The 54286-nt window shown below is 45.3% G+C and overlaps 1 protein-coding gene across 1 annotated transcript; it reads right to left on the bottom strand.

Annotated features, from left to right (window-relative positions):
• Window positions 1–31405: 31405 nt before the first annotated feature.
• Window positions 31406–53728, bottom strand: MELK (maternal embryonic leucine zipper kinase). The gene is made up of 17 exons (XM_009877883.1): window positions 53674–53728; window positions 53310–53395; window positions 53056–53172; window positions 52778–52921; window positions 51734–51802; window positions 50559–50651; window positions 48984–49082; window positions 45968–46036; window positions 45362–45460; window positions 44301–44387; window positions 41689–41817; window positions 39091–39237; window positions 38191–38416; window positions 35533–35626; window positions 34949–35102; window positions 33248–33351; window positions 31406–31583 (listed from the first exon to the last, which is right to left on the bottom strand). The coding sequence occupies exons 2-17, from the start codon at window positions 53328–53330 to the stop codon at window positions 31406–31408; spliced, it is 1830 nt and encodes a 609-aa protein (XP_009876185.1). The 5' UTR covers window positions 53331–53395; window positions 53674–53728.
• Between the last annotated feature and the right edge of the window lie 558 nt (window positions 53729–54286).

The following is a 54286-nucleotide window of genomic DNA, read 5'->3' as shown; positions in this document are numbered from 1 at the left end:
AAGAGAAGAGAAGAGAAGAGAAGAAGAGGAGTTCAGCTGGAAAAGACTTACAATGACCGTCTAGTCCAGCTGCCCGACCACTTCAGGGCAGAAGCTTCTCCCCACCATTTCCACTCTCCACTCCATGTGAACCCAGAAACCTGGATGGAAATCCAGAGTGAAACCTTTTTTTTTTAGCAGCCTTTTGTGTAAGTGTTGAAATGAAAACACAAGTTGTTGGCACCTTCCTAAACATCAACATACTTCGGTGAGGTTATTTTATATCTATCTTAATCATATAGACCAGCACCTCAGCACTGCAGCCTCAGATCATTCAGATGACGACACTGCAAGGGTTTGGAAGTCTTCCTGTGTTAAGAAACGTGAGTCAAAAAGCTTTTTGCGTTGTAGTTTCCTTTGCTTAAAGAAAAGTCTCTGGGAAATCGTGTTTTGAGACTTGCAGATGTGATACTCAGGAAGGTCCCCAGGGGGGTAGGTCATGAGGTCACCAGGACCAAGGGCAGGAGGGCAAGAGCTGTCTGATTTGGGAGTTATTACTCGAAACGTGGTTTGCCACAGCAGTGCCTGGCATTGAGTATCAGCCTCCTCACGACCCAGAATGAGTCTGGGACTACCTGCAGATCTTCTCGCAGATCTTCTCTCATTACAAAATTTGCAGCAAAATTCGCAGCAAAATTCAAATTGATTTTAAAATATGGCCATCGGTCCTCTTGTCCTCCCTCTAGCAGTGCAATCATCCTGGTAGTCATTGAACAGAATCCAGAAAAAGTTAGAGAACCACAGAATATTTGGCACAGCCTCAGTTTAGTTTGTTTGTTTGTTTGTTTTTTATTTCAATAAAATATTATTAAGTTTTGGTAAGTAATGAGTGAAAAATTGGCTTTATCTTTTCCTGGAAAATAGTTTAATGAAGTGCAGTGAAGTACAGTTAGATTCAGGGTAGTGAAGATGGAGACTAGTTTTCCAGGTCTCTGCAGATTGGATCTGTTGAAATTAGATTTTAAATCTACCTGAACTGCCATGACTTAGGGCTATGTGCTCCTCCACACGATGCCCATGTGGCACAACTCAGGACCCAAGACCATCTGGAGCAAAGACAAGGGAAGGGATGCAAAATACTCCAAGCCTGGTCTTTTCCTATATTTGCCTTTTCCTGCAAAAAGTCAGCTGACTTGCAGCCTTGAATCACGTCAATGACTTCATTGAAGAGAAGGGGTCCATGCAAGAGCTGAAGGAGACAGGAAGTAAAAAGTTAGACTTTTCTTGCTTAGTTTTCTGATGTATCAAAGCCCCGTGCGGTTCCAAGTTCCTTTCCAAGCTGTGAAGGGAACTAAGGTTTATCACAAAGACTGTATTTGCTTAAGTGCCACAAAATCACCAAGACATTCAGGCACCCGGGCGGATCCAGTGATGAAAAGTTGGAAGGATGTTGGTTTTGTGATGGGCCCCAGTCATGCGTTCCTGCTTTTTCTTTCCAAGAACAATAGTTGCAAGAGACTGTCTGCAACTTAAGACTGAGAAATTATTGTCATTCTTAGTTTCCTGTGGTCTTCCATGCCCCGGGGTAATCTCAACCTCCAGATTCCCTCTGTGTGAGGTTTCCTGAAGGGCTCTGAGATGAAGCTGAATGGCTGAACTACACTTACTTTCCACCTCTGCACCAGGCTGCAGCAGCTATTGCAGTCCCAGAGTTTTACAAAGAAAGGGCAGTGTCATAGGTCCTCATTAGTTATTTTATTGATATGTGTGAAAAATTAGCTGCTGTCTGCTGCTGGGCAACCTGAAGCAATTCAAGTCTTTCCCTTCTTACAGGGACACATCAATCAACAAATCAGAACGAAACTGAGGTTTTATAGACCTACACGCCTCACCTCACACACAGAGATGAAGGTAATCAAAAGCCCAGAGAACTATGGACTTTGTGGACACTTTGTGTACGAGGGTGGCAAGACTGTGGAACAGATTGCCCAGAGAGGCTGTGGCTGCCCCCTCCCTGGAGATGTCCAAGGCCAGGTTGGATGAGGCCCTGAGCAACCTGGGCTGGTTAAGGGTGTCCCTGCCCATGGCAGGGGGTGGGATTAGGTGCTCTCTGAGGTCCCTTCAAGCCTAAGACATTCTAGGATTCTGTGAGGATTCTATGACACATCAAGTGCTCAACTCTTGTCCTGTCTTTCCCAGGGAAGTCACCTCTTGTGACACAACTGCAACTCCCATGAGCCCCCTGAAGGCTGTCACTGCTCCCACCAGAGAGGTCTACCTCCGTCAGTGTGGCTGTCCCAGAGGTACTGGTGGCTGAGGTGCAGTAGACACATGTTGTCACCACCTTGTCTGCTTTTATTTTGGGATGCTGTGAGGGTCCGGGTGAGTGACATTTACTCCTGACGATTCTGTGTCCCAGACTCTGTGTCCCAATGCCTGTCCTGGGGTGATGGCACTTACTGCAGTGGAGGTTTTCAGGCACTGTGGCCCTGGTCTAATTTGTCTTTCCTTCCTCTTCTTGTCCTTAGAGCTGTCTTTTCTTGCAGGGCAAAACCCTGGCCGAACGCCTGTCACTTCCCTAGGGGAAACGACAATATTTCCTCTTTGCATTTGGACACATAAGGTGAAGATTTGCTACATAGTAAGTGCCCACATTTAGTCTCTGATGCCCCTGTCTGAGACAACTGAGTTAGCAATTTGATTTATCACTGACTTTAGAAACCTGGAAAGCAAATAAAGCCAATTGGTTTCTTCCTATAAAATGTCATGTTTTCAAGCCAGTCTCCGCACTCCAGGGATCTGTCTTGTTTTGGCGTGTCAGAACTACTTTGTTCTGCCTCCTGTAAAGAAATAACATCTCGGAAGACCAGATTTACACAAATCAGCTTTGCAAATTGGACCTTGCTGTCCTATCCCTCCCTGGGCTTTCACCAAAATTTACTTTTCCATTCATATCTTTACACAGTGTGGAAGCCACATCCTTATGAGGTTCCCACCTCACTTTTCCAGAACGTCTCATAGGATGATATTTTAAAGTATCTCAGGGTATAATTTCAGCAGCTGAGCAGTTTGGATTAGATTTGCAAAGATGCTCAAATGCCGACATGTATGAAGAGACCTGCCAGGGCACTTCTGGAAAGCCCCTTCCTTGCAGGTTTTTTTTTCCCATTCCAGATGTTCAAAAGCTCATATTTTGGTCAAAATTGGTGGCCTAGACGTGGGTGCTCCTGGTGCTTACCCTGTGGAAAATAAACCATGTCCTGCTTTGACACTTGGAATCAAAGAATAGTTTAGGTAGGAAACGACTTTTAAGATCATCAAGTCCAACCATTAACCCATTTTCCTTTTCTCTATGCCTGGTCTTCTTAGCAGCTTTTACCTTGTGAATGTTACATGAAAAAAGCTACGACTTATCTGAAAAGCCTGCAAGTTTAGCGTTGTATAACACCCGAAAAGTGACAGCACCCTGCTCTATAGCAACATCACACTGTGGCTAAGTGACATTTTTTTAATTACCTTTTTTTCCCACCAAGGTAGCTGAATCACTTCAGGACATCATGAAGTTAAACATATCTGGATCTCTTACTTCTTGTCTTCACAATTAATGGGAAAATGCATAGCCTTTTTATTTCTCCTTTTTTTCCCCCCTCGAACACCACTTAAACAAAACTCAAGGTCTGTAATACAACCCTCAGACCCAGGCAGATTGTAAGAAACAGGTGGTGGTTTATAGGTACTACATGACATAACCAATGAAGAACTAATTACTGGAGTAATGCTAATGAGTGTTCTTCCACACCTAACACAAGCCTGAGGCTGTGCACAGGTAGGTGCTGCTAATTAAGGTCCACCCGGGTGCTCCGAGGCAGCACGGGGTCTTCACGGGTGGGGAGGGATGGGTTCCTCCCAAAGTGGGGTGGATTCCTCCACGAGGAGGGAGAGGGTGCTTCCACCAGCTCCTGAAACACCACCACTTCATCCCCAAAGACAGGGCAAGGGGAGTAAACATAAGGCGAGGAGTAAGGAAGAGGAGGGGAAGGAGAAGAAACATTCCCAGAACTGGGGCAGGCTGCTGGGAAAGCTGCCCTACATTTTGTGATAAGCCTGGAAGTCCCCTCTGGCAAGAATCTGGCAGGAAAATCAGGAAAGAGAGCCAGTCAGCAGGTGCTCTGAAGACCCTATCTATGTGTTTCGGCCATTTCCACCTCATACGTGTTTCTTCCATTATAATTAATTCATGGGGGTGTCAAACTCGGCATCAAATGCAACAGGAGTTGTTCTGAAAACATTGGTTGTGAACTAAGGCACTCCCTGGGTCCAGCCAGAGGACAGGAACAAAGCTCGTCTATGTTTTGATGAGCTTTACATGTTTTGCTGCACCACTCGCAAAGTTTGAGAGCTACATTTTATTTCTTGGAGATTTTTCTCTCTTGAAAGCATATCATTTTCATCTGCTTCCTATATGCTTAAAATGAATAAATGACCCCCCCCCAAAAGCAGAAGGTAAAAATATGTTATTTTCTGTTTGTCTCGGGGCAGTGGGGAGCATTAGGAGCATATTTCTGATCAACCAGGCAGCTGGTGCTCTTAATTTGCACAGTGACACAAACCCTCAGAAAACCAAATGGAGAATTCTCAACTTAAAGCACTCTATGATTCTGTGCTTGGTGAAGTGATAAGGATTGTTCTTGGGCTGCTGTTCCTAGTCTTCTCCCCACCCTCTCTCCATTTGGGAAGGATTTTGAAAATGCAAAAATAAAAATGAGGAAACTGGTAGGGTGCAATCTGACGAGCAATTAATGCAAAAGACACATCCACGTCGTTGAAAGTGTCCGTGAGTCTACCGACATGCTCATCTCCTGAAGCCTCTGTTTTCCCTTAATTGTCTCCATACATGGGCTCCTTAATTAGAGGAGAGGAACAATGTGGGCAAGAGAAAAGTATTAACTATGACTCTGGGGTGTTTAGGCTTTAAATATAAATGGCCAAAACAGTTGAAAATGCTTCTTCCAGCACCTGCTTCAAGTTTTGCATCTTCATCCTCCCAGGGAATCCCGCTGCAGAGGGACGAGGTTCCACGGCTTTGCTGAGGGCAGGTGCCGTGGACGGGGCAGCCTCTGCCAACAACATTGTCAGAGAAGAGGAGTGGGGCTGCTCGGCCAAAGCCCCCGTGGGAGGCCAGCAACAGCTGCGGCAGGGGTATGGCGGGATGGAGATAGTGAGAGACTCCAACCCTGGTGCTGCTGCAGCACCATCACTGCATCACCGGCACCCAGCTAGGCACACCATCAACAACACCAGCACCACCACCACCATCATCATCACCACCAGCGCCAGCACCACGATCATCATCACCACCAGTGCCAACACCACCAGGGCCAGCAACACCAGCACCATCACCACCATGATCACCACCATCAGCACCATCAGCACCACCATCACCATCAGCACCACCATCACCATCACCACCAGCACCATCAGCACCAGCATCACCATCACCATCACCACCACTGCAACACTGACCACCATCGCCACTAGCACCAGCACCATCACCACCACCCCAGGGTACAGCGGCATCTTCTTGGGAGGCAAGGGCCAGGCGTGCCCAATCTTCACCTCCTATACCACCCCCTCCACACACCCTGCACGCTTCTGAGGTCTCAACAAAATGCATGAAATGGTGATGTACACAAACATGAGAGGAGTGAAGGCTTTCTAAGCTTTTTCAGATGTTTCAGGGTTGCTTACCTGACCTGTCTCTCAAGGAATAGGCATGAACAGAGAGAAAATGAGATATCTGTAGGAGAAGAGGCAGAAACATCACCAGCTGACTTACACTTTGTTGGTCCATGCTCTCTAAAGCTTGGAATTACAAGAAGATTATCTGTGGTACAGTGGAAACTGTAAATTATGGAGCTTCTAGATATCTCCAGCATCCTTCAGAATTAAATTTTCACTTGACTTCAGCTGATTTTCTCACGAGGTCAGCCTCCCTGCACGTTGGATTTTGCCGCTTGTAGTACCGGGATGCTTGTTGTTGTCACTTACTAGGAAGTACTGTTAATCTGATGGATTTTACGGTTTTTCCAGATATATATTGTTACGTTGGTCAGATGCGTTACTTGAATGTGTGCCAGCACGAGTGGCAACCTGGGATGAGAATGCAGGGGATCAGAACTGGAGCACACCTCAGGAAGTTGCTTCTTATTCTTGGAGAGACCATTACAAGGTTCTTTACAGTCATCAGATGTAAATTGCTGGCAAATTCTTGTAGCCAGTGTGCAGCATCTCATCACAGCTCTATGAAGAAGCCCAGTGATGTCGCTTTCAAGAATAGTTCAAACAAAAAGATTTTTTTTGGTGCGAGTAGAAATATTAGTCCAGTCATGTTAAAAATTGTCCCCTTGATCAGAAGTCATCACTGGCCAGTAGAAGGGAAAAGAGCAATACTACTGGGTGCTCCTGGCAGGTTCTCTAGTGGGCAAAGAGAGGCATTAATCTTGTTTAAATTTGCAGGAGTCATGTACACACACACAGAGAAAATGTAGCTGCTCGTGTTTTTCTTTAAAGGAGGCAGGAGGCAGAACACTGGAAACAATCATTCACAAATAACAGAGCAACTGCTGTTGGCACACGCTGTGCTTATGATCCTTCCAGAGAAATGACAAGTTCACACATTTGGTTTGTGATTATTGAACAGGAATTGTGCAAACTGATACAGGTTTTGGATTTATTTTCAGGACGATTATGTCTTCATTCTAAGGGAAGAAATTTCATATTTTCTAAGCTTTGTTAAATTCTTCTTGGCAGGTGTTTATATTCTACATAATCTGTACCTCAGATTCAGCTATGGGACCCAGTAAAACCATACACCTGACGTCCTGTCTACCCCACCACAGCTAATAAAAGACCCTATTTAAATTTTCTATAGTCACAAAGGGCGAGTGAGCAAAACTGTTCCCAGTTTTCAGGGTGTAACAGCAAAATTGCTTTGCCCACGGCCATCTGAGCTTGCAGTGGGGCAATAAACCGTGATTTCTGCACCCCCAGGTCACAGACAACATCTAGCCCTTCCTGTAGCGACGGGGCCTCTGGTCGTGGGTGGACGTCGTCAGGACATAAAAACATAGCACGGCGTTTGCGGCAGAGACATCTGGCAAGTAAGAGGGAAAAGTAGGAAATCAGGCCAGTTTAATTCTGTTTGTTTCAGCCATCCCAGCTCTCAGATGCCGAAGCATCTTGCCAACGACTGCAAAACCAGCTGAGCAGTGAGGACCCTTCAGACCCTCCACCCGGTCCTTTGGTTGTTCAGGCTTGATCTCTCGGGTTTGCGGTGCTCCTCGCACGCTCGGTGAGTGCTTCGAGAGTGCCAGACCTCTTGTCAGACCACATCTGACATCATGCCTGTGCGGTGCAGAGAGTCTGGGCAGCACGGAGCGACGGCCCGGCAGACATCGGTGCTCTGGGAGCTTGTTGGAGTTGAGGACAACCCTCCTGGGCTGATGGGAAGAGACCGTGGAGAGATCATTGTAAAAGCCGGGGGCTGGAGATGCAGCTGGAGCACACAGCAATGGGAGACATCCCCAGAGCTCAAAATGATGCTCCATGCTGGTGCGGACCCCTTCAGGATGAAGTATTAGGAAGGAGAGGAGAAAGGTGAGCAGATGTGCAGTTAATACTGCCTCATACTTTTCTGCTGGCCAAAGAGCCACCGTGGGACAGAGCACGTGCGTGCCCGAGCAGTGGTCGCAGAGGGGCAGAATCCTGTCACTGGCCTGCTCCTTGACCAAGGCTGGCCCCACAAGCAGTTGAAGGTTGTGTTTTTTTCACCAGGATGAGGTGGATTCAGCCACCGCAGCTGGTAGAATCCTGAAATTCACAAACCGAGCTTGGGCACAAACCACCGCACCGGGGCTGCCGTGAGAGGTCTCTGGCGAGGCCACGGTGGAGCCCAGTTCGGCAGTGTCTCACGCCCCACATCACCCCACCACCGTCCCTGTATCATCCCACTGTGGTCCCACCTCCAGCCCACCAACTCTCCCAGCTCTGACGAAGTGCAGGTGTCCACCCTTGTGTGGCTGGACGCATGTCTCTGTGAAGATTTGCAGCCGCTTTGTTTCTGTGCAAAACATTTCCATGGGTGTGCGCAACAAACCCAGCGCTCCCTGTCCCAAGCCGTTACTGTGGCTGGTTCTTGGGGTTGTTATTGCTTGTTCTACGACATGGGCATCTCTAGGTCTTGTGTCTTTCAACTTTTCAGTGCTCAAATCTGCAAATTAAGTATCTTAATATATTTTTCTTTTGTTTGATGTCACTATCATTGCATCTGGGAGAATATAAACAAGAAACTTTCACTCCATTTGGGGGGACAGAAGAATCTCAGATTCCTTCACCTTTTCCAGCCAGAGAGCAAGGCTGACAGGGCTGTCAGGCAGCGCTGGTTTTGTGAGAACGCTCTTTGTCCTCCTCAAGCAAACCTTGTAAAACCCTAGCCTTTTCTGCAAAGCAAAGCTATCACTTTCTGGTCGTAAGAGCCTGAAGTAGTCATCACTGAAATCAAAACAACCATCTACTAAGTTTAAGGAATTCTGGATAACTGAGAAGCTCTTCTTTGATGTGCAAAAACATTGGCAAAGCAAAACTTGCTTATAGGATTCATTTCTTTGCAAAAAATGGTTCAACATACCCCAACGCAAAGCAATGCAGCTCACCAGCTCTGAATACACTAATGTCATCATGGACATGTTCATGAGACCCGCTGGGTCATCACCTGGTTGAAACGGCCCAAGAAAAAATGAAAAAAAAATCCTCAAATCCGTTGGAGAGGTTTAATTTTGCCTGTAGGCAGATCTAGCCCACACACGGAAGCAATATCTGTCAGGGGAGGATGGCTCCAAGCATGGCTTTTGCCGTGTCCCTCCTCCTCAGGACGGGGACCCCAGACCCCTCAGTGCTGCCCGAGGGGGCTGCAGCCCCATCCCCTCGGCAGGTAACTGACTGGATTGAGAGCCCCGTCTGACAGCACGTCTGCTCGGCCTCGACTGCTCATCGACCTCCCCATCCTGCCTGCTAATAAACCCGGCGCCGGGGACCATTCCGTTTGATGATCTCTCCTTGGGGAGTTTTTTAAGGCTTAGCTCTGAGAAAACTACTCAGGAGTCTATTAAAATCACAGCTCTGCCATTGTTATGTTGTCCCGGAGAGTCACGGGATGTGCCTGTCACCCAGGTGGAGGCAGCTATTGCATATTCAACTGAAAAAAACAGCCCCTGCCTTGAGAAAACATGCGTCCCCACCAGCAAAAGGGGTGGAAAGGTCTGTGCTCATCTCCTGGCTTGTCACGTTAAGGAACGAAGACAAGGAGAGGACACAGGATGCTGTGTCGCAGGCCGATGCTCAGAACACATGTGGTGCCTTTGCTGGAACGATTAACCAGAAGGTTAATTATTGTCCCCGGGGTCTCGGTAGTCAGGATTTGCTCCTCAGGTCCCCGGGCTGTGGGACCCCACAGTGGGCAGCACCACCACCACACCTGAGTTCCACCACGCTAGAACCTGTGCCACTCCGCTGGTGCGATGGATGTCTACTCGCAACGAGCTCGTCAGGGATGCAACCAGAATAAATTGTAAGACAGGAGTTGTGGGATCTACAGTATCCGTACAGAAGACGTACAAATAAATTACAGTTTCAATTGTTTTGTTGGGTCATCTTGGAAGAGCCCTGAGAAGGTCTAGGTGCAGCAAGGCAATGAGAAGTCTCCCAGGTTGGGAAGCAGCTGTGTCTTTTGTCTTGACCATGATAAAAACCAATACCTTTTGTAGCTTGAGATAAAAAGATAACGAATGCAGAATCACAGGCTGTGTTGCTGCAAAATATTGTCTTGAGATTTTAGATCTTGTTTTCACTGGGCAACATCTGAATCTGTATCAAGCTTGGGAGACCCTTTGACAACACACCAGAAACATCCAGGCTCTTCAGATGTCTGTTCCACTCACAACACACTTGCAAATGACTCTGAAGAAATGAAACGTGTGTCTGATTAACCACATTAGTTTACATAAATGCCAAATAATTCAAAATGATGGACAAGCAGCCTCAGTGGCAAGAGGCATCTGCTCTTCCGTGAGTGGATACCTCTCTATTTCTTCTCCACCCTGAGAGAAGTTGACCCAGGTGCATGATGCACCCATGAAGGAAGGGGAGGTTGGCTTTCGGCACACCTTGACACGCATGAGGTGAGCATACAGCTAAGAGAGAGAGAGAAAAGGGAAGCAGTAGGGGCCTTTTTCTGTATCTCCCGTGCTTCTCTCCATGCTGAAGGCTTGGGACAAGCAGATTCTTCCACCAGTAGACCTGCTGCAGCTCTACTGCAGGTCTTTTCCTACCTGTTTCCTTTCTGTTAGGTAGAAAGTTCAAGACCTTTTATTTAGCAAGATGCCAACAACAGCACTGCCCGCTGCAATTTAAAGTCCTGTGAATGCCCTGACATCTGTTTGCTTCCCGGGGGGAGTGCAGACTCCAGAGGGCTTGGTGTGCGAACTGCAGTCCCGCTCTCTCTTTGGAGAGATAAGACCCAGAAAGTCTTGATGCTGTTGGATTTTAGCAGCTCCAGAACAGCAACAGAATATTGTAAGTTTTCTGCTTACAGCTTTGTAACGTTCCTCTTCAAATGCCTGAGACATTTAGAGCAGAAACCCAAAAGTCAGGGACTGTCTGTCGTTGTGATATTTCAAGTTTTCACCAGTCTGGCCAAGCTCAGCCCCTGCACTGTGCAGGGCAAGGCACAGCTCAGCCTGGATTTAAAATACAGGTCCCTTTGCATGCCAGACCTTGTAGTTGCCTTGTTATCGTGACAACTGTGATGACCAAGAGAAGTACTTATCACTAATATTATTTCAACCTTAAAATTAACACCTCTTCATAACCATCATATAATTTCGTAACCAAGGTAAAGGTCAATGGAGGGAAAAAAAGCAAATTCTTTCATTACTTCCCACGTGTCATTTTTTTCATTGATTGGCAGAAGAAGAAAACATGATCATGAAAGATATCACACTTCGATTCAAAACCTTAACTGAGACATGTCTGAGCTGCTCACAACTCGGTTGTCACTCTGTTCCCCATTTAATTTATGTTCAATGTAAAATACGTTAAAAGACAAGCATGGATTTCTCTATCCAGGGGTATGGAGAAACGGTGGGATCCCAGAAGCTCAAAGTACCTTGACAGCGGTGGGGGCTGCAAGGGTGCAGAGGTTTTGGGATGGAGGTGAGTGAGCCCCTCGCATAAATCCTGACTTGACCGTGGTGGCAAGTGGAAAGCACGACAGCTTCAGTGAGTGAGCAACGGCAGCCGTTAAAAATGGGGGAATGTGCAAATTAGTCACAATATTTAGGAGGCAGCATTCAGCTAATCAGTCACAGCCTTTTGACTTTGCATACTGTAATTGTCTTTCCGAGAAGAGTTACAGCAGCTACAAAATCAAATCTCTGCACAACTGCAGAGAGGGCAGTGGCTGCGCTGTGTGGTGTTTCCATAACTCTTCTGAGGGAATTCTCTCTCTAAGAAATTTTTAATCATAGAATCACAGGATGGCTTGGGTTGGAAGGGACCAGGGATGTTTATCTAGATCAGGTTGTTGTGTTCTTTGGTGACACGGTAATGTACACCACCCCTGTTTCTTCGTAGAAGATCAGCGCAGTTAATATTCCACACCCAGACCAACCATGAGTTTTTTGTAAAAAAAAACAAAGCAAATTCCCAACGTCTTTTGTTACCTCCTAGTAAGAGCCTGCATTTCCCAGAATCATAGGATCATTAAGGCTGGAAAAGACCTCTAAGATCATCAAGACTCATCACCAGCCCAACACCATCATGACAGTTAAATGATGTGCCCAAGTGCCAAGTCTACACGTTTGTTGAGCACCTCCAGGAATGGTGACTCCATCACTGCCCTTGGGAGCCTGTGCCAATGCCTCACCACTCTTCTGGTGAAGAAATTTTCCTAATATCCAACCTAAACTTCCCTTGGTGCAACTTGAGGCCGTTTCCTCTTGTCCTAGCATTAGCAACTTGTGAGAAGAGACCAACACCCACCTTGCCACAACCTCCTGTCATGGATTTGCAGAGAGTGATGAGGTCTCCCTTCAGCCTCCTCTTGTCCAGAGGGGAGCAAAACATGGCAACAGCTGAACCCGCAACAAAGGTCAATGTTCAGTCACATCCCACAGTCTGTTTGGGGACCAAAACATGCATTGGCATTACCAGTGTCCTGGCACTGGCAACGTAGACTTGCATGGTGTCTAGAAGTCCACTACACAGAGCTGTCTGCTAGCAACCACCTGCAAGGACACTGATTAAAAAATTAGAGTGGAGAAATATTTTTAAGGGACTCATGCCCTGGGCTGGACTCAAGCAAGTGACTCAAGGGTTAGAAGACTTGTTTCTTATTAGTGCTCCCTGGAGTTTTCAGCTTCATGTTTTCAGAATAATTAAACATAGAGTCAACATCAAGCGTGCCCCATGAAGAGCAACTCCCAGTGCATGTCTTCCCTCATGCCACACTTGTGTGTGAGCTGCCAAGCTGTGAGGGCTTCACCAATATCCTTCTCCTCCCACCACAGCAGAAGGTATCTTGGCGTGGCAACCAGAGATGGCCCATTAAATACCCAACATTACAAGGAGGCCACGGGGGGCTTTGCAAGACGATTTCCATGGTATTGTGGTGCCTTCTGACTAAAACAGCTTTTCTGTCACATCACCTTGCACTTGCCAGGATGCTGCTTCTTACAGGAGGATGGCAGCAGATACCCAGCAAACTGTGTGGGCTGGAGAGGAGGAAGGGCAATAAGATGGACCACTTCTAGTCCGATCCCTGCAGCACAGTCCTACCAGATCAGCTCTGGATGCTGGTAGAGCCCACCTCCAAATTCACGGGACTGTGAACTCAATCTCAACCCTACCTGATCATTAGTTAAGAACTTGTCCTTGATGTTGTGGTCACCTGTATGATCAAATGGGTGTCGTCAAGCTCTCTGAATATTTTTGTGTGCCAGTGGGTAGTGAAGGCAGAAGCTTGTGCAGAGTGTCTGGGCTCTGCCCTGGCTGCTCCTGGACCTTCTAAGGATAAGGTCTGTGACCTCTGGAGAAGGCCTGGGAATGACCTGAGAAACTCAGGGTTTTCCTTGCTGTCAGCAAGGACAAAGCAAGGGGAGGCACAGGGCTGTGGGCCTGAGGAAGCTCTAGCAGCTTCTAACAAGCTGCTCTTATCCCAGAGTGCCTGGAGCCTCTGTTGCAGCTGACACTGCTCAGGGAGGGTCCATAACCCTCCAGCTGGCACCCAGGAGAGCCGAGACCCAGGACTCAGCCCTGAGAAGCAGTGGTTTGTGTTGAGGAGTGTGAAGAAGGAGTCCTCAACTGAATTCATGCCAGCATGGACATTTTTGAGTGTGGCAATGATGCATCACAGGCTAGTCTCCCCAGCTGAAGTTGGCCTAGTTGCCCAGAGGCTTTGATGCAGGTGGAGCTTTGGATGGAGTGCCTGGAGCTCTCTCTGGGACCAGGAGCAATGTCCCTCTGTCCTGCAGGAATTACGGCATCTTGACAGTGCTCTGCTGCCAGGTAATGGAGCGACAGAAGGTACAAGCCAGCTGCACTGCATCGGAGAGAGATAAACAGCATCTGCTCTAAGACACAATGGCCTGAAGATCCTTGGTCCTCATGCGCAATAGAGAAGCAGGCACTGTCTACCCTATCGAGGTAAGTGAAACCACTGGACAAGGGGAAGGACAGAAGCTGGTGACCCCTGGCACCAAGAGGAAGACTTGTGCCCCAGCTAACAGTGCACAACTGCACAATAGGCTCAATGTCCAGTAAAAGAGGGGCCAGATGCAGTTTCAAGCAAAGGATCTGGCCCACCTAACCCTTAACCCTGCAAAGCCACCGGGAGAACACAATGAGGGACAGTAGTGGGTGAGTCTCTGCTGTGAGGGGCAGAAGCTGATCTCATCTGTCATTTAGAGAGTTTTGCAGCCTGGCTCTAAGAGCTTGTGAAGGGATTACCAAAACTTTTCTGAGCCTCAGGCTGTTACCCTATGATGTTCAATGTGGCCACAGCTGACAGAGTGCCAGACAGAGCAACCTAGACAGTATCAAAAATTACTACACAGCTCTGCAGAAGGTGGTCAAGGGCATGGGGGACCAGGTGACGATCTTCTCAATCCTACCAGTGAGGGGAAAAGGTGTGAGAAGGGCAGTAATAAGTCAATAACTGGTTGTGGGACTAGTGTTGGTGACAGGGTTTTGGGTTCTGTCACCAGGGACGTTTTTTGCAGGTCAAATCTGCTGGGGAGAAGTGGGATCCACCTCATCAAGGGAGCAAAAGTACCTTTTCTGTCAAGATGGATGACTGGGTAAGGAGCTTGAAACTTAAAGTGGTAGGGGAGGGAGAGAGTAACTAGCAGCCCTAGGAGAGGTTGATGGATGGGGTTGATGAGCAAAGGGCATGGGGCAATGTGACAGGAATAGAACACAGGTGGAGGTGAAGCAAGGCCACCTCCAGCACTTCCATATAAGCAGTGGAGAGCCAACAAGGCACCATTATGGGGAAAGAACTCGAATCCCCATCTGGTAAATCAGGATATTGGGGTGTCTCATTAAAGCGTTTGTACAACAACATGATCTGAGTGCAGTTGCAGGGTTATGATCTTGTTGGGACCATGGGGACATGGTGCCATGGCTCCCCCGAGATGAGCATTGCAGTGGAGGAACGCCAGCTCTTGGGGAGGGACGGGCTGGGAAGACGGGGAGGAGAAGTTGCCATTTCTGTGAGAGAGCAGCTGGAGCTCTGCCTGGGGATGGGTGATCTGCATACTCAAAGTCTGTAGGTGAGGACTAAAGAGAGGACAGGTACAGGGGGTGTCACAGTGGGTTTCAGCTACAGGTCACTTGATTGGGAAGAACAAGCTGGTGAGTCCCTTTACAGATAGGTGGGAGGAACTGTGCATTTGCAGGCACTGGTCCTCATGGGGTCTCAGATGACTCCAGTATCTGTTGGAGGGGCCACACAGAAAAGCATAAGCTCTCCAGGAGTTTCCTGGAGTGCACTGACAATAACTTTCTCCTCCAGGTGACAGAGAAGCCAACAAGGAACTCTGCAGGACCTCATGCCGGCCAACAATCAGGGGTTTGTTGGGAATATGAAGGTCAAAGTCAGCCTTGATTGCAGTTACTGTGAGATGGTGGACTTCAGGATCCTGAAAGCAAGGAAGAGGTAGAAAGGCAAGCTCACAGCCCTGGGCTTCAGGAGAAGAGACTTTGACATTTTCAAAGATCTGCCTGGAAGGATCCTGTGGGATAAGGCCTCAGAGGGAAGAAGGGCCCAAGAAAACTGCTCAAGAGTGGTCTGCCCCAACAAGTAGGAAAATGGGCAAAAGTTCCAGGAGTATGTGGATGAACAAGGTTCTCCTAGTCAAACTCAGATACGAAAAGGAAGCATACAAAGGGTGAAAACAAGGACAGGTAACCTGGGAGGTGTATAGAAACCTTGCCTGAGCATCTAGGGACTCAGTTAGGAAAGCTAAAGTCCAAATGGAACTGAATCTGGCCAGGGATGTCCAAGACAACAAGAAATCTTCTTTAAGTACATAGGAGACCAAAAGCAGATTAGGGAAAACCTGGACCCATTGCTCAGGGAGATGGAGGACCTGGTTACAGAGGACAAGGAAAACACTGAGGTGCTGAATTCTTCTTTGATTCAGCTTTTGCCAGCAAGACTGGCCGTCATGAACCTCAGGTCCCAGAGACCAGGGGAAAGGCTGAAGCAAGGAAGATGTACCTTTGGAGGAAGAGGATTGGGTCAAGGAATACTTCAGCAAAGTGGACATACATAAGTCTGTTGCTGATTGGAGCTGGTGCTGTTTCCTGAAAGATCCTCTTAGACAAGACATTAGAACATGAGCTGGATGAGTAGACAGTGATTTGGGTTGAAAATTGGCTGAATGGCCAGGTTCAGAGGATGGTAATCCATGGTACAAAGTCTAGCTGGAGGCTATTAAGTAGCAGTCTATGGCAGGGATCAGCACTAGGTCCACTCCTGTTTAACGTCTTCAGTAGTAGCCTGAACAAGGGGGCAGAGCGTGCCCTCAGCAAGTTTGCAGGCAGTGCTAAACTGGGAGGAGTGGCTGGTCCAGAGGGACCTCAACATGCTGCAGAAATGGCCACATAAAACCCTCATGAAGTTCAACAAGAGGATGTGTAAAACTTTACACCTGAGGAAGAATGACCTGAGGCAACAAAATATGCTAGAAGTCACACAGATGAAAATCATTGCAGAAATATCCCTGATGGACACCAGGTTAAATGTGAGCCCGCAGCGTGCCCTTGTTGCAAAGAAAATAAACGGTGTCTAGGGCTGATTCTGGCAAAGCATTGCCAGCAGGTCAAAGGAGGTGATCTCCTCTGGAGTGCTGGGTCCAGTGCTGGGCTACTCAGCCATAATGGAGAGAGTTTAACAAAAGGCTGCAGGGATGATCAAGGGACTGGAGCATCTCACATATGAGGAAAAGCTGAGAGAGCTGTTCAGCCAGGAGAAGACCCTGGAGGGATTGGAACTAGATGATCTTTGAGGATCCTTCCAACCTCCAGATCAGTGTATCACCTCCTCATCAGTGTATCATCACCATTCCTCACGGGAGGAATGAAGGTGAAGGAGCCAAGCTCTTTCTAGTGGTGCCCAGCAACAGGCACACAGTGGAGCACAGGAGATTCTCTGAACATTCCCACGAGCCCTCGTGTCATCAACATCGGTCCTTTCGAATGGGTATGAGGTATAAGCCTGGTTATTGGTTTTAACTGTCAAACACATATAAGCTTCAGGCGGAAATAGCCATTCTTGAAAGGCTGAAAATGAGCTGTTTCACACCTGAGCATGCAGGTGTGAAACAGCACTCAGAACAGATGATGTAAGTAAAACTTCTGGCTTTTTTTTCTCTTTGAAGACGTCTGTGGCAGCACGTGGTGGCTTATTATAGCACCTTCTGAAAATCTGGGGCAGGATGGTCGCAATGATATCAGTGACCTGCTCTTCCCGTGTCAGACCTGAGCACACAGGTGGCTGGTGGCACTGTGGCCTTCGCTGAGCACTGTCACAGTGGGCTGCCCAGCCCTCATGTCCTGAGGTGCTGGGGGGAGAGCCGTGAGGGATGACTCTTGCGAAACTTCTAGAGCTTCCCCCAGCCCCAGGTAAAAGTCAGATCCACCTCTGGCCAAGGCCAGGCCAGTCAGCATCCCTGCGACTGATGTGTTTAAGAGGGGAAACAGGTTGGGCCAACCTCTTTCTTTGTCTCCTTGTTCTGTTTTTTGTGTTGGGGAGGTTTTGTTTCAGAGATGAGGAGAAGGTAAGGAGAGCAACTGTGTGGTCAGCCGGAGTGGTGAGGAAGAAGTGAGGGGAGATCACCCTGAGGACTGTGGTGAGAGGGCAGCATGAAAGCTTGCAGACTGAGATCAATAGTGGTGAAATGTCCAGGATGTGGCTAGTGGAGAACCCCATGGCAGAGCAGAGGATGGTGCTGGAGCAGAGGATGATGATGGAGCAGAGGATGATGCTGAAGAGGAGGATGATGGGCTCTGACAGGCTGAGGAAGCTGGGGTTATTCATCCTGAAGAAGAGAAGGCTCTGGGGTGACTTAATAGTGGCCTTCCAGTGCATGAAAGGGGCTACAGAAAAGCTGGAGGAAGGCTTTTTACAAGGATAGGACAAGGGGCAGTGGCCTGAAACTGCAGGAGGGTAGATTTGGATTAGATATAAGGAAAAAATTCTTCCCTATGAGAGTGGTGAGGCACTGGCATAGGCTGCCCAAGGATGTTGAGGCAGCCCCATCCCTGGAGGTGTTCAAGGCCAGCTTGGACAGGGCTTTGAGCAACCTGATCTAGTGGGAGTTGTCCCTGCCATGGCAGGGGGTGGAAACTAGATGATCTTCAAGGTCCCTTCCAACCCAAACCATGCTGTAATTCTGTGATCGATTTTATGATTCTATGATGACGGACCAGAGGGTGGTGCCTGAGAAGAGGACACACCTTATGAAAGTCATGATTGAGAGGGACTCATGTTGTGGGAAGGACTCATGTCAGAGAAGTTGGAGAGGACTATCTCCTGTGAGATGGACACCACATGACATCAATGGGAGAATGCAAGGAGCCCTCAGCCCAAGGAGGAAGGTGCATGGACAATGAGTAATGGGTGGACAGATGGACTTCACCCCCACTCCCTGCCCCTCTGTGCCACTGGGAGGGAGGAGGTAACAGAGCAGTGAGGATGGAAAGTGTATTTAAGGTCTGTTTGTGTTTCTTTTCTCCCACTATCCTACTCTGTTCCAGTTGATTTCCTTAAAGTGGTGGTAAATTAAGTTTATGTTTTGTCCCCAAGCCTGCTCTGGTCCTTGCCCGTGACTGCACACGGTGAGTGAACCCCCTCTGTCCTGGTCTCAGTCCTGGAGCCTTTCTGTGGAATTTCGTCCCTCCTCATCCCTAAACAGACAGATGTGGGGATGAGTGAGAGGCTGTGTAGTTCTTGTTCCCAAAGGGGTGGGTTCAAACTATGACGGAAAGTTATACCCTGTATTCAGCCAGTAGGACCTTGCATAGCCCAGAGCTGGAAATAAACAGGCTTTCATGGTAAGTTTGCAGAATTTATTTCCAAAGCCACTATTTTTGGGGAAAGGGGAGAAGAGTTTTCTTCCTTCAGTGCTGCTGTGTGCAGGTCCCAGGGAAGGAGCTCATCGTTGTATCAAGTTGCTAGTTTTGCTCCAAACCAACGTTCATTTTCACAAAATTTTCATCTCCCCCAGCCCTGTGCCCTGCCCTTCACCATGCTCGTCCCTGGGCTGGGGGCAGTGGCAGCATCCCCCCTCCTGCCACCCCCAGCTGGCTCCAGGAGGGATTCCCATGGCTGGGGCAGATGCTGATGGGACAGCAGAGACCCCCTGTGCTGGGGAGTTGTGGGTCCCCAGGGGTACCCACCGCCCACAGGCCGGGCGCTTTTTGTCACACGCACTAAGAGAGGACATAATAAATTCCCCAGTTGGCACTTTGCACTGAATATCCACTTTTTCAGTCTGATAGCAGGACTAAATTAGTTATTTAGCAATGAGACCCTAATTTAAAGTGAGCAACTGCCCTGACAAGGATCATTGTTCAAGGCCGTCCCCTCTCTGCTTTCAGATGAGAGGCCCACCAATCCCTGGAAGGTGATAAATAGACAATTAGAAAATAGATATATTTTGTTAGTTCTACAAAGCTCCCTGGTGCTGTCAGGCTCACAATAAAGGGGGCTCCAGTAAATTGGTGGGCAATGAAAGCCAGCTGTACGGTCATCACTCCTGCAGACACAAAGCCATATGTGGCCATTTACAGGACATCCCTGAGAATAGATGGAGCCAATAAGACCAGAGGGAACTAAAAATACTTGACAAAGTTGGCTGCTCTTCATTTAACAAGAATAAAATATCTAATGGAGTGTAATGGAAGCCATCAATCACCCCCACGTAGAGCACAGCTTTAATATTCTACTTTTAACTATTAATGCAAGTTTTTATTCGTCTGTAATAAGTCAGAAATGAGTATCTCCTCCGTTCAGCACGGTGATGTTGCACGAGGGCTAACGAGCAGCGCAGGCCCAGCAAACCCAGACCTAAAATCTGGGGGAGGGAAAGGCAAACAAAGAGGACCTAAGGAGAGAAAAACCACCTCATCAAAGATAATGAGAGATCTGTGGGCTCTGCCTTGGAAAAAATCCCATTTCGGCTTGCGAGCGAGCTGCCGCTTCTTCTTATTACTTATCAGGCACTTTCTAGGCAAGAAGATAGAAGGTGTCAGGGGAAGTCCTTCAATTATCTGCTCATTAGGGAACAATGTCTGAAGCACTTCTGGCGGAGGAGAGAATCAGGAATTCAGACGCTCCCAGCTCTTCTTGGTTCGACGAAGTTTGGAGCCAGGCATCAGAGCTGCCGCGGGGACAGGACGGCGATCGCCCCTGGGGCGCTCACATGCCAACATTTAGAAGACACGGGCATTCGAAGGAGGTACTCCTGAACGTACGACACTGGCCAAATGAAACAAAACATTGGAGTAACACCAAAATGTTTTTGCCCGGTGCTGCCACTGCTGGAAAACGGGGCTGATTGATCCGTAGAGCTGCTGCCACGTGCGGGAAGCGGGATTTATGGGCCACAGAGTGCCGCCCCCGCAGAAAAAAACCCACACACCAGCATGTTGGGAAGCTCACAGGAGCGCCCTGACTCCCATCCTCATAACACCGGGGTCCTTAAAGGTGGCATATGCTGCGAGGTAACTGTCTGCTCCCTCTTGACTATTTTTAGCTGCTTTCACAGGACGAGAATTGTAATTTATTTTGCAGAACACTGAGTGTCACATCGTATGAGTGCTTTGTGGTACAAAATGCGATAGTAGCTAGAGAAAAGTGACCTTCCATAATGGAAGTGTCCTGTAGAAGTAATAGAAAATGATAACCAATAGGTTTTACCAGATAATTATATCCCTCTTCTAGAACAGTTTTAAAAGCCAAGGACATCTCTCTCCGTAACATGGTGCAGTTCAGGATTCTTTGGTGTGGCGGGTTTTTTGTTTGTTTTTCACACTTTCAATTCCATTAGAACGAAATTCATTTAATCTCTGGCCACATCTAAGAAATTCAGGTTGGTGTTGTCAGGGATGCGGACACAAGGCTTAACCCTTTGACTCTGATCGACCAGCCCATCCTTCCTGCTCATTTCACAAGCCTGTAAGATCTACATACTCTTCCAAATTCAGTTTAACTGATCTTAAATCTATTATGTTTTATTTTCATGGGAAATGCTGACCAGGTAACAAGTATAGACGTCTTTATATACAGCTACAGCGGCACAGGAATGCAGACTTTACACCTCCTCTGCTGCTGCAGAGTGCTGCAGGTGCCATCCTGAACAAAAGTGTCTTTAGTGACATCTTTTTGGCCATCTTTTGGAAGATTTTAGCAGCTGCATGTGGCAATGGTATTGACTGAAGTGTGCTTCTCCCGACGCATGATTATCTGTCTCAGAGTAGATTAATAATTTATTCTCTGGGAGTGTACAAAGCACTTCTAGGGAAAAAAAAAACCACAACAAATTCACACTGTTTAATACGCATCGGCTGTTCAGTGCCACCACATCTCACTGAAGCAGCAAACGCATCTTCATGTTGCAGCAGAACAAGGACAGAAGAGCAAACGCACTCAATGACATCGTAACAGAAACAGGCACTCTTGTCTCGACAAACTGAGCCAGGGGATGGAAACAAAATCCCACCCAGAACTCAGTGAAAACGTTTGAACCACTCCCAAATAAAGGTCAGAGTGGCAAAAGACAACATCAACAGTGTCATTGTTTCCACCACAAAGGTGTGTCTGTGTGGGGACAAAAGACATGGAGCTGCTCCTGGTTTCTGCCCTGGATTTTCAGGTTTGCCATTATGCTTGGTAATATTTCATTTTTGCGGAAAGAAAAGCTCATAGTTTTCACAGAGCTACCAAGTGTCACTCACATATGCTTTCTGCCAGCGGTCTCAGTTGCCCACAAGCTGCCACGTTCCCGCCTGAATCAAGACTTTCCCATGGCCTTGGAATTCCAAGTCATGTTATTGCCTCTCTTGCAGAAAAAGGTAAACTGCCACACTGCTCTTCCCGTGCAGAGTCCAGGGTGGGATCTCAGAAGGCTGGAGGTTGGAAGTGACCCCTGGAGATTGCCCAACCCAACACCCTGCTCAGGAAGGAACACCCAGAGCTGGTGACCAGGACCATGGCTGCTTGGATTTTGGACATCTCCAAGGATGGAGACTCCACAACCTTCCTGTGCTACTGCTCAGTCACAAGTGTTCAGGAGGAACCTCCTGTGTTCCCATGTGTACCCACGACCTCTAGTCCTGTCACCGGGCACCACTGAGGAGAACCTGGTTTCCTCATCTTCATTTCTCCCATCACACGTTTACACACAGCTAAGATGCCCCGGAGACATCTCTTCTCCAGGATGAACAATCCCTAATCTCTCAGCCTGTCCTTGCAGGAGAGATGCTCCAATCCCTTCAGAACCTCTGTGGTTCCGGGAGGCCCAGTGCTGGACACAACACTCCAGATGTGTCCCTCCAGTGCTGGTAGAGAAGGGCTCACCTTGCTCGACCTTCTTGAGACACTTTGCCCAGGATGCTGTTGGTCTTCTCCGCTGCCTCATCGTCAACTTGGTGTCCATGAGGACCTTCACATTTTCCCCAGAACATGCTGCTGCCTAGGGTTGTTCCTCCCCAGGGGCAGCATTTGGCATTCCTTTACTGAACTTCATGGGGTTCCTCTCCATCCATTTGTTGACACCTAGACAGAGTAAAAAAAACCCATAAAATTTAAAGGCTCTAGAGAAAGATTTCATAACTGGATCTTGTCTCATAACTTGGTCTTATCTCAGGTGCAGCACTGTAAGAGTGAGACGAGCAATATTAATTTGTACCCTCAGGAGAACACGCACTGAGCACATATCCATGCGAGCTGTGGGGAAAGGACACAGCCAGTGCCCACTCATGGCCCCTCGTGGGGTCCTGGTGACACATGCTCTACATCCATGGGCTCTGTCCTCATTGGTGCTGAGTGGAGCTGGGCAGGGACGTGCAGGATATGATGGTGCCCATTGCAGAAGCATTTCTCTGACCACTTGGGAAGCAGAGCAGGAGCCAGATCTCTTCTGGCACTTGTGTTCTCCCGTCAGGGGTTGAAAACAGCAGCTTCAGCATTTCTCTATCCTTCACACCCAGAGGACACCCAGACCAACAACCAGCTCCTCCAGAGAAGAGGCCTCTCCCAAACGGACTTTGGCTGTCGTCTGCATCCAGAAGACTTCAGCTCAAACCTTCTCTGCTTTGGTGCCTCGGCAATGAAACCTGGGGTAGTTCCTGGTGCCAGGAAATGCTAACAAGGGTGGTCTTTCAGGAGTGGTCCAACGGAAGCCAATACCAGCCCCTGGTGAACATCAAAAAAAATGTTAAATGTTAAAAATAAATAAAAAATGCAGTCCAGGAGGAGAGTTTGTGAAGGTTGTTGGCGTCCATTGGGGAAAACATTCAGCCCATGGCTGTTTAAACAGAGTTCTACTAATTATTTACAAGGCATACCATTAAAGATCCATCCTAGGATTGATTTAACATGAAATGTAATAATACGTAAAAAGCACCAAACAGGATGTATCTGCAAGGGATTTTTTCTTTTTTTATTTTGTTTACATTTGATGGGACATAATGAGGCCATCTTGGTGCTAATTTTGTCTCTGCTACAGACATGATTCAAGAGCACAGCCTACCATTGTTGAATGAAATTGCCCAGAAAAGTAATTGCTTTTCAGGATGAGCTTGTGCTCATTTATATGATTATGATTTGTTGATTAACCTTTTTTTTTCCCCCTTTCTTTCTGTTCTGTGCATAGTAAGCAGGATCTTCTCCTTTTGTAACTTTATCATTTTAATAAACCTTGGCATGCCAGCAGCAACCCAGAGATCACCGTGACCTGCCCATGACCACCTGAGCCCTACTTAATCAATTTAATTAATTTACCTTACACAATTCTTGATATCAAGTTTAATCAATTCCATTTGATACACCAAAAACTCACTGGCCATTCTTGTTACTTTTGATGGGAGGGGGGTTGGTAAAAACTCTCGAGTTTGTCTTTTTAAGAAGAAATGAGCTTTTTCTCCAAAGTGAAACTACAGACATAAAAAGAAGTCAGAATAACTCTCAGGAAAGAAGAGAAATACAAGCAGTCGTATGTGTCCACTCAGCCCGCCTGGCTGTGACCAGTATGGAATATCCAAAGAAGAGTACGGCAAGATGACAATCATTTTATTAAGACTTTATCTGAATATTCTCCCATTAAGTAATGACTTACACCCCAGGAGCCTCAGCCACCTTGCTTTTAGTGAGATGTCCAACTCAAGAACACAAGGAAGGGACAGGGTCACCCCCTCAATCTGTGACTTTATAAACAGGTTGAAGAAAAAACATAACAAAAAAAAGGAAAAAAAAAAAGGACAAAAAGTTGACCACACAACCTAAAAATATTCCTTATGCGAATAAAAATTCTTGCTCACAGGGAATGCAGACCTGGCGCTCAGATTTGCTCCTTGTTTCTATCCCGCAAGTTAAACAAAATTGAAAATCTATTACTGCACAATTAATTAAAAATGGATGAGTTTCCAACTGCTGATCTTTTAATTAAAAGAAAACCTGCATTACCCTGAACGTTTGCATTAGGAGGCTGCAAAGCATCACTGTGTGGTGATGGCAAGAGCGTTTGGAAGATCTGAGAGTAGATCTCCACGTTCCAAAATTACGATGATGCTGCCGGCAGCAGGAAGCCACTTTGCTGTTCCTTGTTTGGGAGCTTTGCTTTCTCTTAGCTAAATTCCCCCTTGCTCACCGTCGAGGCCAACACATCCAGCAATACCTATTCCCAGCTGGCCCATGAAGCCAAACCCCTGAAAATGGCCACTGGAGCCAGGGTGAGTATTTTCCACTCCTCCCTCCTTTCCCAGAGAGCTACAGGTTTTCTGGAAAAGCAGATCTGAACGAGGAATTTCAAACGAAAATTTAGTTTTCCCAGTAGCTGGCAGCATTTGGTTACACAAATCTTGATCACGTCTCACCCTGAGAAAAAGTGTATCTCTCTTCATCCCGCTACAGGGGCATCGTTACGTCATTATGTCCGGTTCCATGCTCACTCCTCACTCCTCTTCAAGCTGATGAGACCATGCAGAGCTTCCCTGGTGCTTCTGGAGCCCTGTGAGCTTCTTGTCCTGTTCTGATGGCACCTTCTCCAAGCATGAACGTCCAGCATCATCCCGTTGGCCAGATCTTTGCCAGGAGACCCAGCTCTTGCACCCCAGGGAATGGCCTGGTATAGGTCAAGAGAGGTCCCAGTGCTGGAGGTCCCAAACCCTCTGCCATTCCTCAGCTTACCATCCTTCTCCCATGTGACCCACCCTGGGATGGACAGTGCTCTTCACACGTGGTTTTATAAGCACACGCCACAAAATAAAAACAGCAGCAGCATGAGATGGGAATTTTCTCCTGTAGGGAGTCACGGTCTACTTGTTTTTCTTTGTACAGCTTCTTATGACCCAGAGTTCTTCCTTGGGAATGTGGTGTCTTCTGCTGATCTGGAGGTTCAATCTTCTTGCTGTTGAAGCTCATCTCAGGAAAAAATTTTTCTTCCTACCAGCAGATAAAACTGAGATTTTCACCTAGAAATGGTGGTCATTTTCTCACTTTGTTTGTATTGTCTTCAGTAATTGTGGCCATTACTTCAAGACTTAAGCCTAGGCCAAGGCAAGGTAGAAAGGGAGCCAGGGAGACTGAAATCTGTGAGAAGGAGCAAAAGACCTGGAGGGGATGTCGAGAGCACCAGGGGAAGGGAGGACAAGAGCCAAGGGAGGCCTAGTGTGGGAGGGGAGGAGCGCAGAGCTGCCATGGACTGAGAAGGTCAAAGACCTCTGGAAGAAGTGGCAGGGAGGAGGAGAAGGAAGGTCACATGGGTGAGGAGGTGTCAAGGCTTGGGACAGGATGCGTTTGGAAGGGTTTTGTTGGGTAAACGTTTGTTTTACGTCACAGTGACTAGCGGTAGTAGGAAAGGCTAAAGAAGAGCCGCTTGTTAAAGCGTGATTATTGCTCCTCTGCCGGGAGAACACGATGGCAACTGCCCATTACTCTCAGTAAGATGCTTCTGGTTTTTTTTTTCCTTTCCACAAAAAGGAGTTCCTTGAATTAATGTCATCTCAAAATACAAATACACTTTATTTTCCCAACACTTGAATGGGCTTATTGTTTCCACCATTTGTATTTAACATTAGAGTTTAATCATGAAGTTGTTAACCAGGAAAAACTATTAAATGTGTACAGAACATTAAAAAAATTAGTAAGTATTTCAGAACAAGCACTTGAAAAGAAAATTTATGCATAGAAACAACGGAGAATTACAATTAAGAGCTCTAGGGATCTGAGAATGATTTGTCCAGCCATTACACAGTCATTTCAATTTAAATTAAAATCGTAACTATTTTCTAGTCTACTAAAAATATGTGGTGTCACATTAAGAGTTTTAATGGAGCTTTCTCTGGGGAACTCACAAAAGCTAGTTACTAGCACATAAATAACTATATACTGGAAACTGAATAAATTCTCTGCCAGAAAACCTAATATGATAAAAACAAAAATGACACTGGATTATTCTATTTTCTCTAACGAAGCGCAGCCCTTATATTGAACTGAAGAAGCAGTTCACAGGATGTCTGAGTCTGCATGGTTCTGCCAGAGCTAGCTGACAGAAATAAATAAATGTCTGCTTCATCTATTTTTATTTTTTTTTAAAGACGAAATCCTGCGTGAGTTACACCACATGCGTTGCTCACCAGCTCTGGCAGTGCTACCCAACAACTATGATCTTGCCTCCTTCTTCTCCCAGGACACGTGGAATAAGTTGCTGTGGTCTATTCAGTATCCCCGACATCCAGAAAATAGGTGTGTCGAGGCGGTGGGGAACACGTTCCACACATTGGGCAGGGACAGGACAGTGTAATGGGAAGGTTTTCTGAAGTCAGTTTCCTATCACAGCTCTCAAGCACCCAGAACCTAAAGCTTTAGGGACTAGCAGCTACTGCCAAATACATTATAATGAAGAGACTAAAATTTTGTTATCTGCCTCTCCCAGGAAAGGTTGGTGGCATTTAGACTTCTGATAAGCTTTCCATGCAGCATTCCTGCTTGTTTTTTCAACTCTTCGCTATTTTCAGAAATTACAGATGTCAGAACAGTAATTCCCTTAGTTAGTATATTAACTTTAATTAAGTAAAACAAAGGGTGAGCAATTAAACTAATAGCCTCAACCCTGACCAAGTCTGGAAAACAAGCCTGTGCATTTTTAATTTGTGTTACATCTATACCAAATCTCACTCTATGGACCCAGTAAGGAGCTCAGATTCTGTAAGTAAACATAGCTTGGTTTTCCCCTCTCCTCAAAATTTAATTCCAGATTACATGGATCTGTTTCAATCTCAGCACAGGGCAGTAGCAATTTCTCTGTGTGTTTCCCATCATCCTTGCATCCAATCCATCTTCCTCCCGGCTCCTCTGCGAGACCATCCAGCATGGCAAGGCCTGGAGAAAAGAGGCAGAGAGAAGAAAAGCAACAGAAAGGTTGTATTCCCTATGAAAAATATCTTCCGTGATATAGTTTTATAGCAGAGGTTTTAGAAAAACATCTTTACATGAAGCTTTGAATGGAAAAAAAACAATTTAAACATGTGAACAGACGGGCTGCAGGGGTAAAGCAGGAAGGGTTCTCTGCTGTCTGCTCCCCAAAATCATATCAACACACAGCATAGTTCTGTTAAAATGCCAGAATCAGCCCAATTCTTCTCTAGGAACTGCACAGCAAAAGTGTTCTGCATTTCTGGAGGGCAACAGGTAGGACACACGACCACAGTGGGAAGGGTTGGGATTACTCCTCGAATTGCAAGGTGGGGAGTCGGAGATGAAAGGTGATCTGCCAGAGAGAGCTTCTGGAAGGTTTTTCAAATATTAGTCTGGGACTACTCTAGTTAAATATCCATCTGTGTGGCCTGGGCACAAACTGTAGAAGGTGACAGAGATTTGCTGGTAGCACTAAGTTAGAGATGGACGAAGAGGAACAGAAGGGAGGAGCTGAGAACATGTGCAGTGGGAAGAACACAAGTATCCCTTGCACAAAGGACGTGGAAGAGCAGGTAGAGAGAGGACAAAGAGTGTTGCTGCTATTGCATGAAGTCCATACAGGGACTTAGACAAATAAGGATTTAGAAAAATTGGGATCACCTGCTTTAGAAGGAAGATGAAGGAGGATCAGCCGCAGCGTATCCAACATTGGGGTGAGAGAACAGAGCACAAGGAAGCCCCAAGATCTTGCCTACATCCAGTCTCACCAAATACACGTGGGTGAGTGGTGGTTGCTCACGCCCTTGCACCAGCAGTGCATCACGAAGAGACAAGCTCAGTGGCAACACCAAGAACAGATTCATGTGCAATGAACCTAAGTTTAGCCAACAACAGGGATTCTAGTGAAAGAATGACGTTAGGAGAGTCTCCTTGGTGCATAGCACACCAGACAATTTCGGGACTGACTGATAGGCGTGACATTATACAGTTCGGATCCTGCAGGAGGAGCAGCCCGGATGCAGGAAAGACAAACCTCCTGGCCATGAGTTCCTCTGTGGAGAGGCTTCCCCAAGCTCGGTGCACAATCTAGGCTCCTCACTATCCACACAGCTCCTTTACTTGTTAGCCCTTGGTTTTGCCAGCCTCTGAGCTACATCTGAGATCAGCTTCCAGCAATCTCTGCTAAAAAACATACTGATAGCATACCAGCAGTTTGGTTTCAAAAAAAAGACACAGATGAATCTTGCTTCTCACCCATTCTCTGATTCCTATCCCCAGATGTCATTCATTCACAGCAAGGAAGGTTAGCAAAGAAAGTCAGGACAGTAGCATATGAAGAGGAACCTTATTTCACACATCAGAGCTTGTAAGACAGTTTGAATCAATTATCTCCCAGTTGTTTTTAGCTTAAAAAGAAGGAAAGAACAAGACATCTTAATTACTGTTTGTCCTTTCATAAGATCAGTCTTGTCACCATAGGGAGGAGATAGTTACTCACGCAGAATGTGCTTCTAGAAGGGGCAGTTCAGGCATTTGAGGATACTTCTCTAGTCATTCCCAAATCTAAAACTCAAGGAATAAAAAAGCAAGTGAATGTTTCAATTCTTTCAGTACCCTGCTATTCAGTACCCTGTTATCAACATGCCCCATTCAAACAGTCCCCCCCATCTTCCGCCCTTATTTCAGTTCAGATCCAGTTCCAGGCAGAAGACGAATTATTGGGGAAAAGTTTCTGTTCAAACAAGAAGTAAGCAGAAAGCAGAGGTTGTACAGCACCGCAGGGCCCCAGATACGCACCAGCTACAGCCCTCGGCTGCCAGCAGATTTCCAACCAGTATTTTGCAGGTTCTAATTTCAACATCCAAAAACCAAGCAGGAGTATAACTCTGTAGCAAGCGGCGTCAGCCAGAGAAAATATTTAAGTGCTGATATAGAGATTTAAGCAGTAATTCGTTAGAGCAATAGGTTAAGTACACTTCTATTAACAAAATCCCTTAATTCACGCCCTGGTCACGTACCATGTGTAACATCTCCTGCACTGCATGGCCATCCCTGTTCATATTTCTCATCAGCAGTTAAGTGATGTCAAAAGCGTGGCTGCTTCCTGGCAGCAGGTACAATCCTGAACCCCTGCCTGTGTTCCCGTCACCATCACCGGCACTGCAAACCCCAGAGCCCCGGACCTGCTGGCTGCCAGTCCTGGCTCACTGCAGCATCCCCAGCTTTCTGTCAGTGTCTATTTTTTTTGTCCCTCTATTCTTTACTATTGCCGACTTCCTCTTTGTCCTCAGTATCCTGTCTGGTAAGGTTCCGATGGACTAACCTTTCTAAAACAAACATGACCACAATCCACACACCGTTTTCAATTAACGTGACCAGGCTCATCTCTCGTTGCCACCTCTCTTACCGCCTGTCAGCCAGGCATGTGTCATCACACGTTTTTGTTCACGTTGTTCCTCTTTTCTTGTTACCCCTCTCTGCATCTAAGAGGTTCCTGACCAGGAGTGCTTCAAGGAGCAGCAGCTCTCTCCTTCCACGTACCCTGGTTTCTACCTTTACTTCAAATCCACTAAAAATCCTGGTCCCTCTATCTGTCTGAAGAGCAGCAGAGAGAAAATTTGGCATTAGGGAAAAAAAAAAAAAAGGATACTTCTACCTCCATCAGGACTACGACAAACAAACCTATCCAGTTACTGCACTAGTGGTCATAGATAGTAGGCAGACACTTTGAATTAGCAGCCACACTGTTGGTTTCTAAGGACATTCAACTACCCACTGCTCAGTCACAGGAGCTTCAGGGGCAGTTAGCAAGGTTTACACACAGGATACACCACTGCTGCCTTCCCCAGTGTTAGGAAAAACCTGCAGCGTGTTGGCAGTTTGCCCAGATACCACCAGACACCCTCACCCAGAGGAAGGCTCAGCAGAGCTGCCATCCCACTGCTGGGATTTATCCTGTTGCACAGCAGCGACAGAAGCCAGAGATGCAAACACTGCCAGGTGAGAGGCAGCGCAAGGGATTCCTAGAATCATGGAATCGTTAAGGTGGGAAAAGACCTCTAAGATCATCAAGTCCAACCATCAAACCCAACACCACAACCACTAAAATACGTCCTAAAGTGCCACATCTGCACGTTTTTTTGAACACCTTCAGGGATGGTGACTCCACAACTGCCCTGGGCAGCCTGTGCCAGTGCCTCACCACTCCTTCAGTGAAGAAATTCTTTATAATATCCAAAAAAAACCTCCTTGGGTGCAACTTGAGGCCATTTTACCTCATCCCATCACTTCTCACTTAGGAGAAGAGTCCAACCCCCCTGGTTGCCCCCTCCTGCCAGGGAGCTGCAGAAAGCAAGAACATCTCCCCTCAGCCTCTTCTCCAGCTGAACAGCCCCAGTGCTCAGTACACACACACTTTCCTCTGGGGCAGTAACCTCACATCTGAACCAGCTCCTCTGCGCACCAGTTTTCCAATCTTATTTCTAGTGCCCAAGTTCTGTGACTGATGCTGTTCAAGGTGTGGCCTAATTCCTTGTGGACAGCTTCCCCGGCCGCCGCAGCTCAGAGGCACTGCGGTTCTTGACACAAGGGCCTGATGTTCACTTAACACGAGCACCAGAAAACACACACACACTTGTTAAGCATCACCGAGGCCTTCGTAATGAGATGCAGTAACATTTTAAGTGGCATCATAGTTTAAATCTTAGCACTCTTGACTTCACCTTTATTGAAGCCAGTCCTATTTTGTACAACATCAAGCATATAGTGTGACTCTGGGAACCACAGCTGTGACTTAGTTAACGATCTCAATAAATCCTATTTAAGCAGAGACAAGAAGAGAATTATGCAAATGACTATTTCTGTACCACATGTACTCGGGTAACTGAAGATACACCAAAATAACGCTCCGGCAAACAAACACCCATGCTTTTTTCAAGCTACGTATGCCAGAGGATTTTACTTCATAAGAGTTAAAGAAGTTTTATTAAAAAACTCGTACACAAAAGGAAACATAGGAAGGGCATATGTACAAGAAGGGATAGTTAAAAACCCAAGAAAGATGGCAGGCTCTTCAAACACAGAATTACTTTTCCAAACAGGCCTCTGCAAAACATTATGATTAAGGCCTTGGTACGAAACTGCTGCTTTCTCAGCACGTGCCCTGGCTGGTCACAGGTGGCAGCTTGATAGGATGTCTTCCACCAGCCTCTTGTAGACCCAGGCATCACCTTTGAGTCGTTGTCGACGGATACCCACCAACTCAGGTTTACAGAGCCGACACACTTCCAACTCAAACTCCATAGTCACTTTGCCAAAATCTGACCGTGTTTGACACTTCAGGGTATAACTGTGCAAAGCAAAGGAAAAATGGAATAATTGTTGAACTGCTTAATGCTTGTTTTGTGAATAATAAATTAATAAAAGTGCTTCACAATTACCCCTGCTGCTCAGAATATTGGGAAATGACCCAGAATTTTGCAAACTCAGAGCTTTAACTACTCCAGTCCCAGGACTTTATCATTATGTCCAAGCACTGACAGGCAGCTCTAATGTCCTGCCCAGCCAGAGAGCTGGAGGCATGGAGATACTCCCACTCTCCTCCCCACAGAGACACCACTGCCAGGAGGTTGGTTACCAGTGTGAAAAGTGAAAAAACTGAATGTGAAGTTTAAATCATCACAATGGGAGATGGTGCTTCTGAGTGGTGCAGTATCCTTTCAGATTCTGATCTTCAAATGCCTCAAGGGATGAAACACACTCTGATGTTCTACAATGCCTGTCGTTTAAATATCCAGGAACTTTAGAAAATGCATAGGCATGAGTGAGTACAACACCTCTTTCATGTAGTGGGAAATGAAAAAACAGGCATTAAGCTCTGGTCAGAACTAGGAACCAACCCTACTCTCAGTGCCTTGGTCTGGTGTTGAGGGCTCCAGTTGGGTAGGCCATGGAGCACTGACACAGGCTCTCCTATAGCCCCTCTCCTGGGAAAATGGGCCGGGAAAGGGAATAAGGCAGAGAGACTTACGGATTGGAAAAGAAAACTAACACAGGTTTAATAAAACAATAATAATACTAATAAGGGAATAATAATGAACTATATACAAGTAAATACAGAACTGATATCAAACCTGACTGCCTCCCAACACCAATCCCCAGGGGTGCTGCAGAGGTGGCGGCACCGGGGCAGCCCCCTGCTCAGCGTTGGAGGGGAACTGGGCACAGGGGCTGGATCCGGGAACTCGGGGTCGGGACCAAAGGCAGGAGATCAGACCGAGTCCTCCTGGGACGCCGGCCCTTGAAGAAGAGGCCTCAACCCCCGTGACCCCTCAGCTTTATGCCGAGTGTGACATGTGTGGGCCGGAATACTCCGTTGGTCGGTTGGGTTTGGGTCACCTGCCCTGTCCGCTCCTCCCCGCAGGTGCCACCTTTCACTTCCTCGTGACCCTTTCCCTTCCCGGCACCCCAAGATGTTACATGAGACCCAGCCGTGGCCTCAGTCACCCCAGGAGCAGGCACCAGCCGGAGCCTTTGGGCACCCCAGCCCTGGCAGTGACTGTCACCACCAGCGTCACCCCTGCCAGCAGGAGCACTGCCTGCACACACACGCTGTCACCTGCAGAGAGGAGAGACTGAGCTGGAAAGTAAAATCCACAGGTATCCACATCATCTCCCACAACTGTCCGGTTTGGTGATGTGACTGTAGTTTAACAAACCTTTCGTATTTATGATTTCAGAAGAGACGGACAAAATTCACATCAGCCTCAAAGAGCCACCTCACTATTACTGGTTTATATTTGTCAACGAGCTCTGTTAGAATTCAACGTTTTGCATTGTGTGCACAAGTTTTATTGTACTCATTCATTTAGTGCTCTGTGAACTTCCTAAAAAATTACTGTATTTTACAATGTAGGGCTGAGAAAATAAGTTTAATTACTTTGCTTTATACCATGACTGGAGTACTGACTGTTTAGACAAATACAAGTTGAAGCCATTGTATTTTACACTTACCCCTTCTGAATATAATCCACATGCTTCTTCGAAAGAACAGCGATTATTTCATTCAACAGCTGGTCTGGATTCAGTAGCTGAGCGGTGGTAACATTATAGTGTGCCTAAAAGCAGTCAGCTCGTTAAAAGAAAAGTCAAGGGATTAAAAAAAAACAAAAAAGCTTCTCTAAAACTGAAGACATTACAAAAATATTTAAAAAGTACATTTTGCAACATATAGTGACAAATGCCTTAACTTTCCAATGTTATCATACTTAAGACATTGTAGTAGCAACAGAAACACCAAACAACTGCTGGAAAATTCAGATCAAAGCACATCCAAACTACAATCCATCATAAAATCAAAAGTAGCAGTAATGGGCTGGGGCAGGACGGACTATCAGAAGTCTTGCACGTAGCCAGCGGTGATTCCCAGCCAGGAGCAGAAGAGCCTCAGGGCTGTGCACAGAGCACCCTGCTGCACACCCAGCCTGTCCGTCTGACATCAGAGAACATAAATTATGTGCATCACGTTTAATACTTCGTGTAACGGACTTGTCTGGTAAGTGACTTCTTGAATAATTTTCAGACACCCATATGCAATGAGAGAAATCCTGTGACAACTGTAATATGCCACAAACGCTCTACCTGTCTTCCCAAGTCACAGAAGCAGATGAGAAGATCAAAACAGTTTGAAAAAAACCCCATAGGTTGAGGATGCAAAGTCAGCCAAAAGACTGGTTCTTACAGTTCTTATTCAGCCTAAAACACAGGGAGCTCCCTGCCACAACTGCTCTAACACTGTGAAATAAATTTCTGACTTTCCTTGTTGTGCTCCAGCGTCCCTAGACACAAATCAGTAATTTTCCATATACTGTGAACAAGTGAGGATAAAAGCTTTCAGAGACAGAAGAATTAACTTTTGTTTCCAATTGCTCAGGCTCCTGATACACTTGCACAGTCTGGACTCCTGTCCGATGAACTTGTAAGCTCGCCACCAAGCCTCTGACAAGTGCCTCTTGGAAAAGCTTCCAACTGGAATACAGTAGCTGAATTCCATTTACAAAGGCTGCAAAACAGAAAGTCCTTTTACTTTCAGACAGGTCTTTTTTTTGCTGACAGACACCTCTTACTGTACAGGAGGTGTTGCAGCAGCTGCAGCTCCAGCAGCCCCCGCTGACTGAAGGCGTACAACACTTATTCCTATTTTTAAATCGCACTTCATCATAAAACACGGGCCAGCCAGGTCACAGAAGTTTCCACAAGACTATTTCTAAAGGCATTGGATGTTTTTGATAATTATACTTCTTTTTTTTTTTTAATAAAGGCTAATTAAGCAATTAATGCTCTAATACAAGCACTTAGGAATTGATTTCTAAATATTTTTTTTTTCCTACAGAATTCAGTTTCTTATCCTCCACAGCTATTATTTCATGACTTTCTGGGGAAAATTGTGCCAGTCCAGTCTAAACCAGCCACCTCAGTAAAGGAATGCAAAGATATTTCAAAAATCTTTTACAGTCGCAGGTTGGTTTGTTTTTTTTAATCAAAGTGTATAAAATTTTAGTCTAGAAAAATAAGTATGGATTGTATAGTTACTGTGCTTGGAGACTGAAGAGGACAGTGTATCGCTCAAATGGCACAGGCATACTGAAAAATGCAGATGAGAGCATTCCTTAAAACTGTTGGTGTAGGTGTGTCGGACTTTTCCAGCACGCATACCTTAACTTTCCTCGGGCGATCTCTGATGGGTCGTTTCTTTTTGCTTGGCGTAAGCATCGTGATCACTTTATCTAAGCCTCTTTCAATATTTCCGAATATTTTGGCTTTTCTCTTCCTTGGGTTGCTATTCAGGTTGTGATCCTCTGAATGACTCCTGTTACATGAACAAATTTATCAGTCGTTTTTTCTTAGTGTTTAGAAATTAGTAATTTTCGGACACATCACTAAAACGTTATCAGACTCGACAAAGTGAAGAAAACCAAAGCAAGTGCACTGTATTATGACATTTTCTGTTTGAAAGTCAGTTCAGATTTAAACCCAGAGATGCAGCCCTCTAGGGAACTGGAATAAGAAGCAACTTACAGAAAATAGGAATATATTCTAAACATAATTGAGTTACAGAGTTTTAAAACTTTTCTCTATCTTCACTGTTTTCTAGTGAACGCAGGGAGAGGTTTTATGAAGGTTTTTACCAAGAGAATGGAAATAACAGCTTGCTGTTGTAACAAAGCTTCCTAGGCAGCACATGGATTAAGGTAGTCCTGCTCTAAATCAGAAGTGTACACAAATAACTGGACACTTACCTTATTTCGGGAAGAACCTCAGCTGCTGTCAATTCATCTGTGTTTGTTGGGTTTGCATGTCTCTTAATTGGGGTGACTGCTGTGAACTGGCTCTCTGAAAGAAAGCACCCAAACCATATCAGGTATGCTTTTGCATAAAAGATTTTCTTTTCTTCGGTAAGGATTTCTCATGATTACTATTTTATTTCTAAAACCAGTCCCCTTTTCTATCTCAGGTCTGTATCTTCTGAATAATAAAATATGTTTTTAATGTAACAACAGTAATATCCCTACTCTACAAAGAAAAACTGTGACTAATTTCCCCAGGGCTCTACATGCCAAGACTTAGAGCAACCAATGCAGTTCAGTATTAGAAACTGGGAAAGGAAGAGGATTAGAACTGTTTTCTGGCACTGCCATGGGTCCCAAGGTAAAAGCTGAGCAATTCACTGTGTCCAACAGTTGCATTCATCACCAAGACACTTCTCTCATACAAGCTGTCTGAGTTTACCCAGCCTTGTTTGGTAACACACATGATGTAATGGCCTAAAAATTTCTACGACCCACACTTTGAGAGAGTTCTGCAGAGCATGGTTCTGAACATGCAGGAGGAGACACCAAGTGAAACACACAGCAAATGAGTTGTTAAAATTAAACCCAACTTCAATATTCAAAGTTTTAGCTCTCCACAGAATACCAACTGGTGTCAAACAATGATGACTTAAAATTTTCATTGGATGCTTCCACTTTTCTATTTCTAAGAAAGTGTTAACACTACCTTTTCTGAATCAAAGACCTTTCAATGAAACAAAGAATAAGTGCTCAGTTCTTTAATCCTCAAAAATATCTCACTCAAATGAGCTGGAAAAGTGTTTCTGCATTTCGCATTTCAGAAAGAGTACCTACATTTCCTTTTTTAAACTTGCCATGAAGTCAAACTTCAAAGTTACCACATTTTATTGGGTTGGCCTGGCTGGATTTCAGAGACTTGGGGGGCTCTAGGAGTGGATTCTGCAAGAAGCTGCTAGAAGCTTCCCCTGAGTTTGACAGAGCCAATGCCAGCCGGCTCCAAAGAAGGACCCGCCACTGGCCAAGGCTGAGCCTCTCAGTAAAGTGATAGGAGAGGAATGCCTCTGGGAAAACGTATTTAAGAAATGGGGAAAAAGAACTGCGCCACAACAGCTGGCACAGAGATGGAGGAGTGAGAACATGTGAAGACGCCAAGGCCAGTGAACAAAGAGGGGGGGGAGCACATGCTCCAGGTGCTGGAGCAGAGACTCCCCGGGGTCGTGGTGAAGCGGGTTGTCCCCCTGCAGCCCATGGGCAGGGTATAGATGTCCGCTCTGGGGCAGAGGACCCCATGCTGTGTGGGTGGATGCCTGAGGGCCTGTAGCCCGTGGGAAGCCCACACTGGAGCAGGTCGCTGCTGGAACCTGTAGCCCGCGGGAGAGAGGAATGCCCATGCTGGAGCAGGTTGGCTGGTGGGACTTGTGTAACGCTGCGGGGCACTCACGCCGGAGCAGTTTCCCTGAAGGACTGCACCTCAGACTCACGAGGGGTGGGCTGCCCCTCGTGAGGTGTCTCACGTTGGGCGGTTTGTGATGAAACGACTCACACTGTAAAAGAGCGTGAACCTTGTCTCCCATGACAGGGACCCCACAATGGCCCTGGGGAAGTGTGAAGAGTCCTCCTCCAGAGTGACGAAGCGGTGGAGCCAATGTTGGATGAACTGACCATAACCCCCATTCTCTGTCCCCCTGCGCCACTCGGGGGTAGAAGGTGGAGAAACCGGGACTGATGTTGATCCCAGGAAGAAGGGAGGACAGTGTTTTGCTTTTAACATCTGTTTGTTTTTCTTATTTCTCACTACTGTTCTCTGATTTGTTCTTTTAATAAAATTAACTAATTTCCCCAAAATCGAGACTGTTTTGCCCGGGATGGTAAATGCAGGTGATCTCCCTGTCCTTATCTCAGACCTTGAGCCCTTTGAAATATTTTCTCCCCCTGTCTAGCACAGAAGGGGGAGTGAGAGAGTGGCTGAGTGGGCACCTGGCTGCTGGCCAGGGTTGAACTATGACACACATACAATCTTAAGAGAAAAATCAAACTCATACAAATAACTAGTATTTGTGGTATGCTTCCTTAAACCCTTCAGAAAGGGTGGCACTGGACAGGAGCATGTTGACATTATGTTAACTTCAATTATCCTGCAAGGACTGACTGTTTCTGAACAATATTCCTCAGCACCTGGAATAGAAGAGTCTCTCACTGCAAGACTTGACTAAAAGCACATCTTTACTTTCAATCAAGGTAATAACAAAATAAAAACAGAGTGTTGAGGAACCTGCATTCTGAACCTGAATGGAAAAGGGAACCAGATTCAAGCTTTAAGAACAGGGCACTTGGCCCCATGTCAGTGTGCCAAAGGCATGTGCTATGGTCAGCAGCGATGACTTCTGTCACTATCATAGAAGTATCACACCTTGATGTATGGAGAAACCTCTTGCAGCACCTCACCAGACAGGCCAGAGGAACCAGAGTAGTGAATATGAGGGGCAAAAAAAGAGTCTTCCAGAAACAGATGTGTTGGATACACAAGTATGGTATTCATATTTGAATTTACAGTGATTCCTAAGCAATATAGACATTCTCAGTTACCGTTAGTTACATCCACCATACCTTTGAAGGCAGGCTCCTGAAAGGGTACAGTTTGTGCTTGGATCTCAGCCTGACTCTCCACAACAAGACTCTTTGGAGCAGGAAGCACAGAGGGCATTTCATTTCTTAAAGCTGACTCTGTATCAACATTCTCTTTGTTTTCACGCTTCTTTGATGCCACTTTCCTTGTCACTGGAGTTGACAGTGTGAATTCCATATCATCCAGTTGAGCAGCATGGCTTGAATGCTGCAAGAGATGTAATAAAAAAAACCCACAAACAAAAAAGACATCCCTTGCTGTATTCCAATCACAGGAAATTCTGAAATTGAAGCAGGTTGAAAATACCATACAACGCTTGCCGATTGAGCAAAATAGTTAAAAACTCTTCAGTACTTCTCAATCTCTCTACAACTTGCTAGTAAACAACTCAAGTCATTTGCCAGTTCTTTATCCACTCTTCCAAACTCTTCAGTTTGCACACTTAAGGACTATTCCTCACCAGCTTATCTAAACACAGCTAAGAACTTTCACTTGGTTTAACTGTACCATTTTAATGGCTTAATTGGATTTTCTTGGCCAACACAGACAGGCTGAACTTCTGCAAAGTCCTGTCCAGCTCTAGCCCAGTGCTGAGATCCTGTTTGAGGTACCTTAATGTCTTCCTTTCAGTTTTAAAATCCTCATTGCCTCACTTAGTCATTCCCTAGATGCCGTTTTAATCATATGCCAAAGCTCAAGTTCTCATCAAATGAATCATGATTTACAGACAGAGCAAGGCACAATTCTTTACTTGTTTTTTACCTCCCCTTGGCCAGGGTTCAAACATTTAAATATGTAATAAGTTTTATGTACAATAAGGTTTTTTTAAAATTAAGAACAGCATATCCCTTCCATTTTTAAATGATAAATTCTTTAAATACCTGTTTTGTTGTGCGAGTATTTAGAATAAATTCTTCCAATGGAGATTCTTCAAACTGTGAAGCTGCATCCAAAAATTCCATGGATCCAAATGCATACGGCACTTCACTGCACCCTGGTGTATCTTCATATGTCATAGGTTTTTCAGACTGAAAAGAAAGATGCAATTGAGATTCCACTGCACAATTGAAAGAAAGATTTCATGAGAAAAATGTCATTAAAATCTAAATGTTATTTTTGTAAGTTCCTAATTATGGCTAACAGCTAGTGGAAGCTTCCAGGCCAGTGATGTAAGTTTTGTAATACGACTTCAATATTGTAACTGTGAATTTGCCATTTTTATCAAAAGCAGATGTGAAATCATTCTCAAAGAACCACTGCCATTACCAAGTCATCCTTCATGGCCTGCGTCAATAAGAGCAGCTGTCAATATGAGAGCCAATTCACAAAAATTGCTTGTCTTTGATTTCAAGATCTGGACCACAAGCTTTTTACCAAAAGCCAAATAATAAGGTGGAAAGAACCCAAGAAAAGAATGCAGCAGGAGGCTGGATAAAGGTAAACACATTCCATCCAAAACCTACGATTATGGAATCTCCAAGAGTACTTGAACTAGCATTCAGAACCCTTTGTCTAATTGCTAGCCTTGAAAATGCTACTATTTATTAAATCACAGGATTCGCAACGTCAGCCAAGATTGTGAACCTCCAAGGCTCACCCTGCACACAATCAGATGTCTGTCACGGTATCCTTGGTTTCTAACACATCTTGTTATTTCAGGAAACTCTTCCCAAGGATTTGTTTCATAAAAGTTCAGTGAAATTGCATACCGTTAATTTATAGTATGAGTCCTCAGCTGGAATGGACACCACTTGAGGAAGAGATGTTCTGCTGGCAGCAAAGTTTCTCTTTGCCTGTGATCAAGGATATTGTGATGACCAGATCTCTCATCACTATGGGAGCTTCCCAGTGTGCTACCAGACCTATCGTGACAACTTACTAAAAAGCCTTTACCTAGGGGCTGCTGGCTACAGCCAAGAAGCTAAGAGCCCAACACTGGAGTTGAAATTGCGTCCCATTACGTAGGAACGCTTGAACAGAATTCCTTTGCTACCATGTTCTAGAAGAAATTCATGCCACGGCAAATTTTCTGGAATATCCTTCTACCCTAAACTGCTTGAAATAAGGCAGTGTGATGTACAAGCTTGTGCCACCAGATGCAGAAACAAATTTAAAGGTTCTGTTTGCTCAGCTGTCTCTGGCTAGAGAAGTGTGTAGTTGGGTATTTCAGCAAATTCAGCTGGTATTCACTCACAGAATCTACAAGTCAAGTAGGTCCTCAGTGCTGTGGAAGGACTGATGGGCTGCTGTGCTGACTGGATTTTCACAGCCACCCATATGGCACACTGCTTATGTCCAACAACAGCATTAACCAGATCCGTTTACCCAGGACAGCACTAGAGTTGAAGGAACTGCACAGTATCAGCGCGACTGAACCTGAAGAACATCCTCCCAAACATCACCTGAGTGCAAGCGTGACCACCAAGATGAGAGAGATCACATCATGCATATTCAGCAGCACTTGGGATTCACGATCTGTTACGCAGCACAGCAGTACAGTTGGGATCTCTGGTAATCTTAGAATTCTCACCTGCGTTCCAAAGCAGTTGTACAAGTAAACTGAAACTATGCACTTGAATCAGACACATAAGAAAGGACTTATTGAGTGCTTGTCTCTATGTAGAAAATTCAGCACACCCAGATACCTAGTTAACAATTTTACACAGATGCCTACAGTTCAAGGGGGAATGGCTAACAGGAAGCTTACGATTTTACTGGAAGTTTTTGAGTTTGGCACAGACAGATATCACTGACACCACAGATAGCTGCATATAATATATGTGATGGCAAGCAATTCAGCAACTTCACACAATTTCTGAAATTCCCTGTATGCACTTTGCTACCAAGCCACAATAACAGAAAATATCAAAACATACACAAAACCACATGAGAATCTGGCTAAACATCAGCAACATGTTTCCCTTACTCAGAACAAAGAGAATGCTCTCTGAGATTGTGTTCTACAAGGAAAGAGGTAAGAAAGGCATGAGTTTCTCTGCTTTGACAACCAGGTGATGTACTACTGTCTGTGACGTCTCAAAGCAGACTCCACAGATGATGTGCCAGGATGTTTCAGAAGACTCTCCTCACTGAACCATGCTAAATGCAACCAGAAAGGTACAAAAATATCTAGAGACAAATGTGAAAGAGCATGGTAAGAAGTGAGGCACCACACAGGAAAATCTGGAATGACCACATAGACCAGGCAATGAGCAATTTTAGCCCATTTCTGTGAGCAGCCACAGGGAGATTCTATGTGGTCCTAAAAATGCACAGTGTCATCCCAGTCACTCCAGTGATGTCAGCTCCCAGAAGCAGCACAGCTTGCTAAAACATGTGCAGGAGGAGACAGAATAGTTTAATCACCAAGACTGTGGCTGACGGGACACGTGCTCTCTTGCTGATATTTAGGGCACCAGCCTGGTAACGCAGAGCAGCATTTTAACCAGTGTGTTGTCCTGTTGAACACGAGAACTTACCTTGAGGCTGGCTGATGGTGTTGCACTGGCGTGCCCCATCTGACGTGGAACCCTTATGCGAATACATTTGCCACGAGCCTTCATGGACTGAAGCAAGAGATATGTTGCTGACATTTGGTCATATTTCCACTAGAAAAACAAAAAACAGCAACAAAAAAGGTATTTTAATCTCCTCTTTGGAAGTACGTAGAAAGCAAGCTCAGTCTTTCTGTGTTTCTGCAAGTTTTTCTACCTGACATGCATCCCTAACGTTTGATCACCTGAGTGTAATTTCAGACTTGAATTGATTCACTCGCTGTGTCTCAGATCCTGTGGTGGGTGTTCTTTGCAAGTCAGTTTGCTGCAGGCTTAGTAGCATGAAAACTAACACTGGGGCTAGAATCTGTCTATTGAAGTGAATGCTAAAGCTATTAATTTAGTTTAGCTAATACTTAGAATCATACAAGAGTTTCAGTTGGAACAGACCTTCAGAATCATTGACTACAACATTTGTCCCAGATCTTGCAACACCACTAACCCATGTCCCTCAGCACAACACCCACCTGTCTCTTAAACCCCTCCAGGGACATTGACTGAAGCCCTCTCGGTAAAGAAATTCTTCCTAATATCTAACCTGGACCTCCCCTGGCCCAACTTCAGGCCATTTCCCCTCGTCCTGGCACTCACCACAAGATGCAGACGGGAGTCTCAGCTTCAGGGAGTGGCAGAGAGCAAGGAGGTCTCCCCTCAATCTCCTCTTCTCCAGCTGAACAGCCCCAGGTCCCTCAGACGTTCCTTATATGACACATGCTCCAAATCCTTTCCTTGGCAGCCCAGCTCTGTGCCCTCTCCAGCACCTTAGTGTTCCTCTTGGAGTGAGGGGCCCAAAACTGGACACAGCACTCAAGGTGAGACCTCACCAAAGCTGAGCACAGGGCCATGATCACCTCCCTGCTCCTGCTGACAGCACCATTCCTGACCCAGGCCAGGATGCCGCTGGCCTTCTTGTCCCCCTGGGCACACTGCTGGCTCATGTTCAGCCAGTGGTCACCAACACCCCAGGTCCCTCTGCCTGGCAGCTCTCCAGCGGGCCCCCCCCGCCCCGGCGCCTCCCCGGCCACTGACCCCCAAGCCTGTGGCGCTGCTGGGGGTTGGTGTGGCCCAAGTGCAGGACCTGGCATTTGGCCTTATTGAATTTCATTGGCCTTGGCCCAGTGATCCAGCCTGTCCAGATCCCTCTGCAGAGCCTCTCTGCCCTCAAGCAGATCAACACATTACCCAATTTGGGTGTCATCTGCAAACTTACTGAGGGTCCACTCCATCCCCACATCCAGATCATTGATGAAGATGTTAAGCAGGACTGGCCCCAGCACTGAGCCCTGGGGGACACCACTCGTGACCGGACACCAACTGGATTTAACTCCATTGACCACAACTCTTTGGACTCGACCATCCAAACAGCTTTCCACCCAGCAAAGCGTGTGCCCATCCAAACCAAGTGCAGTCAGTTTCTCTAGGAGAATGCTGTGGGCAATAGTGTTGAATGCCTCACTAAAGTCAAGGTAGACTACATCCACAGCCCTGCCTTCATGCAACAAAAGTCTCTTTTTTTTTGGAGTTCCATCCCTCATACTTCCCTTGTGCACATCACCAAATTTTTGCATGATTTTCAGCAGCTCCACTTGCGTGAGGAACATGGGTACAATGTCTGGCAAGTTTGTGACATAGTACCATTAGTTTGAATTAGCTACAAGAGATGATAAATCATCCAGTAAAGGACTACGCAAATGCCACAAGTCCATTTGGAAGGAATTTCCCCCAAGTAGACAGATAATTCAGATTATTTTCTATAACTGAAGAACACGTAGCATTAACCCCACAAATCCATCTTAGTATTTTGCATATTTTAAAAGCATGTTTCTACTGCGGTTATATGAAAAACTTGTTTTGCTAAAGCTAAGAGCTATGTCACTGCCACCATGTATAAAGAAGGAAAAAAACCCCTCAATCTCAAGGGAGAATTTTCAGATTCAGGTTAAAGCTGGAGAATGCATCATGTTTTAAGTCTCTTCTACAGTCCACAATGTCATTGATAACATCTGTACAATTCTTTCACATGTAGTCAGTTCAACTTCCATCATTTCTATTAAAAAGTGACTTAAATGTACTTAATTTTTTTAAAAACAGAATAGTAACTCTAAAAAATGGATTTTATAGTCTGTCTGGGTGATGCTCTGATATTTTTCTCTTACTTTTTTTTTAAAATGATTTCACTTACTGAACCATTTCAAAGCAAGGAGTTAACCCAGGAAATGGCATCTGTTTTTCAGCTATAAATTTCTCTTAAGCCTATTTTGACTTTACAAGATCCAGACAGATTTTACCACGGTGGGAAATAACAGTAAGGTTCAGGAAACATCACAGTTAAAGGAAAAGGAAAAAAACAAATTTGAGCTTCAGAACTGTACATATAAGCTACAGGTAGATCCTGTAGTTCTGCAGCTCTTCTTGAAATCTTAAAAGTATTAAAAATTTCTTACTTGAGAATAAATGAGCATTAGTCTGTTAATACAGTAAGTTTATTTGCTATATTTGTCTTTATTTAGTGTAAATTACTAATATATACTTCTTACCTCTGATATTAACTTCGATATACTCTCCTTGCTCTGTTTATGAAACACAGAGAGCTCTGTTACACAGTCTTCATCAAGATGCTCCAGCTGCAAGAACAGGATAGATATTGAAGCATGAGGCTTTCAAGTCGTCTCATAATTCATACCTGACTGCGACACTGTTGTGAAACCCGGAGAGTTGAGTCCATAATCAACTGTGATTTTAGAGCTTGTACTTTGAATAGTTAGCATCATAGCTGAATATTGTAGGGTGCAGAGTAAAAAAGTCATACAACTTCAACAGCTTCATAGTCTGGCCCCTCCTTGGCGAGACACCGTGAATTCCAGTAAGAAAGTCTGATGGCAGATGAGATTTTTAACAAGAATGGAAGCTACACTCGCATCTATCTATAAATATTAAAAGCTATCAGATGTGCACATCTTTTTTCAAGCCACTTAGAATGGATGCTGCAAGTGCAGTAAAGCTGCTCTTTATCTGGAGAAACAGTGGCATCCAGTGGCCAACAAGCTGCAAACACGCTGGAACTTCTCTGTACTTCCTAGACAGCTAGATTTTATTTTCTTCTTTCCATACCACCTTAATCTCTCCCATAAGTGAAACAAGTAATGGAGAGACAGGACAAACATACTTACAACGAAGTTAAATTTTTACTGAATCTAGCAATTCTCAGAGAGGACTAGATACAAAATAAACCATAATAACGTTTAATATGCTCTCTAGGACATGTGTGTTTTGCACCTTATAGTATTGACCAAGTAGCCTGGAGAATTGACTGGTCGTTTATCTGCAGAAATACTTCGTGTTTTCATGAGAAGTCAGGTATTTTTCAAATTAAGCATCAGCTGCAGAATACAGCGAAAACACATTTGAAATCACCCCTCAAGAGAAGCTGGGAGAAAGTAGTAACATTTTGACAGTAAGATGAATAGGAAAGGAAAAACAGCCATCTCAAAGTTCATCCCTGGAAAAATGCCTTCACTTCCCAACACTGTGAAGACAGCGGCAAGCCAGTCAAGATGACATTAAAAGACTTTTGTATTCATCTAACAAGTGTCCTTACTTGGTATTTCGTTTGCCACTGAACCGCATCAGAATAACCTTGCATGATCCAGGGGTGAGTTAACAGATGTTTGACTGTAATCCGCTTCTTTGGGTCCACCTAGTTGGCAATAAAATGCAAGCTGATACATAAATAATCAAGAAGAACTGAAGAAACAACTTGTCTTCTCCTCAGGATTTGAGGGTGCTTAGAAGCTCAGTTGGAAACTAGTACTGCTTCAGAGCCTCACCCAAAGGATGGTGAAACATGTAACTATAGAGCCTACAGTTACAATAAAAGCTTCAGGAATATTTCACACTGGTCAGACTGCTTAGATGTAGCCCAAATGCATACTCGGTGTGTACGCTGCCATTTATAAAACAGCTCTTACTTACACAGCAGAGTTGAGAACGTCAAGCAGGCTGCTTGAAGTCTTTGTTTAATCACTGAAACTTTGGCTAATTATTTCTTCTATATCAAATCATGCTTCTCCAAGAACTTTTGTCAGAAGGCAATATCAGTCTTCTCTCCAAAAGTCTGTGAGAATTAAACTTTTGGTTCAAACACCAAATATTTTTCTAAGTATTTTATTGATGCAATAATACTGAGCAGAAGCAATACCCTTACCTGCAGCATTTGGTTAAGCAGTAGTGTACTGCTAGCAGAGAGCCACTTAGGAATAACGTATTTTCCTCTCTGTAGAAAAGAAGAGGACCTAAATGAACCTTGAACAGTCAGCTCAAAAGCAACCGCTAAATTACTTGTGTGATAGTGACATCTGCGTTCTGTCAAAAAGGCAGGCACATGCAAACTTAGCTTTAAGAATGACTTGAATAAAGTTAACAGTAGAACTAAAACCCAGCTGTATCAGTGAGGTAAATGCTACGTTTGAATTATCAGCTGCAGCTTTCACCCACTCAGCTCATGTGGCATTTCTATCTCGGTCCACTTCTGCAGCTAACCCACGCCTCACCCAGTGCACTGTTTCAGCACATCAACTTGATTTTGAAGTATCAGAAGTGCAAACACGTCACAGCTCTTTGAAATATGAATATCAATTGAAATCACTACTTTTGAGGTAGTAACAATAAACCATCCTCAACAATTTTCTTTTCTGTTTTGATCCCTACACATACTGCAGATGGGAAAATGGTTACACATCTAACAGGTGAGATTCTTTCAGTTAAATTATTTACCGGGTTTTTTATTAATTCTTGATTAGAAGAAGATTGAAAATGGCTTTCAGATCTGAGGTAAAACAACCATAGCTGAAAATCAAAGCAAATTCATCATCAAGGATCATTTACTTCTTGATGAAAACAGAGGAAAAAGAATCACTGTTACAGAATAACAGAACTACAAATTTGTCACAGCAGTTTTCTTTCTACAAATGCCTCAAAAACTAAATAGCTGGCATTACATGGAACATACATTTCTAAGCAGAGTATATATTGCTTTGACATCACAGGTTATAGAACAAGTTTAAGTTAAATTTACATCTTTACAGACACTGCTGATGAGCTACCTGGAGTTTGTAGGCTGTTTCACAAAAGTACCTCTACTCTGACAACAACATATAATCTGCATTTCTTTTTTAATATATTGTTACAGAATGTGAGACAAGGAAAACAAAGCTAGCATCTACTTGACTAAGAGCAATGCTGGAAGGTAAACAGTTTGCAAGAGCTAGCAGATCCAAAAAATACCACAAGAAACAATTTGTATTCTTTTACAGAAGTTACATCACATGCTTGATTTTTCATTCTAAAAGTAAAGGCATTTATTCAAGTATTCCCAAATAGAGAGATGCAGAACATTCCAGGGAAAGAAACATGGCACGTAAGTCATACCATCCTAATTAGATTCAAGCAGCAGATTATTACAGTGGCCTGGAACAATAGCTCTGATCTGAGATTACAATAAACGTCAGGATCTATAATGTGTGAAATTAAATTCCACAATAGTGCGTAAGTGTCCTCATTTCAAGCAATTTTCAGCTCACAACCACATAAAATTAGAACAAATTCACAGTGGAAATAGCAAGCCTGCGTCTTAACACCAGTGACGTTACTATTGGGTTTTGACTGCACACAGACTCAGTTTTAAAACTTGGTCATGTCAGTTCACTTCAACAAGTTCCACTGGACATTTTGTCAGTTCAAATGACTCTGCTGGCAGCTCCTGCACGCGTCAGACAACAAAAACTATGCAGAAGTCATCTCTGATATTCTTAAGATCCCACACCTAAGCTCTCTGACAAGGTTAAGAGAGTGAATACCTCAAGCAGTCAGAATTTTTACCAGGTTCTGCAACGCGGGGCAACGATCAGCATAAACAATTTTCTGTCATCCTACAAAGTATGCTTATAAAAAACAGCCAAGTGCTCAACATACCCTAGCTTTATGGGTAGACAACACAGCTCACACCACAAGCAGAGAGGGAAAAGCAACTCAGGTCTGACTGATGACCTAGGTGATTCCCCTGTGGTGCTTTTACTGAGAAATTATCTGGACAACACTCTTAGTTATAGGGTTTAGTTTTAGCTGGTCCTGCAAGGAGCAGGTGGTTGGACTCAATGATCCTTATGGGTCCCTTCCAACTTGAGATACTCTACAATTACACAAGTAGGGAAGTCAAATCATTGTAACAGCAACTCGTCAGAGTACCAGCACCTTTACATGACCTCTTTGGCCCAGTTTGCTTTGCTTCCTTTTTTTTTTTATTTATTATTATTTAAGCTCTTTAAAACAACTCTGACTGAGCTTCTTACAGATCTTCCATCAAGGTACTCAAGTTCACTCCAATTCCACAGTAAGAAGCTGTGCCAGTTGATGAACTAATCCTGCACTTTTTACAGAGCTCATTGTTACACAACCTGAGAAAATTCCCTGTGTAGATTAGCTCTCAGCTGCCTCCTATCAGAGTAGCCCTTGCACACTTTCGAGGAATTTTTGAGGTATTTCTTAGATAAACTGAATTCTGTGTGAGATAAGAAGAAAGAGGTAGGAAGAGGAAGCCAAAGCCCTCACCCAACACAGCTACTCCTCACCTCACCCACTCACTGGAAGTTTTATCAACGTCAATTTTACGGCAGCTTAGAAATGTTTGGATAGTGTTGTGCAAATGATGCGGAACAGCTGCATCAGAAGGAGTTTACAGAGAAACAGAGCCAATTAACAAATTCTATTACTTACTATTTATTCAACTTTTCCAGAGGAATTTGTAGGAGAAAAGCATAATAGCAGATGCAGAATCCTGTTCTTTCTAGGCATGAGAATCGCTGATGTTTAAGAACATTATTTTTGGTAAATCAAATTGCATACTTGCAATTCTATTCCAAACAATACAGGGAGAAGAGAGACAAGGGCTCAGGAACAAAAATCCAACTCACCAGCAAGAAAATGCTTCTCCTGAACATCAATTACCTATCACAGGACCAATCTAGAGTACTGCAAAGGCCAATAAAAGATGGAAACAAATCCACAAAATATTGGTAGGAAAAGCAGCAAAGCATAACCAAATTCAACAGATGTGTCTTTTCACCCTAGGCAAAGCTCAACAGGTTCTGCTGTCAGGAAGGTAAAGGCCTCTCCTAACACTTACAGTGTCTGTTCCCACCATATCCAGCACCACTAACACCCACCGTTATCTTCCTGTAGAGAGCCATGACATTGTCATCATCGAAGGGCAGAAAGCCACACAGCACTGCATACAGCAGCACTCCCATGCTCCAGATATCAGCCTGAAAAATAAAAGCGAGTGGAAGTTCACAAACCTGACCTATCTAAAATGGCTTACAGATAGATAATACAGCAAGGTCCACAGACAACTCACAGGCCCTTAATTCTGGACAGAACTGTGCATTCCAAGTGAAAGCACACAACCCAAATTCAATTCCCAATTCACTCAAGCTAGCGTAGCAATAAAACCAATATCCTCTCCCTAGGTCACCAAATTGCTGCATTAACTTCAATCTCCAAGGATTTCACTGACAAAAATGAAATCAAGCTCATCAGAAGGGACTTCATACAGTAACATGTTACTGATGACAACAGCTGCCAGCACAGATACAATCAACACTAAAGCCTGGCTGCTGCTTGGCTGCCCAAATGGGCACAGCAATGTCCATGTGCCTCTTGGAACAGAAAGGAAAAGGAGGCTTGAAAAACACCGGGCTTCATGGAAACAAATCAGAATAAAGTAAAAGAAAGCTGGAATTAGATACAGAGGATTGTGGTGCAAAGGTATGTAAGAAGAAAAAAGCCTGACTCCACTAACTAGCATAGCAATTTAAGTTCAAGGAGATTGCATCGACGCATTATGGACGGATCAACTAAGGCAAGTAGTAGGTCCTGACATTCTAGACATGGAATCAAAGCTGGATAAAAGCTCAACACAGGTGTGGCAGAGTATATGAGGTCGCACAAAAAATTTTGCAATAACAAGTTGGAAAATTAACGGAACAAATTGCTGCTTGAAAGAATATGCAGCAGAAGGAAGGAGTTTAAGTTACTTTTTCATAGGTCAGTGTTGTGATTTAAAGCCAGCTAGCAACAAAGCAATACACAGGCAATGGCTGAGTACCCCCTGCTGGGATAGGGAGAGGAATTAAAAAAAATCCAAAACTTGTGTGTGGAGATATGGTAATAGTTGTAATGGAAGGGAATATAATAATTAAAGGGAGAAGGAAAACCCAAGACAAGATGAGCAACGCACAGCGCAGGTGGTCATCACTCACTGACAGCTCCCTCTGATTTATTTACAGGGTACGACATCCTGTGGGGGGACACATCCCCCTAGGGAGTCTGTGTCAGCCTCCCTGGGTCCTGCTCCCCACCAGCTTCTCATGGCCCTGCTCATGGGCAGAGTGAGGAAACTGAAAAACCCTCCCCTTGGGGTGAGCGCTGCAGAGCAACATCTGGGCATTACCAGCAGTGTTCTCACACCAAACCCACAACCCCAGCCATGAGGGAGAAAATTAACTCTGTCACAGGCACTAAAATAGGCAGCAACAAATGGAAATAGAGAAGCATTAGTCAGAGACAAAACAAAGAGCTAGATGAACACCACGTTCTCCCGTAGCTACAAGGGCCAAGGCCAGGCATAGCACTTCCGAGGACCATGTGGCCATGTCACCCAGTGGCGTTCGAGAGAGAAGCCAAGCCAGCACATCGAAGCTCACTGCCTCTACCCCTTAACCCAAACCCACGCCGCGTACCTCTGAGCCTATGTATGCTTTGCCCTGGACCAGCTCCGGTGCTGCATAGGCTGGGCTTCCACAGCACGTCTGCAGGTGATAATCGAGGCCACCCTACGAGAACACAGAAAACTGATGGCACAGGAGCCTTGACTTGTCTTCCAGCAACAGCATACTAGAGACCTGGAGGCTTCATCTTCCTTTGCTGCACATCTACATTCACCTTACGTTTTGCTCTGGTGTAATACATGGCTTCACTAAGCAAAAGCTAAGAGCACAAGTATCCTGTAAACACCCTGATTCCGAGCTGCTCATTCAGCCATGACCCTCACAACTCTTCCTCTAGCTCCTCCTCTAAGAACACTCTGCAGCCATGAAGAGGAGAGGTGGAACTTGGGAAGAGATCCAAGTGCTATTGGGCACGAGGCTAGCTGTAACATTCAATGCAATAACTCCGTGAAAAAACACTAAAAATATTTATCAAAACCATGTTATTACTTTGCGTGGGCTTTGCTCTAAACAAATCAGAACAAGGCAGCATTGTACCACCAACATGATGGTCTAGTAGATTGTCTGTAGGATCCTCTAACCTGATGCAGGGAAAACAATCTGGGGAGAGGTAACTGTCTTTGGATTAGTACAACTTCATTCCTGTTTTAAATTGTTTAACTGTATCCACCTTGCCATTAAGCTGGCAAACAGAAAGGGCTCCTAGAAACCAACTTTAAACTCAGGAAACAACTCGGCACAATGGCATGGAGCCCAGGGATTTGTCAGCGTAACTGCAGTAAACTACTTGATTGATTCACAATCTTGACACAAATTAAAGCATTTCAAAAGCAAGACAGACACCACTGAAACTTCCTAGGGAAGAATGCACACCAGCTTGGGCTTCATCCTATAGGTCTTTTTATCTGTGCTACACAAACCAGATGATCTCTGTCTCTGATTACAACAAGATGAAGCATAAGAGTAGAAAACAATCTAACAGCCCAGTCATAACAAGCAGTTAACTGCTCTCGCACAGTTAAGGCTCTCACAAGCAATTAATGAGTGGATGACAACGACACAAGCAGCTTGAACTTAAGGTCTCTGTGCAAGCCTCTGTGCTGCACTCTGAAGTCAAACATGCTTCTTTTTATGTGTGTGCAGTAGCTGATTTAGCTCTGCTCTGTGAAAGCAGCTGCTACTCTTACCTTTGGCTTTGCACAAAGGCCAAAGTCTATCAGCTTCAAACTGTGATCCTCATCTATCAGTAAATTTTCCTGGTAAAAGAGAAAGCAGTAATGAGTACTTCCATAACCTAAGTACCCAAGGAACCACATTTTCTTTCATGTTATTTCTTCTTGTCTTTAGCAGCTAGGACTTTCCTAAAGCTGTATCCCTGGAGATTTCATCGGTTTCTACCGAGTATAACCCACATTACAGGTGTGACTGGAAAAAGCCCTAAGAAGCTTAGTCTGACACTGCTTTGGGGAGGAGGTTCAAGCGGAAGCCTCTAGAAGTCACTTCCCATCCAAGTTATCACATGATCCTATGAATCCTTCAGCTCCCCAGCCCCAAGCCAGCTCTTGCCAAAAGGCCCACACAATGCTTCACTTGGGGAGACGTTTCCTGGAGACAAAAGATTTCATGATCTCTCTAAGAGAATGCTTGTGCAGTAAGAATTTGGTCTTCCCAGAGATGTCAGCATCTCTAAAAATGCAAAATTCTAACCCCTTTGAGGAGAAATGGACTCAAGTCTTCAGTTCCTAAAGTTATGCTCAAACCCTGTAGTGACAGCAAAGCCACAGGATGGGGCCGGTAGCACACATCTCCTGCCACAGCCTCTGTCCAGCCACTACCACTCTGCACTGTTAGTGTCCCTTTTTCCTCCAGGCATGGGGACAGAATATTAGCACAACAGAGCAGAACCATAAAGACCCTCTCCAGGTACAGGCTGCAGTAAAAGGGATAACAAAACGACCCAAGCAACGTTCAAAGCCAGATCCAGGCCTGTGCTCCCAGCTGGAGCGCATCATTCCGATTCTCTCCCAGTGGAAGCTCCTTCCTCAGATGTAGCCACATCCAGCTCATCTGAGGAACGTCATCGCAAACAGAAACAACGCTCTTTCAGAAGACATTAGGCGACAAGCTCTAAATACAACAGAATAGAGGAGGCGTAACTTACTCTGGCTCCCGATGGAGAAATAAAAGCGCCCATTATGGCTTATGCAAATCTGACTAATATTCAGGCTTACTGGTTTGAGATCCCTGTGGGTGTATCCCTGACTGTGAATGTAAGCAATCGCTGAAACAATCTGCCGAAAAAACACACGAGCCTCCTCTTCCGAAAGGCGGTCCTTGGAAATTATGTAGTCGAATAGCTCTCCTCCAGGACAGTACTGTGTGAGGAAGAGAACACGGTCAGAAGCGCAATCCCAACAATGTCAAGAGCGCTGGACAGTAACCAGAGGGCACGCTTCCATTCCTCCTGCTTTATCCCAGTCGCGCCCGAGTGCCCGCACGCATTTCTCACCTCTAAGACCATGAATATTTTCTTGGACGTCTCTATCACGTGATACAGCTGGCAAATGTGCTGGTGTCTTAAGTTCTTCATGGCATCGATTTCTACTTTAACACGAGGCAAGTCACCCTGAGAGACCACAAAAGCAAGCTGTGAAACTGCGGACTACTTTGACAGCCTGTTCGCCACACTGCGTCCCTGTGCTGCTGAGAACCCCGCAAGAACAGGAGAAGATGCTGGTAGCTTCTAAGTATCTTTTTGCTTACCCCTAGAGCAACTTTGTCCATGATTTTTATTGCAACTCTTTCACCGGTGAGAAGATGTCGTGCAAGCTTTACCTTGGCAAACCCACCTAAAAATCAGAAAAGAGTCTTTAAACATAAGTATGATGACACGCTCTCTTGCCTATAATCTTGCAGTTACGCTGGCGTATGTAGCATGTGCAGTATTAGAGGAAGCAGTGTTCACTGCTACCAGCTTCAATCTACATTTTCAGAGTTCTGCTCCTCAAAACACACGCCCAAAACGCGACCTATAGGCTCCGCAGTAGCAGTTAATCTATACTTGTACAAGCACTGAGGTGGTTAGACAGATTGCACACAGCAGTTCGCCTTCACAGATCAAGCCTACCTGTCCCAATTGTCTCATGGATTTCATAGTACTTGAGAATTTCCTCATAGTCGCCTACAGCCCTTCTGGGAGGAATGGGCGTCCTACAACTCTTCTCAGCACCTACGAGGAGAAAAAAGCTTTGCTGCACCTCCAACAAAGGGTGGGAGGACCTGCCCTCGTGGCTAGCACAGTCACAGGCTGGGGTCACAAACCCCGGCCCGGGGGCTCCTCGGTGGCCCCCCCAGAGGCGAGGACCATCAGTGAATGAGGGGTTGGTGCTCAGACTGTTACAGGAGCTTGACCCCTACAAATCAAAGGGCCTAGACTTCACCCGAGGGTGTTAAGAGAGCTGGCTGATGGCACTGAGAGGTGGCTCTCCAAAATCTTTGAGAAGTTGTGGAGATCGGTGGATGAACCAGAAGGCTAATGTCTACAAGAGGAAAATTGTCCACAATAACAATCAGCCAGTGGAATAATCTTCCCAGGTAAGTGGCAGACTGCCCAACATTGGACACTTCTGCGATCCAGCTGGACAGGGTGCTGGGTCATCTTGCCTAGAACCAGCTTTTGCCAAAAACCGTTGGACAAATGATCCTACAGGTCCTCTCCAGACCAGTATTTTATGGTTCTA

This window comes from Apaloderma vittatum, unplaced genomic scaffold (genome assembly GCF_000703405.1).
Source record: "Apaloderma vittatum isolate BGI_N311 unplaced genomic scaffold, ASM70340v1 scaffold35651, whole genome shotgun sequence".
NCBI classification, from domain to species: Eukaryota; Metazoa; Chordata; class Aves; order Trogoniformes; family Trogonidae; genus Apaloderma; species Apaloderma vittatum.
Note: the sequence above shows the minus strand (reverse complement) of the source record. Positions and strands in the feature narration are given on the sequence as shown.

What these genes read in the sequence shown, in the direction of transcription:
- MELK (XM_009877883.1), bottom strand. Translation starts at nt 53,330, where the DNA reads ATGGACAAAGTTGCTCTAGGG. An exon ending in AAATATTCATGGTCTTAGAG is followed by an intron (nt 52,922 to 53,055) that starts GTGAGAAATGCG and finishes TTCCTCACACAG; the next exon opens with TACTGTCCTGGAGGAGAGCT. An exon ending in CTCTCTACAGGAAGATAACG is followed by an intron (nt 46,037 to 48,983) that starts GTGGGTGTTAGT and finishes TCTTTTCTACAG; the next exon opens with AGAGGAAAATACGTTATTCC.